Source organism: Molothrus aeneus, chromosome 15 (assembly GCF_037042795.1).
Source record: "Molothrus aeneus isolate 106 chromosome 15, BPBGC_Maene_1.0, whole genome shotgun sequence".
NCBI classification, from domain to species: domain Eukaryota; kingdom Metazoa; phylum Chordata; class Aves; order Passeriformes; family Icteridae; genus Molothrus; species Molothrus aeneus.
In genome coordinates this window covers 2,533,801-2,604,252 of record NC_089660.1, presented here as the reverse complement: position 1 = coordinate 2,604,252, position 70,452 = coordinate 2,533,801, and the positions used below count along the sequence as shown (strand labels likewise).

The 70,452-nt window shown below is 48.3% G+C and overlaps 3 protein-coding genes across 3 annotated transcripts; 1 reads left to right on the top strand and 2 right to left on the bottom strand.

Moving 5' to 3' along the window:
* The first annotated feature begins 17,598 nt into the window (after positions 1 to 17,598).
* Positions 17,599 to 19,161, top strand: NKX2-5 (NK2 homeobox 5). The gene is made up of 2 exons (XM_066560353.1): positions 17,599 to 17,902; positions 18,554 to 19,161. Exons 1-2 carry the CDS (start codon positions 17,599 to 17,601, stop codon positions 19,159 to 19,161), a joined length of 912 nt encoding a protein of 303 aa, XP_066416450.1.
* Positions 19,162 to 37,749: 18,588 nt separating this feature from the next.
* On the bottom strand, positions 37,750 to 42,591 carry BNIP1 (BCL2 interacting protein 1). The gene is made up of 6 exons (XM_066560103.1): positions 42,490 to 42,591; positions 42,317 to 42,409; positions 41,958 to 42,049; positions 40,850 to 40,951; positions 40,094 to 40,212; positions 37,750 to 38,370 (listed from the first exon to the last, which is right to left on the bottom strand). Exons 1-6 carry the CDS (start codon positions 42,574 to 42,576, stop codon positions 38,174 to 38,176), a joined length of 690 nt encoding a protein of 229 aa, XP_066416200.1. The 5' UTR covers positions 42,577 to 42,591; the 3' UTR covers positions 37,750 to 38,173.
* Positions 42,592 to 45,373: 2,782 nt separating this feature from the next.
* On the bottom strand, positions 45,374 to 70,110 carry CREBRF (CREB3 regulatory factor). The gene is made up of 9 exons (XM_066560128.1): positions 70,030 to 70,110; positions 60,720 to 60,897; positions 59,691 to 59,816; positions 57,728 to 58,811; positions 53,449 to 53,643; positions 51,589 to 51,778; positions 51,021 to 51,094; positions 50,541 to 50,663; positions 45,374 to 49,477 (listed from the first exon to the last, which is right to left on the bottom strand). The coding sequence occupies exons 2-9, from the start codon at positions 60,726 to 60,728 to the stop codon at positions 49,362 to 49,364; spliced, it is 1,917 nt and encodes a 638-aa protein (XP_066416225.1). The 5' UTR covers positions 60,729 to 60,897; positions 70,030 to 70,110; the 3' UTR covers positions 45,374 to 49,361.
* Positions 70,111 to 70,452: the final 342 nt, after the last annotated feature.

Genomic DNA, 70,452 nt, shown 5'->3' with positions numbered 1-70,452 from the left:
TGAGGAAAATAACTTTTACTGCAAACACAGAAAAAAATTATCAGAATTGTTCATTCTGATTTATTCAATTGGTTTGAGTGGGGTACTTTATCATTCAGGTGTTAATTAATGAATTGAAAAGCAGGAAAGTTTATTTTCCATTTCTAGCCATCAAAAAGTCCAAAATATATTCTATTACTAAATCTGTGAAGACCTTGACCAGCAAAAATACTTCATTTCACTCCCTACTTAAAAATTCCCTCAACAAATCAGCTTTATACACAGAACAGGCCTTTACACTCTTTATTTTTCATCTCTAGTTGACACATTAGACAGTTTAATTTAGATAATAATTCCTTCTCATTTCTTTTCTGATTTCCCATTTCAATCCTGATAAATTTCATAAATCACAAAAGAAAACCCAGTCTTGCCAAAAAAAAAAAAATAAAATAAAATTTAAAAAAAATTTCCATAATTTTCTTATGGAACAAATCATCCTTTTAAAAAGCCGAATAAATGTCTGATAAGTGGAACAAAGTTAATTTGTACAAGTATGGGAAATCCAGAGCAAATTTTATGCAAGCGTTTAAGGCTCTGAGTGGCATTCTCTGGTCAACCACAGCAGCCCAGCTCAGGATCCCTACAGGATCTTGCTGAGGGTCACCACTCCTGGAGCAAAACCTGCCCCATGGGACCCACACCTCCATCTCAGGAGGAGTTTGGTGCATCAGCTGGAACCATTGGCAAAGGTCAGCTTGTCTCCCATAAAAACTAAAACATACCCCCCCCCCCAAAAAAAAAAAAAAAAAGAAAAACAAAACAAAACAAAAACAAAATAAATAAAAAAATTAATAAATAAATAAGCCAAGAACCAAGTTTTCAGACTGGAGAACTGCAAGTGCAGCTTGTCCTGTCCCCAAGGTGAGGGAACTGGGGCAGGAATATCCTAAACTGCTGCCATGAGATTCCCCAGAGCCCATCAGCCAGGAAATCTGACTGCAAAGCGTGAACCAGGATCCCTGCAAGGAAATTACTGCATCCCACCTCAGCCTGGGACAGGACTGGGACTCAAAGCTCCAATATCTTGATTTAAACCATGACAGTATCAGTGCATCCCCTGGCTCTGGAGCGGCCCCACGCCCAAACCTCCCCCCCCTGTGCAGGGTGAGGAAAAGGCACCACGAGATGGCAAAGGAGGGCGAGCATTTCCCCCCACCCTGCCCTGACACCCCACACCTGTGGGGCAGCAGGGGGTGGGAGCATCCCCAGGGATCCCAGTTTTGTTTTCCCTGGGAAGGGAGGGCAGGAGCATCCCCAGCCCTGCCGGGGTTCCCCAGGGGTCCCCCAGTGCTGCCAGCAGCTCCTGCAGCTTTGGGAGGAAGAGGAGGAAGAGGAGGAGGCCCTGGCCCCCAGCAGCAGCGCCCACCCACACTCCGCTCCCAGAGCCACAATTCCCGATTCTGCAGCACCATCTTCAGCAAGAGGGAGGAAAACCCCTTCTGCAGGCAGCAGCAGCAGCCGGGGGAGCTGCGGTTCCAGCCAGCAGCAAAACCCCAGCAGATGGGAGCTCTGGGTCAGGGGTGGGATTTCTGCCAGCCCAGAAAAACCCCAGCACAACCAAACCTGGGAATAGTTGGTGGGATTTGGTGTTTTATTGTTACACTGCGCTCACAGCCCTTTTTCTGCCTACAGAAATGCAGCATTGGGCTGCTGTGCACCCAGCGAAAATCAAATGATCTGCCAAATTCTCTTCCTGGGTTTGCTCCCAGCAGCCTGCCCTGCACAGCCACATCCACTACAGGAAGGAAATGGGAAACAAATGTGATTTGCTCAGACCCTAAAAAGTCAAATATGGCCCCACAACCTCTAACACGGTGTCCCCAGCCCCAGAATTCTTTCCCATGTGGATTTAGAGCATCAGGAAGCACAAAAAACCCCCTTTCACACTCTTCTGCCTTCCAGCTGCTGATGGGGAGAGGACACAGAGCAGCTGGAGGTTTTTAATTTGTTTGACGACACTCCTGGTTAGGTCTCCTCATTTCTGGAGAGGAGCTCACTTTTATCCTGTCGGTATCCAGTTTCTCATATAACTCTGAGGGTAACAGCAGAGGAGATGCAAGGACTTAAAATAAAAATAATATTAATTTAGAACCTCCAAAAAAATGGATGCTGGGCTCTGAAACAGTGGAAAGTTGATATTAACTATAAGTAAACTCTGAGATATTATTTCAAGAGCTATTTTAGTAAAAGATAAAATTTAGAGAAGGCTATTTTCAGGAAAGTTACACTCAGACCACTTCTATCACTAGTTCTGAAGTTAGTTGCATTTTTTTTTTTTTTTTTTGAGAAGAAACATAATCCAAATGGACCAAAATTACCTGTCAGTAATTGTGAGATATTTTAAATTCTCCATTAAAAGAAAAGCAGAACAGTGGGCTGTGGGGAGGGAGAGCAAAGCTCATCCTTTTACACACTGAGAGAGAATCTGGCCCTTGGTGTCAGGCAGAGTGGGTGGATATAAAAACTCATTTCTACAGGAGGAAAACCAGAGGAGGGTGAGAACAGCCCCGTGTCAGGTGCTGACTCCCAAAGGTGAAGCTTTGACTCCTTTTGGCAGCACCGACCCTTCCCACCCAGCCACAGCTCAATGTGTGTGCGGCAGAGGGAGAGGAGCACAAATTCTGTGAATTCAGAGACACAGATTCTGGTCGGGATGACCAAAATTATGAAAACATTTTGTGAAATTATCAAGCTGGCAGTTTGTTCCTCGTCTTTTTTTATTCATAAATTCCGTTGTCCTGTGAAGTGCAGAGCCTGCAGCTGGGAGTGCAGCCCTCATCCCTCCCTCCCTCCCTGCAGTTCCTTTCTGCTTTCACTTGAAGGCAACCTTGCACTGCTCATGGGCACAGAAAGGGGCTGGGGAAGCACTGCAGGCTGGAGGAAATGGATTTACAGAAAATTCTCAAAGCCTGGCAGAAGGCTCACATAATACAAATCTGCATGCAAACCCTGAGATGAGAAATGCTGGCTTAGAAATGCCATGGAATGGACAGACATTGTTGAGAGACTGAACTAGAAACAAGTTTCAGAGGATGGCCTTGCAAAAAAGACTGGATGCTTTAGAGAAAGAGAACTGTGGAAGGTGCATGGTAGTGAGACCCACGAGGAGTCATTTTAAATTATTAGCTTTAAAGCATTTAAAGCATAGCGTGACTAAAGCTAATAAACCAAGAAATGCTTATAATGTAATTAAAAATTAATTAGCTCCTGATTGTGATAGTGTAAATTATATCTGTATTATCTCACCCTTCACACGAGACTAAAAATAGAATAAGAGTTTTTTAAAACACCTCTCAGCCGCCCCATCTCTAAGTCAGAAAAAAGCAAAATCCAACAGCAGGGATCCAAATAATAAATAAATAAATAAATAAATAAATAAATAAATAAATAAATAAATAAATAAATAAATTAAAATAAATAAATAAATAAGAAATAATAAACAGCAGGGATCCCAAAATCCCAGGCTGGCTCAGGCTGGAGGGACCACAGAGGGTCCCTGGTGCCACCTCCCTGCTCCAGCAGGGCCATCCCCGAGCTCAGGGCACAGCAGAGGGTCCAGCCTGCTCTGCAGTGAGACCCCAGCGCTTCTGGGCTCTGCTCAGGGCTGGCCCTGCCCAGGAAAAAAGGGTTTTCCTCATATCCAGGCAGAATTTGCTGGGATCAGTTCCTGCCCATTCCTCTTGTCCCACTGCTGGCCCCACAGAAGCCCTCCCTCCCTCCCAGGTGTACCAGGGCTCAGACACAGGGAAGAGCAGCTGAATTCATTATATAAAATCTGATTAATCAAGATTTGAACAGTGCTGGTTTTCCATGCACCTCCTCTGAAGGTGCTTTAGCCCCTCTCTGCCCACAGCCTTGCAAGGAGCAGGGAAGAGGATCAGCAGCTGCAGGGAACAAACAACCCCTGCCTTGGCTGCTCTCCTCACCTAAAGCACCAACAGTGACCACGACAGCAGGGACAGCTCAGCTCTGAGCGGGGCCAGCACCAGCTGCAGAGTGGGATATTTCCTAATCAGCTGCCCCCAAGGAATTTTATCCTTGGATCCTCCTGGAGCTGCTTATCTGGGCCATTAGTGAACTTGTGAGGGACAGGTGAGATACAGCAGGCAGGCAGAGGGCAGAGGCACTGCCTGTCCTCAAAAGCAGGGGCTGAGAGCAGCCAGGCAATCACAGACCTGTCTGTGATGCCAGGAAAAAGCACCAGGAGAAAAAAAAAAATACCCGAGAAAACCAAAATGAGCAGCAGGGCCTGTGAAATGGTCAGCAGAGAGTGGTGATGGGGTTTGTGCAGGGGAAAAGAGCAAAAGGAGATGCAATACAGAAGAATTTAAGGGTCCAAAGTTTTCAATTTGGCTTTTCCATTAATTTCAGGGAACAGACACATTGATAAATTGCACACATCCACTTCTTGACACTACTTTGGAAGGAGCAGCCAATAACATCAGTGTGCATGAAGCTGCATTTATGAAACCACTCCTCAAAGCAGAGCAGTATTTAACATTTTCCTCTTTCCCTTCTGCTCAAAATGACCATCTGGCAACAGATTTTCTGGAAGGAAGCCTTTTCTCTGGTTTCTGTTTGGGGACAGACCTGTGCCAACTTCCAGCAGTTCATGTGATTTAGGGATGCAGAATATAGTTCTCCTCTGAAACGTGCGTGGGCTTGGAGTCAAATTCAGACAGTGAAAAGATCTGGTGTGAAGCAAGCTGTAGGTTGCAGTACAATTTTCTCTCTGTGCATGCAATGTGCCAAACTGGGGAGATTTGTATCCCTTTCCTTGCAGTCTCAGGCCAAATAGTAAATTCTGGATATTATCTTCAGTTATTTTACCTGCCCTAAGCACATCAAACCTGCCTGAAGTTTCATTTAAAACTCCAAGGAACTTTCATTTGGAACTGCAAGATGCAAGATCCTCCTCAGATTTAGCAGGCACAATTACAGTCAATTAAATTTTCTTTAAAAATAGAATAAAATATCTCTGCAAGAAGCCAAGAGGTCTCAGGGGCAAAACTTCCCATTTCAGGAGGGTGTGGGAGTCTGGAAGGACTGTCCTAAAGGAAGAACAATTCTCTCTGTGCTCATTTTAGAAGAGACATCTGAAACTTTCAAGAGCTAAACTGTCTTGCCTGAGCTCAGCCATCAGTGCACACAGAGGGCCTTGGAGACACAGGCAGGGGGGAAAAGGCTCCTCTAATGACCTGCACTGCCTCTGAAACCACCCAGCCCCAGTTCCACCCAGTGTGGGGGCAGAGAAGAGGAAATGAAACCTAATTCCCTGCTTGGAAACTTCAGGCCAGATTTCTGATCTTTTTTCCAAATGCCAGAGCTCTGAAACCTGGCTGTGTCCATCTGGGATGGGCAAGGAGCTGCATCCCAGGGCCTGGGAGAGCATCAGCAGGAGAGGGAGCTGGGCTGCCCAGGCAGGGGACGGCCACATGGGTCCCTAGGGAATGCCACCAGCCTCCCCTTATTCCTCAGAAAAGTCTCCAGGAAACCCTCACTGAATAAAACTTTTTTTTTTTTTTCCTTAAAGGTTTTGTCTTTCTGTCTCTAAAATTTGGGTGGCTGGTCTTGGAGGGTGTTATTTTAATGGATTAAAAATAACTTGGCTTTTATTGCTTCGAGATAAAATGTGGCTAAAAAATATCTCCAAGGAAAGAGGTTTGTGTCTGAGTAGAGGAAAATTGTGCCTTTGTGAATGCAACGAAATGCAAAAATAGACATCAAGACCTGGGAAAAATTAATTACTTTGTACAACTCCTTTCAGCTGTAACAGTCCCCACTTCTATTGTCATTTATTACTTCTACATCACCCAGCTGCACAGCCAAGGGATGTCATTTGTCAGGAAACCTCCACACTCAGCTTCCATCGCTCCCAGGGGCGCCCCAGCTCCAGCCCAGCAAGGAGCCCCCGGGTGTTTGCAGGAGCACAGCATTGCAGGGAACACTCACAGCTGCTTTTAACACACACAGAAATCAAGGTGAGAAACTCCATCAAGGCATTCACACCAGGCAGGTTGGGGAAACTGAGTGAATCTGTGGCTCCAGCAGACAAGAAAGGACCAAGCACCTCCCTTGCTTGGGGGAGCTGGCCTGGCTGATTTTCACCTGATTAGAGCAGAGGAAGCCTCAGTTCCCTGTCTGTGGGCACAGATAACAGGGAGCATTACCTGCTAAATTCAGACAGCAGCAGGAGAAGCTGCTCTGGCCTGCCAGAAGCTCTGAGTTTGCTCCCCAGACAGCTGTCAGCTCCTGGGACACACCAGCTGTGCCCCGGCTGCCCCCACACCTCAATCTGCTGCCCGTGTCAAATGTCCCCTTTCCCCAAGTCTGCAGGGCTCAGAAAACAGAGGATCCAGACTGTGCCTTATCTCAGTGACAACTTTTTCTGAAATCAGTTGGGAAAAACACGTCCAGCTATTGCCAACAAAGATCTCCCCCAGCTATTGGCACCGTCAGCCCCTGGTTACGTGGCTTCCCAAGTGGCACAAGGGATGACAGATTCATATTAATTCCAGTCAGCAAATGGATTATAAATACTCCCCCAGCCAGTTGCCACCTGATAGGACTGTCCTTGAGTCCTCCAATTGTGGAAGGGACTTGTCAACTCTAAATTTACCCACCAGTATGTATTGTATAAAACATAATACTCTGTCATCCTTGGTAGACACTTGTGCTGCAGCCCAGCATGGATTAGACCAGAAACTGCTGGTTCCATCAGACAGACAGACAGACATCTCACTATTGCTTATCTGCAGCCTTGGATGGCAGGGAGGAGAAGGGGATGGGTTTGACAGGATGCCTTGGTGCCCCAGCCATGGAGTTGCCACAGAGCTCACATCGAGTCTGAGTCAACCAAGTGATCAAAAGGCAGGCCCACCTCACACCTTGCTGATGAGGTAACAGCTCCTGTTCCTGAGGATGGCCTTTCCCAGCAGGAAAATGTCCCACCAGCGCTGATAAAAGTGAAGCCACTCCAGGATGGGGTGTCCCAAAGCAGACAGAGCTGATTTGGACAGGCTGAGATAGCACTGCCTGTGAAAAGCAGGAGGGCAGGATGCTGCAAGTGTGTTCAAATGGACTGTTCACTTGGAGAACCATAATTAGATGGGTTTAAATTTACAAAATGGAAAGTAAACAAAAAGCAAGAAGGAGCTCCACTTTTTCTGGCTTTAGAATGGTCCAAGTGCCTGCAGGTGGAGCAGATGCACGTGTTGGTGGCACCTGTCTGCAGCAGCTTTTCTCATCCCAAAGCAAGGGGCTGCCTGAGTGGGAGGACAATTTGTAAACCATCAGTTCAGGGCATTTACCCAAGAAAATCTCCTTTTTTCCCCCCTGTTTCTTGTTCGTGCACAAAAGCTTTCCAAACTGGCCAGCTGGAGAAGCCTCTCATCCCTGGCTCTCCACCTAATGGAGACTTGACTGATATTTCCATTATTTTCACTTACTAAACACTTTTTGCAGCTGAGCCAAAAGACACCTGGCTCTTTTTGGAACCTGTATCTACCTGCTTTATTTGGAAAACCTCAGGGAGAGCAAGGCTGGAAAACAATGCATCAGAAAAATCCCAAGGATTTTTTGCTTTGAGTGACTGTAACACATCTGTGCATTTAGGAAAATATTTCACCTTTGCACCAGGAATTTTTCTTATCTACATGAAAATCACCTAAACATAACCAAAGTTACCCTCCATTTAATAGCAATTTCTCCAGGCTTTCTCCATGCCTGGAATGCTGTAGCATCTTTTAACCCCAAAATTTCTTTTAATTCACGCTGCAACAATGGAGTCACATGGAGTACCCCAAATTCATGGATGCTTTTAACCTCACACTCTGCACCTGAAATCCAGGGCTAAAATTCCTGGTTATTTCCTCTCCACGTGTGGGATGGCAAAGGAAAACCTCTCACACCTTCAGAGCACTTGGACACCCCTGAAATGAAGGAGGGGCTGAAAAACTCTGAGGTTCAGGATCTTGCTGTGGAACAAAGCTGGGAGCTCAGCAACAGGGATAAAACTAAATATTGAATTGTTACTTTGCTGCACAAGCACTGTGCATCCTGTGCACTTTGGGACACTCAGGCTTTAGGGGGGAAAGGCAGAGCTGAAACAAACCCAAAAGCCTGACAGGGAATGTACACAACAGAGTCACATCCTGAGTGCTGAGGGCCTGGCTTTGCAGCTCACACCACGTCCCTTTCCCTGCACTTTTGCTCATGTGTGATACATATAAAAAGTAGCTCAGAGTGACTCCAGTCATACAAGAGGCTTTTTCAAAACGAGGATTTACTCCAGGGCCAGTAGAGCTTACAATAAAAATGCACACAGAGACAGCAGTATTCACTGCCCTCAAAACGTAGAACAGAAATCCCTATTGCAGGACATTTTATCCCACTGGAACTTTAATCCAGCTAATGCTAACAAGTGGTTCAGAATAAACGTGGTGGGAATGAGGACAGGAATGGGAACAGGCATCTCTTTCCATTAGATCTCCACCATGGAGTTATCCCTGTCCACTGCCTCCTCCTGCACAACACCAAAATCCTGAGCATCAGGAAAGATCAGCCTGCAGAGCTTTCCCACCCCTGATGAAATTCAAGGTCCCAGGACAGAGATACTTTGGGATTTTCTGCTCTGTTTTGCCACAGCTTCCATCACCTTCAGTGCAGAGTGCTGAACCTATATGAACCTACTGGATCAGGTTCATATTTTGTAAATATTATTGTTCTTCCATGAACTTCGGCATCAATGAGAGTGAAGCTGGAGAGGCTGGAATATGACACAAGGCTTTGGGGCTTGGCGCTGTTATTTGTCCATTTTTTAAAAAGTGGGGAGGAAAAGGATAGGAAAAGGATAGTTTAGAATTGTGGTTAAACACTTTTTTTTTCTCTAGAGACACTGAGGATTTTGGCTTTGCTTTGTTTATTCTTCCTTGGGACTAAGTAAAGCCATATTTTTAAACATAGGACATCGCCCCCTTTCCTTTTATATGCTGAAATCCTGAGAGTTGCTCTAGACAGGGCTCAGGCTGCTCTGGCTACTTGGAGCTAAATGCATCTTTCAGAGTGTTTTTTGTGGCCTAAGAACATATTTATTTTTTCAGTCGTTCCACTTTGATGTACCTTTGTTCACTTTCCAGGGGCAGTCCATTTTCATGACTTTCTTTCTTTTAAATCACAATATGTCAATAAAATTTCTAATTTTTCACCTCAGTTCTGTTATGAAAGTTCAAGCACACGAGAGATCCTTGTAATTCAGATATTTAAAATTTGATCAGCACTTTAGGATCTCATTGAATCAGTGCTTCAATATTTCCTTAGCTCTCTTTGGGGAGTTTATTATCTTTTTACCTTTTTTTGAAAATGGATGACTGATCTGACTCTGACACAGAACTAAGGGCACATTATTACTAAAGCATGTTTTGACAGTGAAAAGCATGAAAGCATGGATGTACCCCCTCATTCCAGGATGGAAGCCATGGAGCAGCTAATCCTGAACTACACACAGAGAGGCAGCGATGGAAACAACTTCTGTTGGACACAGTGAAGGGAAAAAAAAAACTCAGAAAATAATTCAAGGTGGAGATTTCCACCTCCCTGGGCTGGCTGTGCCTAAAATCCAAACCCAGGGGATGAAGATCCAGGAGGAGTCAGCCTCCCTGTGTGGACAGTGTCGAGTATCCCCGAGCTGGAGGTCGGGAATTCCTTGGGCACCGGGGGCTGTGCTGGGGCAGATGCAGGGCTGGGCTGGGGCAGGCATCTGGGAAGAAGCACAGCAGAGCCTGACAGCTCAGAGAGGGCCAGATGTTTTCATCATTATGGAAAAAATCTGGTGGTGCCTCTTTGCCCAGAGAAACACTGGAGGAGGAAATGTCCTCTTGAGCTCTGATCAAGGCTGAACATTAAAACTGCGCTGGGCCAGGGTCAGGAAAACAACAGAAATCAGAGGAAAGGATCTTTTCTGACTCCAGCTCTAAACTTAAACGTGAAGGTGGCCCCAAAAAGCTGCAGTGCCTCCCCAGGAACCTTTTCCCAAATGAGAAAGCTGGAGAACAGGGCCTGCCCATGGGGTGCCAGTGGCGTTTCTGCAGCAGCAGCAGCATCCCCGTGCTCTCCTCCCTCCCCTCGCAGCAGGTGCTGCCCCAGGGATGTGCACCCCTGCGGACACACAGACAAACCCTGGGGATGCTCAAGGACACAGAGCACAGCGAGAGCACTGCAGATCCCTGTGCTGCCTCTAAAATCCAGCTCTGAGGGAGCCCTCCTGTCCCTGGGGGACACAAACCCCCCACCCCAAAGCCGAGATCCACCCGAGCCCCTTCTCCCGGCCAGCTCCCCGGGGTTGATCCCTTGGCTCAGATTCCTCCTTTCCCAAAACCAGCGCGGCCCCCGCCGGCTCCCCGCACTAATTTTAGCTTTCAGGCACGGCAGATACGATGTCATTAAAAACCAAAAGTAACTCCAGAGCACCGCCCGGGAGAAGAGCGGGCAGAAGAGTAAGAAAGTGGCAAGAGCCGACCCCAAATCCTTTCGATTCTACGACAAATAAATCCTACCCGCGAAATTAAAGGGCGATTGACGTTTTGTGCGTTTCACTCCGAATTTTCTTGTCGTTTTTGTTATTTAATTGACAAATAGAAAAGGTGGCGGTTGCTGGGCTTGCTCCGGGCAGGGATCGCACAGAGCTGGTCGGGAGGAAAGCACCGAGGCACCCGAGCACTTCTCCCTCCATTCTGCCAGGGTTTCTTTGTTGGATTTCCAAGACTCCAAGAAAAAAAAAAAAAATAAAAGGTGCCGTTTAAAAGGTGTTTTCCCCTCTACCGCTGAAAAACGGGCTGATAATTAAGGCAAAATTTAGGTGGAAAAAATTCAGACCTGGTTTTATTTATGCGACATTTCTTTGGAGAAATAATAATGATAATAATAATAATAATAATAGTCGCGAAAATATCCAAAATTTGAAAATTTTACTCAGAGCAGGAAAAAAAAGTATCAAGGTAAAAACTTAGAATAACTTTTACAAGATTTTCGTTTCTTTCTACCCTTTTGTTCTTGCCATGCACTTGAAATATCTGTGTTTTACATACGGTGACTTATAGATTCAGCACGCTGATGAAAACCCTTTCTCCTGCACGTATTTACCCGTTTCTCTTTCTTATATATTTTAATTTTGCAGGGATTTCTTTCCAAACATTATCTTTCTATAAAAGAAGCCGCGGGAGCACCCGGAGTTTTTGCTTTCCAGAGAGGATGCAAAAATGAAACAATTCGGAGAAACCGATCCATTCCCCGTCAGAACTTTACAAAACCCAACAACGGATCATTTCCCCGCTTCCCAAAAAAAAATAAAACCGGCTCAAAGTCCTGGTCCAGCTCCGGCAGGGTTGAGTTTTTCGCGGTGCCTCCGTTTGCAGGATTTAGGAGTGGGGAAGGAGGACCCGGCTCTGCCAAACGCAACTCGGGGCAAAAATAATCAAAAATAATCAAATAATCGCGGGTCCGAGAGCTCCGTGGTAGCAGGGGGTATTCTTTTCTTCCTTACTTTTTTTTTTTTTTGGTAGTTGTTGGTTTGTTGAATTTGGAGGGGGTGTTGGTTTTTGAGGAGGGTTTTTTTGTGGAGTTTTTTTTTTTATTATTATTTATGATTACCTGAAAGAGGCCCGGCAGGAGCTCACCCTGGGGAGCGGAGGAACTTTCCCAGGACAGCGGGGAGGCTCCCTCGGGGCAGCCCAGCGCCGAGTGCGGCAAAAGCAGCGGGGCCGAAGCGAGAATTCGCTTTTCTGGAGCAAAGGGACGGGCAGGAAGGGCAGAGCGGCCATCCCGGGCAGGCCCCGCGGAGCGGCGGGGACAGGGAAGGGGACAGGGACACACAGGCCTGGCTTGCCCCAGGACAGCCGATTTCATGGCTCTCCGGTTGTGGGTCACAGGCTGCGAGCAAAGGGGACACGGCCGGGAGACGCCAGAGAGGAGCCGGGGGTCAGCGCTTGTAACTCAAATCACACGGGTTCATCCTGACACCCGTCCCGGTGGAACTGATCCCTCGGGAAGGGGCTGATCCCTCGGGAAGGGGCTGATCCCTCGGGAAGGGCCTTTCCCAGAGGGCCGGGATGGATCCTGCTGCGGGAGCTGATCCCTCAGGAAGGGGCTGATTCCTCAGGAAGGGCCTTTTCCAGAGGGTAGGGATGGATCCTGCTGCGGGAGCTGATCCCTCAGGAAGGGCCTTTTCCAGAGGGTAGGGATGAATCCTGCTGCGGGAGCCCCGGGGGAACGCGCAGTTCCCGGCGGGGCTGATGCGGCACCCCCGGGCCGGGCGATGCCGGAACGCGGCCGGTCCCTCACCCCTGCGGGTGTGCACGGGCGAGGACAGAACACTTTGAAGACAAATTAAAGCCCGAACACCCTCTCATGTTAAACGTGACTCCCCCTGAGCGGCCCGGCCCCCGCGGGCTCCCCAGGAGCGCCAAGCGCGCCCGGTGACATCGCAAGACGGATCGGATTTTACACGGCCGGCAGGAAGTACCCGAGAAGTCAGACCTTTATCTCCTCTGGAAAGCATCGTGCGGACAGACAAGCCGCAAACACCCTGAAATCTTGCGGCAGTTTCGGGCTTCCCGGCCAAGCACCGCTCCCGTTCCCAGCGGAGCCGCTGGGACCCCTCTGCCCGGGGCAGGCGGATGGGGACAAAACACCGCCGTGTTTAGAGCTTTTTGTTCGTCGAAGCAGCCCAGACTTCCCAGTGCCCGGAAGGTATTTCGTTCTTGAAACTGTTTTCCTGTCCATCAGCAGACACCGGTGCGTCCCGGCCGCGGGACGCGTGTGACAAAGCATTGTCACATCAAAATCTCGTCGGTCGTTGAATTCCCCATCCCTAAAAAACACCGTATGGCTCTTGCCTGGAGTGCTTCCCCATGGAAACATAACGAACAAACGCTTTGGGGATTACCTGGACGCGTAAAAAAAACTTTTCCGGGAGCGCAGAAAACCGGCGGGTCCGAAACAAGCGCAAATAACGCGACCCCTGCCCGGGGACGGGGAGAGGGCGGCGGGAATGTCGGAGAATTCCCCCATCGCTCTCTGTTCACCAGCGAACCCAGCACAGTTACAAGTAGAAAGGAAAAAAAAAAAAAAAAAAGTTACAGGCAGGGTAAAATTAAAGCTTTTCATTTATCTGCCCAGCTTTCGCTTCAGCCGCGGGGGTAAAACTCTTCCAGCACCCGAGGTGCAAGAACCAGCTGAATTGTCAGATTCCAGGCACGGAGCCCAGGGCAGGAGGGGAAACTCCACGGAGGCATTTGCTCTCCAAGTGCTCCTGCCCGAGTCACCGCACCCGAGTCACCGACGGAGGCGGAAAGAGGCGGCCGGGCCAGCCCCGGGCGCGCCCCCCGGCCTGCGGTGCCCAAAGCGAAGCAGCACCGGAGAGCCTTTACCGGGGCGTTCACCGGAGCTCTGCACCGACTGTCGTCTAATAAACGGAGGGCTCCGTGGTGCTGCTGCACTCCGTGCTGTGCCCTGACAGCATCCGCGCTCTCCCTGCGGTTTGCGCGGAGGGAAGGGACGCGATCATTTCCTAAAAACCCGGCGGGGTGAGCTGGGATGGTCGCAGGGCCACCTGGGTCCCCTGGCTCCGGTACCGGAGGAAGCCCCGGGCTGGCAGCGCGGCGGTCCCGGGCACCGAGAGAGGCCCCTCGCCAAGGCCAGATTCGCATCAAGGTCCAAACTCTTTTTCTTTTTTTGACGGCCGTTAGAGCTTGAAAAGACCGGGGGAAAATAAGAGAATAAAACCCAATTTTGTTAAATGGGGGAAAAAAAGGTAGGAAGAAAATGAGGTTTTAGCTGCAGCGGAGTGCCTGGACAGCTCCGAAGCATTTTTTTCCCTCTGCAGAATTCCAGAGGAGTGAAAGTAAAACCTTTCCTGGCCCCAGCCGTCCCCAAACCCCCTCCTGGAGCCCCGGCGGGACCCCGACACGCACGGCGATCCCGCCGGCAGCATTTATCCAGCCAGGGCTCGCCGGTTCGCAGCACCTTCCCAATGGCTTGGAAAGAATTCCTGCCCAAAGGACCCTGGGGAGACCTCGGGGACCCGCAGAGGTCCCGGGGTCCCGGCGGCTCCCGGCGCCACGGAGGGAAGCGGGAGATTGGCACCGCTTCTCGCAAGGAAACCCTAATAGGCTATTTCTGGACTACTGGGTCTTAACAAATCTATAGCACCTGAAGTGTTAGCACTCAATTAGTGACAAGGTTTCAAACCCCAGCGTTTACTGGCGAGGTATAAACAGAGTCCTCGGAGATAGCTGGGAATTAGAACGGGAGGGGGCCCTGGACATCTTAACCGGCTGGGATTAAGAGGAAAACTTTTTTAAAAGGTACCATCTCTCTCTCTCTAAACAGTCCGAGGTGTCGAAAGCTCCGAGGGAGAGAGGATGTGCCCTCTGGAGCTAATTGCGGGGTTGGGGATTTCTTCTCTTTGTTTGGTTGGTTTCAGCAAGAAAAGTTTTTCGTGTCCTTTTTTTTTTTTTCCTTTTTAAGAAAAAAATAGAAAGGAAAAAAATACGAAAGCACCCTAAACCTAGCACCTAGCATTAATCACATCCAGCAATCCCGGAGAGAAGCAACGAGCGGGTGTGGACGACAACCCTGGCCTGCGAGAGGCCGGGGCAGGCTCAGTCCCGAGGGGGCAGCGAGAGCAACCTGCAAACAGAGTGAGGGCAGCGGGGGACAGAACAGGACACCCCCACTTTCCCCGACAGGCAGAAAAAACAGCAGCGGAATTTCACCCTATCTCCCCCACTTACACCCCTGGGTCTACAGAAAGTGTTTCAGGGCGCTCGCTCCTCGGGGTCCTGGCTCTCTTTACCTTTTTTTTTTTTTTAATGTTATTTAAACGCGATCAAAAACGAGTCCGCAAAAGTTCAAAGCGATGCGGGAGAGTTCGGGGTCCCCACCCGCGGGGACACCCGGGCTGGGCAGGACCCTGCGGGCTGCGAGCAGCGTCCGGAGCTGGGGGAAGCTGTCCCTTTGTCCCTTCCTCTGGACAGCCGGAGCCTGGCTTCAGCGGGCTGCTGGCGAGCCCCGAGAAAGGGAGAGAGGGGCTGGGAGAGGGGGGAGGAATGGGTGCTGAGCCCCGACCCGGAAAGTCCGTGAGCTGCTGTACGTCAGTAACTTATTCATCAATCAGCCGGACACAGAGCAGACCTGGCCTCTCTTTGCGGAGTGTTTGCTTTTTCACCAATTATTGCGGCCCTGCAGCTCTTTTTGTTGATACAGTAGTTCTAAAAAGTGCTAATGTTCATTTATCAGGGGGCCGAGCCCGGGACTCCCACTAGTTGTGATTCTTCCAAAAATATAAACACGAAGAGAAGGGCTGAGGCTAAAGCCCCCATTTGTTTCTAAACTGCAGTATTAAAAGTGATGCATTGTTGAAGATAAAGCGGAGATAACGCTGTCTGTCTCCAATGAATGTCTCCCCGACGCATTAATGACATTCCAAATGATAGCTCCGGCTTATCGTTCAATTAATCACTTCCACCCTGTGCAGCCGGGCCCACATCGATCGGCAGCCGCCGTGTGACCGGGGGGCTGCAGGGAGCCCGGCATCCTCCACGAACCCCGCCCCGCCGGGATGCGCTCCGGCCTCCCCGGGCCCGGGAAAAGCCCCGGGGCAGGAACGGCCGTGCGAGCTCCGAGCCTGAGCCGGGAAGGAGCCGGGATAAAGGAAGGGAGCGCTGCAAGGCGCTGCTCCCATCCCGCAGGATGGGGACGTCGCCAAGGCGAATTTGAGCGGCGGCTCTGGCTTTGGGGAGGGTCGGGATCGCTTCGTTATTGTAGCCCGTATCTAACCTACCCCTCTAAGCTTGTAATAAAAAGGAGGCAACGAGGTTCAGAGAGCCCGCGGAGGGCCAGGGGTGCCGCAAACACTCTGCAAAGCCCCTCCACAGGCCCCTCTCCCCAGGCTGCCTCCACATTCCCGGGGCACTTCACCCTCGCTCCTGCAGCAGAGGAGCATCCATCCATCCCCTGCAGTTATTTCCCAGGAAAGCCTGCAGGAAACGCAGCCGCGAAGATCGAGCCCTCCCCTCATTAAATCGCAATATTTCAGGCCTCCCTGTTCACAGGGATCGCTCCGACTGTCATCGCCAGATCCGGGGCTGGCTCGCCAACAAACCGCTCCCAGCAGCGGCTGCAGCGGCTCCGGCAGCGCCGCCCGCAAAAACATCCGAAATTCAGCTCCTCGGGGTGCCAAGACACAAAATCCCGGGGGGCAGCGGCGGGTCCGTCCTGCTGGGGGGGGTGGGCAGCGCTCACCTTTCCACCCGCCCCGGAGGGTCCCGTCCTGCGGGAGGAGAAAGGATTTGCACAGCTCTGACCCCGCCACTTCCAAGAGCGGGGCTCAGCCAAGGGCCCCCCAAACTCACCGCAGCCCTTCAGGCTTTCTCTGCTCTGCTCCCACCGAGCCCATCCCCGTGCCTCTCTCAGCCGGGCGCTGGAGCGCTAAAGGAGATTCTTTATTTATTTCTAATTTTTTTTTTCTGGACCCCCTCCTAACCCACCAAGCCCTGAACCGCCCCTCCGCAACCTGCGACTTTGAAGCCGAGGTTTATTGGAGCGGCTCCACGCGAGTTAAATGAACGAGCCCCACCTCTGCTCCATGAACCGGGGGCCGTGCGCCCACCCGAGCTGCGGGACCCGGCCGGGGACAGCGGCCCCTTGCTTTACCTACCCCTCCCATACCCCTGGGTATTTTGCAACACCTTCACCCGCGCTTGTTTTGATTGATTTTTTAATTTTTTTTTTTCCCAGACAGTGTCGCATTTTTTGTTTGAAAGCTTTACAAACAAACGAGAGGAAAACCCAGTCGGCATTTCCCTCTGCTCAGGGTCTCTCTGCTGTCAGCTGGACTTTGCAATCACTATGCTGCTTTAGAAAATCTGTATAAACCCTGAGCGCGGATTTCCCCTTCAGCGCGCTTCACACAGCGGCGAACTCACGTTTTTTTAGTTCCTGCCATCGGATATTGCAGAATACTAAAAACGAAACCTCCGTTCTCTCACTTAAAAAAAAAAAAAAAAAATTAAATCAGCACATATTTGGTTGATGGTTTCCTCCGGGCCTGTTTATTTAATCTGACTGTATGATAGATAGCATCAGATAGTGACTTTGTACGCATTAGGCCATTCTTTTTTGTTGCTTTTTTTTTTTTTGTTTCAAATGGATGAACAAACCCTCCGCTGCAAAGCTGGATAAATGCAGTGCCGCCCCTTTAAAAGAGCGGAGCTGTTTTTGAGATGTATTACTATATTAGGTGACATGGAACTTTGCATCTCTCATACCATCACCGCAATGTTGGCCAATAGAAAGCTAAAGTCACCCAAAAACTGCCTAGTCCCTCCTTCCCTGGCCTTATGGTCCGCTCCTACCTGGCGGCAGTGCACAAGTCAGGGCTACTCTCGGGAATGCTATGTGCCCCCTCCGGGAGCCCACGCTCCACCGCTGCTCCACCTTGGCCGCTCCCCACCTCCTTTTCCATGACCCTGGGCTGCGGCCGCTGCCCCGCTGTCCTCCGCAATGTTTCCTAGCCCTGTGACAAGCACCCCCTTCTCGGTGAAGGATATTCTGAACCTGGAGCAGCAGCAGCAGCAGCAGCAGAGCCTGGGCTCCATGGAGCTGGCCTCGCTGGCCTCCCCGTCCTGCATGCTGGCCACCTTCAAGCAGGAGGCGTTCGGCACCGAGCCCCCGGCCCTGCCCGACCTGCGGGACGAGCTGCCCGAGCCGCCCCCCGGCAAAACCGCGGCCGCCTTCCCCGGCTCCTACTACGGGAAAAGCTTCGTGGAGATGGACTCGGCCAAGGAGGCCAAGGCAGACAAGAAAGGTAAAGCCAAGCGCTGCTGCGCGGGGCTCGGGGAGCAAGGGATGGCAGGGACATGGGGATCTCCCTGTAGGGTTGGCGCTCGGCCGGGGGTGCCCAGGGCTGCGGGGGACAGGGGACAGTGCGGGCTGCGCTCGGTGCCGGGGCTCGGCGAGCGGCAGCATCGTTATCCCGTTATCCCGGGCCCTGCGGGAGCGGGGCTGAGCCCACCCGGGCAGGGTCCCGCTGACCCCGCCCGGACACCCCCGGGGATGCGCCCCTGCCCAACGGGACGGGCAGAGCTGCCACACGAGAGGCCTCGAGTTCGGGCACAAACCAGGTGACAAATGCGATTCCTGACTCGCTCGGGGGTCGGGATGGGTTTCAGCACAAAGCTACGAGCGATAAATCCAGGCTGGGGCACAGGTGGGCGAGACTCACATCAGCGCACGGGGCACCGTCGTTTTCAAACAAAAACCACGGAAATTTTGCTGCAGAGGTACCTAAAGAGCGGGGCAGGGCCGGTCCTGCTGCTGCAGGAGCGGGCGGCCACAGCGGCCTGCGAGGCCGAGGAAGAGCCAGGACTCGCTCGCTCTTTATTAAATACTAATTTATAAACTTTTTGCACAATTTTTCCCTCCCCATTTTTCCCTTCGCCCCTATATTTTGCTGCAGAACTCTGTTCCTTACACAAGAGCCTGGAGCAGGAGAAAAGAGACCCGGAAGACCCCGAGCGCCCCAGACAGAGGAAAAGGAGGAAACCTCGCGTCCTCTTTTCTCAAGCCCAAGTGTACGAACTGGAGAGAAGGTTCAAGCAGCAGAAATACCTCTCGGCCCCCGAGAGGGACCATCTAGCGAACGTCCTAAAGCTCACCTCCACCCAGGTGAAAATTTGGTTCCAGAACCGAAGGTACAAATGCAAAAGGCAGAGACAGGACCAGACGCTGGAAATGGTGGGGATCCCTCCCCCGCGGCGGATCGCCGTGCCGGTGCTGGTGCGCGATGGGAAGCCCTGCCTGGGGGAATCTTCCCCCTACAGCTCGCCCTACAATGTCAGCATTAACCCCTACAGCTACAACGCCTACCCCGCGTACACCAACTACAACAGCCCCGCCTGCAACGCCAACTACAACTGCAACTACCCCTCCATGCAGCCCATGCAGCCCTCGGCGCCCGCCAACAACTTCATGAACTTCAGCGTGGGGGACTTGAATTCGGTGCAGGCGCCCATCCCGCAGGGCAACGCGGGCATCTCCACCTTGCACGGCATCCGAGCCTGGTAGAGCCGCCCCCGGGCTCGGGACATTGCCAGGCTGCGGGGCTGGGGGTGGCTCAGGGGAGCATCCCCGCGGATCCCACGAGTGCGGTGGCCACGGACGGGGCGGGTTTTGGTATTTCGTGCGGGGACAGGCAAGCACCGGCGGGGGATGCCCGAATTTCCCGGCTCCTTTCCACCCGGGTCTTCACCCTGATAATTCCCCTCCTTCCTTCCTACAAACCAGCCGGTAATTTCGCGTGACTTGTTCCCAACAACACCCAGCCGAGCCCTGCAACTCTCGCAACTCTCTCTTTTTTTTTTCTTTTTTTTTTTTTAAACTTTTACTCTATACTAATTATTATTATTGACATCCACATTTAATTTTTGCACTTCCCGTACGGTCCCCGCTGTTCGGTCAGTTCGGCATCTCGGCACCCCCAGGTGTCCCTTGCGAGGCTGCTACTGCCGGCCTGCGCAGGGATGAGGACAGACAGACAGACTCCCGAGAGACACAGACACCCGGCCCGCCAGGTCCCATAGGGTTCTGCACTAAAACGTGAGTTAGCATGAAAATGCACTGTCCGCCCCTTCGAGCGCGCTGCCCTTTGCTGTACGAGCTGAGAGATCAGCGAGTTGTCATTAAAGAGAGTGGCTGAACCTCGCGTCCCTTGCGTTCTTGCGCATCCCGGACATCCCGGGGCTCTCCGGGGCCGCCTGCCCGCTCCGGGAGCCTTTCCCGGCCGGTCCCCCCTCTCCGGGTTTGTGCAGCCCCTCCGGTGCGCTCAGCATTCCCGTTTTGCAGCCCCTCCGGTGCCCTCGGCATTCCCGTTTTGCCGCCTGCAAACGGTGTTTGTATTTTAAGGAGTTTTTTAAATTATTTTAAAGCCGCTTTTCGAGCTCCCAGCCTGGCTAAGCGCCGCCCCGTGTCCCCGGGCTGGGATCGGGACCGAGCCCATCGTTCCCAGTCTCCGGGAGCGCGGGGCTGATTTATTATTCCCTGCACAGAAATCGCTGCAAAGAGAGGTACCCACATCCCAAGTCACCACCCAAAGCCCCCAGACTGCCCCCAGCCCATCCGCGGGAGGTTTCCACAGCCCCTGCCCCTCCTGTCCCCATGCGGGGAGCACAAAGGAGCCCCCGTCTGTCCCCAAAGTGCCCAGGGACAGCTAGCGGGGCTCCCCAGCGCCCGGCTCCTGCCTCTCCTGTGCCGCAGCCCCAGCCCCTCGGCCGCTCTTACGGTAGTCGCTATCAAATGTCAATTATTGGGAGTGAGAAACAACAAACATTGTAATTCAGCGCAGTCACAACATCCTCTGAGAGTGTCTGAGGCTGTCCGGCCGGTGACAGGGCGATTAGGGGGACCTGCCACCCCTCCTGCCTCGGCCCTATCGGCCCCATCAGTAAACAGGGATGGAGACAGGGTGGCTGTGGCCCTGGGACAGAGGATGAAAGGCTGCCGGGGAATGGAAGCTGCCTGCAGCCTCTCTCCCAAGCCCGCAGACCCCTCCCGAGGTAGGATTGCACAGATAAGGAGCTCCCAGCTCCTTCCAGCCCCTGCGAACACCAGAGCAGCGCCGGGTGCTGCCCACCAAGCCCCCAGTGCAGAGTGGAGCACAAACACCTGTCTGGGGCTCGGGGCTGGCAAAGAGCGACCTTCAGCCTCATCCCGAGGGGAGTCTGTCTCAGGGAGCTCAGCCCACAGAGCCACAGGGGCCTGAGACAAAGGGGACACGAGTCTGCCGGCATGGGGACAGGGGACAGGGCTCCTGGGCAGGCCAGAAGGGAGCAAAGCCACCTCCCCTCACCTGGAACCAGCCCCAGGGCTCCGTGAGGGCTTTGCCTTAGGGAGACACAGGATCCAGGTGGGAGAGAGGCAGCAGAGGAACCGGGAAATGCCCTGCCTGAGGAGAGCCAAGGTGTCCCCAAGAAGGAGGACAAACTCTGGGAAAACATTATTATTCTAACACCATATAAAATTTTGAATTAAATAATGTGCATATGACAAACCTTTCATACCTAGGAGTGAGTTTAGTTATCAGTAACAGTTCTGTCATTTTTTCAGATAACTCTTGGATGGAGAATCTGACTGAGTGGGGCAGGAGAAAGCTGGGTTTAAACTGGTGAGGGGTGGGGGCAGTCACAGTCTGGGGCCACAGTTTGCCTGAGCTGTCAAATGGTCACAGTGGTGCCACCGTGCCACTCCTGCTGTCACCACCACAGAGCTCAGCCAGGGCCAGAGCACACAGGGAGCCCCCAAAAGAAGGACAAGTCCTGAGTTAACTTGGGGGCAGGCACTGAGTTAGCTAAAACTCGAACTTTCAGAAACCATCCCGAAGCAGGGCCCTTCTTTAAGTGGGCAAACAAGACAGACAGCAGTGAAACTTCAGAAAAAGCCACAGGAAAAAGTAACTCCCCACATCAACACAGAACCCTTCCCACACACTCCCCACATCCTTTCCCTTCCTCAGACACTGTTATTTTCTCCAAACAAGTTTATTTTCCTCCCATAATAACTCAGAGCTACAAGCTATCAAGAAATCTGCCTGTCCAGTGGGATTTTCCTGCAGTGGCTGCTCTGGGCACCAGCTTTGGCTCTGATTTCCAGGGCTGCACTGTGCTCGTTCTCAGCAGGGATGAATGTCCCACAGCTCCTGCTCACACGTTCCCCTCCTCCTGCGGGAATTGCATCACGAGCAGATGCAGGGCAGGGTGAGACGGGGTTTGGAGCAGCAGCCGGAGCCTTGGAGCCGGCTCAGAAAGTGATTTAGGAGCGGACACGAGCACAGCTGCCTGGGGCCGGCGCTGCCAGGGGCACAGAGCCTCGGTTAAAGACCTTCCATCAGCTGGGTGAATGGGAAGAGCAAGGAGGTACAGGAGGAATGACACGATGCCTCAGCTTTTCTATTTTTCACATTCTGTGCTGCTTTAGTGTGTGGGTCTGGGCTTCACATGAGGGGATGCTGAGCTCTGTGCACAGAGCAGGGACACAAAACAATTCCTGCTCCAGCTGGGCACCAAGGACAAATGACCCAAATCTCAGCCCAGGAGCACAAACCCCGTGGGCTGGAGAGAGAAAAACAAGCAGGGTGGGACTGCAGGGGCTAAAGCTGGAATGGGACAATGAACTGCAAGGTGCAAATGGAGCAGAACTGATCCCAGGGACAGAGCCCGTGCCCGGCCGTGCATTTTGGGGCCATTTTGGTTCATCTTGGGTGCAGCCCTGGCTGGGCTCTTGTGCTGCCCATGGTGGATTCATGGAGGAGATGCTTTGAACAAATCCCTGCTTTATTCTGTAGCTCTGTCCAGCCTCTGCTCTGGCTCAGCCTTCCCAAGGCATCAGACCCCCCCAGCACACGGATTCCGGCCCAGGGCACTCCCTGTGCTCACGGATCCCCTTTCTCCCATTCCAGCCCGGCCTCATTTCCAGCTGCAGCCCCACACCAGCTCAGCCCACAGGGTCAGGCAGGGGCAAAAGGTCCCCCCAGGACTTGCAGAAGCACCGGGGCTGTGCCTCTCTGAGCTCAGCCCTCTGAAAGGCTCAGAAAAAACACCCGTATCAAATCGGACCTGGTCCGGCCCGAGCCTGAAGCGTTTCCCATCTCTGGAACAGCACAAAAATCCCGTGCTTAGGAAAGGTTATTGCAGAGGGAAGAGCAGGATCCTGGCACTTCCCCACGGAACTGAAATCAGGGATCCTCCCAGTGCCCAGGGGCAGGCCAAGGGGTGTAGGAAAAAAGCTTTTAATAAGATTTGCACTTGGATTTGATCTCGCTCTTCCCTCGGTTTGTTTTGTTTTTTTTTTTTGGGATTACACAGCCTGGCACTGGCATTCAAGGCCCTGTTCAAACCCAGTTTTTTTGGGGTATTTTTTTGAGAATTCAGTGTCCCAGCTCCACCTGAAGGTGACAGGGTGAGAGCAGCTCAGTCTTCTCGAGACAAACTGCACATGGCAAGTTTATCCAAACCCTTTAGAATCCACAGAATTTGTACAGGAACGAGTTGTCAGCTGTAAGGGACTGATACCAAATCCCTTGCCTGTGGCAGTTTTGTAGGAACTGAAGTAATTGTTTTTCCCAAAAAAAAACCACCCGCGCGGTTCCTAGAGTGCCAGAATTTTATTCCTTAAGTTCAAGGAGGTTTCACATCGGAAGTTTTTCTCTGGAGTCCAAAAACAAGATACGGTCCTGGCAGGAATTAAGTGTTTCAGTGTTCCCGAGAAGCTCGGCAGGAAAACAGATCAACAACCCTCTGTGCCCGGCCCCTAATTCATCTCACTGACATCGGTTTAGATCAGTATCAGCAGTAAGCGATTTCTTCTTAATGGGGATTATTAAGAAGAATCAACACCTTTAAAATGCCACTCCAAAGCGAGAAAGGGATGCGCTTTCAGGCTGGAGTCCGATTTTTCATTCCTGGGTGGTTTGTTATTGCCCAAAACACGAAATTAACGCTGCATTTTGGCACAGAGAAGGCAAGCAGAGATTTCTCCCAGCAGATCAAGAAACGCAATTGCGAAAGTTCATCAATCAAGGCTCAGCAAAGTGACACAGAACACATTACTTGGAGATCTCCCCCTGTCTCCTGCAGTCATTTTAAACGCTGCCACTCCAGCGTTTATTGCAGCAAGAGAGACCCATTTGGAGACGGGAACATGCAGCAAAAGAGACCCATTTGGAGACGGGAACATGCAGCAGAAAAGACCCATTTGGAGACGGGAACATGCAGCAAAAGAGACCCATTTAGAGACAGGAACATGCAGCACAAGAGACCCATTTGGAGACAGGAACATGCAGCAGAAAAGACCCATTTAGAGACGGGAACATCCCGAGCAGCCCATCAGCCACATCCCCCCTTGTCCTGCACTGGGCTGGAGCTGATGGGGTGAGGGAAAATGGTTGAGTTCCTCTGCCTCTGCATGAAGGAGCTGCTGGAACTTCCAATGAAATAGAAATTATTTCAATGGAGACTGGATCAATAAGCTGAGACAGAAAATAAACTCTTTCCCAGAAATGGAGTATCCAGGAAGAGAAATTCACATAGAAGAGCATTTTGAAACCAGCTCTGTGTGTGAGCAGCTGGAGCGTTGACCCCACTGAGACTGTAACACATCCCTTAACTCATCCCTGCTTAAAAGAATGTGATTTTTGGTGTCAACAAAGAATCATGATCAAATAGCTAAATCACAGACCTAAGCCAGGAGATTGGGCATTTTCCCAGCCCATTAGAGAGGGACATCGTGTTTGCAGCAGGTTGAGCAGTCCAGGGGTTCTCCCACCAACTTTGAGAGTTCACTCAATACCTGCTTGGTTTGGAGGGCTGGAAAGATAAGTTGTTCTTAAAAAAAAAACAAAAACAAACAAAAAAACCCAACAAGACAAACAAAAAAAAACCCCAAACCAAACCACACAAAAATACCTCAACAACAACAAAAAAACCAAACCAAAACCCCCAAACAAACAAAAAGAAACAAACCCCAAAAGCCCCACAGCACAACCCTTGTGAATGAGAATAAATCTTTTAGTGGTCAAAATAATTTTATTTCTTAGGGTTGGTTAAGATTGATTGGTCTTGGGGAGACATCATGGAGCTAAATTATTACTTGTGGACATGGGTAAGCTGAAGGCATGAATGACACTGCTATAGAGTGGGCAAGGTCAGGAGTTAACCGGCTCAAATGGGGGGAAAAGAAAAGCAGATTTGTTGAGTATTTCAAATTCTGTGAAACTCTCTGAAAACTAGTTAGTAAGACACAAATTTAGAAAGGCATTTTAGAGTTTTAGCCCTAGAACCAACAGATCTGGTTGCTGAACACGTTATTAACTTCCACAGCTCAAAGCACCTGCTCTCTCCCACACATTCTCCAGGGCTCTGGGCTCTTGGAGCAGGGTTTGGTGCTCTCTGCTGCCACAAGAACACCACAGAGTTTATTTTAGCACAGCAGACATTTCCTAAGTAGATTGCATTGTCCTCCAGCACAAGCTTGGAAATAACCACAACACTGATTCCTAGAAATCGTCCCCAGATCCCACTTTCCTGGCCCAGGGTGTTTCTGTACCATGTGCAGAAGAAAAGCTGCAGTCAGAGCAGGGGAGGAGCAGCACACAGACACGGGCAGTGCTGGCTGGGAGCAAGAGCAGCCATTCAAAAACAGCTCACAAAACCAATTCATACTCATTCCAGTCAAACAAACAAGCTTCTCACGTTTTTAAGCACCAAAAAAAAACCCAGGATGAAAACCTTTTGCCTCGACTCCAGCAAACCTAACGGTGTTAAGGAGATGATTTATGCTGTTTCAAAGGAGGGAAATTTAAATCTCACTGGACTGCAGGTCTCATGTGCTGCTCCCCTCTGTGCACAGCCCTCAGAGCCAGGTCCAGGCTGCAATCACACACTTCACTCTGCAGACTGGCTGATCCCACTGGAGATTCCCCAGGGCCAGGTTGGGGGAGCAGGAGCCACTCTGGCACTCTGCTCATGCCTGGCACGCTCCCATGCCAGGCTCAGTGTCCTCCTGCTGTTTATTGCTGCTTCTGGGGGCTAGAGGCGTTTTCCTGTTTGTTCTGGGTTTTATTTGAGTTCCACCAGCCAATTCCATGCCCAGGAAATGATCCCCAGCCTGTGCACCCGTGGGGATTGCAGGAATCCCCATCTTGGAGCCACCCAGCCCTGCTCAGAATGCAGGTTCATCTGTTCATCACTGCTGTCTGTAGCAACAGCCTTCACCAAGCTATGCCAAAAAAACCCCAACTTTATTTTACTTTATTTAGGCATAATTCTGAAGAAATTAAAGCATAATTGCCACCATAAAGGGAGATGCTCAACCCTATCTGCCATCCAACACCCACAGTCATCCAGCATGTCCATCTGGGATCAAAAGTTCCCCTTTTAGATGCACACAGATGAAAACTAACTTAAACCCCCCCAAACACAGTGAGAGCTGCTGATTGGCCTCTCTGAGAGTCAGGCCAGAGGTGACCATTTGCCTGGTTAGACACCAATTTAGAGCCCACCAATATTTCACCTTGAGAATAAAAACCTAAATAACTTCTTATACCACGAGGCATTCAAAGAAGAAATCAGCTTTTCCCCTCAAGTCCTCATTACCTACAGCATTTCATTTTTGTACACACAAAGATTATTTCCCATGTAACAAGGTGAACATAAATACCCAGTATTTACCAAAAACCCCAAAAGTAAGAGCACATGAGAGGATCACCCCCCATGCAGCACATGGAACAAGAGGAACAGCTGTAGGTTAAATTCTAAATATCCTCTTCAATTTTCTTCCTTTCCTGACCACATTTCCAGTCCTGTTTGCCTCAATATTCTGTGAAAATGTTGTGCTCTGCCCCTTTGATCAGCTCCCTCAAAGCCCTTTCATGTCCTGCTGTCTTCATTAGCTCAGGTTTTAATTGCTGGCCCTGCCGGGGACAGACAGGTGGTGCAAGGTCACAGCAGGAGATGATGGATGGCTCTGGGCAGTGCCTGTGCAGATGACAGCCACCAAAACCCCTCCTGTGGGGCACAACCCTGTCCTTGGGCTGGGATCAGCAGGGCACCCACAGCATCCTGCACCTGCAGCCACCCAGGACCTGCTTTGGGTCCTGGCAGCGACGATTTCCCAACCTCACTTCCCCAGTTCCTTCTGATTGGATTTTCTAAGCCACACACACACACAGAGTTACAGATGTGAGCACCACCATCCCTGCAAGCCCCTGGGACCAGCATTTCACCCCCAAAACCCCAGAAACAGGAGCTGAGCTCAGGTAAAAGCAGGAGCCAGCTTCAGACTGAGGCACAGGTGGCTGGGAATGGAGAGGCCATTTAAGCAATTAATTTCCATTTACCCATTAATTTCCTATTAATTAATTAATTCCCATTTACACCGTCTTGCTATTAAGATAAGATCACAAATTTTGCAGATTTTGGCCTTCAAAATTCCCTAGCCCAATGTTTTCAAAAAGTCTTCTTTGAGATCATTCCTGTTTTATCAACAGAGATAACAACATCCTATTCACTTCTGAGGGGACTGAAAGTAGAGGAGGTTCAAAATCAGCTGAGAGAAAAGTGTGGGCTTCAGGTCCTCATTCTGTATTTTTATTTTTTCCTTAAATACAGAACTGACAACTGGATTTCTTTTTTTTTTCTTTGAGTCACTGACAATTGGTGGAATTCTTTTCTTGGGGGAAAAGAAAAACCCCTTAAATAAAAATCAGCCTGGGAAAATCCAGCTCTGCAGAGTTCTTGTCATTGCTGCAGCACCCACTGCTTGTTGCTTTCCTTCTTTTTTTTGGATAAACTCAAGAGTTTTGAGGTCTTGAATTCGGGAAGCCAATTTTAATTGTAGCTCTGACATTTGTGGAATATTGAGATGGTGGTTCCACCTCATGCATGGCAGTGCAGAGGCAGAGCTCAAGTGAAGAACAAGGATCCTCCATCACCTGGAGAGGCTGAAAAGCCATTTCAGAAATCCCTGAAATGGGGGGGAAATGGGTGGAAAGCCTTTGCACAGAGAGGAACTGACTTTTCAAAAGAGAGAAGGCTTTGCTGCCCTGGGCTAAAGATAGGATGAGCACAAGCAGCAGCTTTTTAAAGCAGCAGATCCCTCCTTATCACAAATCCTGGGAGGGAGCAGCATTTCCACAGAATGTGCAGTTCCACAGAGCTTTTCCTCCACTCCAGCATCACACCCAGGGTGAATCATCCTGAGCCTCTCCCTCATCCTTACCCTGATTTTCTGCCTGGGTACCACAGGTTCAGCCTTCCTTTATCATTTTGACTTTTGACCTTGGGCTGGAGGGTTTTGCTGTGCCACCAGTGCTGCTTCCTCCCCAGCCCAGGAGGCTTCACAGGAAGGGCTCTGTGGTGATGGATCTGTCAAGACCAAGGGTCAAGTTTATGTTGATCTACAGGTGTCAGGAGAGTATTGATCCTCTGATGAAGGTCCCTGAGAGGTCACCATGAATCCTCAGGGGATGAAAATCCCACATAAGTCGTTTGCAGATAAAGGACAGCAGCTGCCCAGGCAGTGTTAACAGACACCCCCAGAGCAGCAGGTGAGGCCTCCACCGCACTCTGCTCCGAGCCAGGGTGGCCAAACCTATAAAAAAAGTGAAAGCATCAAGCAATTCAGGGCCCTGTCAGGGCAAAGGAGCTCTTTGGTTTTAGCTGGAGCTGGGGTGGCTTTGGCTTGCCCAGGACTGGAGGCAGCCTCGGTACAGACACTTTGCCCTCCTTGGTCAGCACTCTGCAGTCGTTTCCCTGATGGTGGGGAATTGCACCCACCTCAAAAAGTGATTTATGTACAACCACACAATAGTTTGGGTTGGAAGGGACCTGAAAGATTCTCATTCCACCCCTGCCATGGCAAAAACACCGTCCACTGTCCCAGGCTGCTCCCAGCCCCGTCCAGCCTGGCCTTGGGCACTGCCAGGGATGCAGGGGCAGCGCCAGCTGCTCTGGGCACCCTGTGCCAGGGCCTCACACCCTCACAGGGAAGGATTTCTTCCATGTACCTGAGCTACATTTCCCCTCTTTCAGTTTGAAGCCATTCCTCCCTTTCCTGGCACTCCTGTTCCTGATGCAGGGTCCCTCTGGTCCCTCTCCCCCTCAGACCCTGCAAGGTGCTCTGGGGTCTCCACACCCTTCTCTGCTCCAGGCTGAGCATTCCCAGCTCTCCCAGCCTGTCCCCAAAGGGAAGGTGCTCCAGTCCCCTTATCAGCCTCGTGGCCTCCTCTGGACTCACTCCAACCATTCCATGTCCTTCCAGAATAATTTTAGAATGGGCTAACTCAGTTGGAAGTGACCTACAAAGACCATCTCATCCAATTCCTTGGTTCTGCAGATAGAAAACCCCTTACATCAGCTACAGCCACAGCAGACACATAGAAGGAATCCCCTCCTCTGAATTTCCAGCTCCTCAGGCAGCACTGAAGGTCCCCAAAGCCTTTGACAGTGACCAAGACACCCCCTGTGACCCCTGGGGCCAGGGACCAGGCAGAGCCAGCCCAGGGTTCCTGTAACTGGAGGATTTAAGCCCAGCAGCCCTGGCAGAGCGTGATGCTCAATCCCTTTATCGTGTCTCCTCTCCCTGCAGCAGCCAAAGCCAGGGCTAATTTTAAAAGGCAGCGATATGGGGCTGCTGCAGGAACACACGTTGCACTTGGCTGCTGGGAATTGGAACAGAAATGGGCATAAACTGCTCTGCTCTGCAGCCTGGGTGTTGTACCCTGACCCTGTGGAGGTAAAATGCAGAAGGATAACTTGCTAGCTTGGTGAAGCCCCAAAGTTACAAAATAAACCTGACAAGTTACCTTATTTGAGTAATTTTGGGGGAATAATAAGTCAAAGACTGAAGTAGGTTCAATGAAAATCAATTAATGATCAAAACCAAAATTTTACCCAGCTCTGTTCCTTTGGAAAAATAACATTTCAACATATTAAATCAAGATGAGATCAGAGCCTTGCATTTCCTCTCTGGTGAGCAGTGACAGGACCCAAGGGAATGCCTGGAGCTATGCCAGAGGAGGGTTAGGCTGGATTTTAGGAAAAGGTTCTTCCCCAGAGGGTGGTCAGGCACTACGAGTAAAGAACCTTATCCTAAAATCCTGTCTAAACCTCCCCTGACAGCCTCATTTCTCCCACACCTGACTGTGAACCCAAGACTGGAGAAAGTTTTAAAGCCTCCCTTGCTGCCTCTATTCCATTTAGAGCCCAGCCACGCTGGAAGTGGCAGGTCTTTGTTCAGGGAAGCAGAATGTGGTGCAGAACTTTATTTCACACTGCTACCTAGTGGTTTCTGCAGTAAATGGTCAGCTCCTCAAAATGCTCCTCCAGACAGAACCTCGGTGTGGAGTAAATACAGATGACGATAAAATCTAAACTTTCATCACTGCCTGAAATGAGTTAAATTGCAGGGGAGAGAAAGAAAAAAAAAAGGGGGGAAAAAAGGAAAACACACTTGCAAACTAATCCCGAGGGTTCCTGAGTGGATATTTCATGTACATCAACAATCCCATAGCAACCTCCCACAGCTCTATCAGATGCCAGGAAAGGAATTATTACATTTATTATATTTACACCAGGATTTTTCCTCCCTCGCACTGCCAGGGACTGGCACAGGAACACAGAGCAAGGGGCACCCACAGCTCTTCAGAGCCTGTCCCTGCACCAGTGGGAGTCCAGCCCTGTGCTCAGAATTCCTGCCAGCACGGGGACACCCAGAGGGACAAATCCTCCTCCAAAAACCCTTCCACGCCCCTCCCAACCTTTCCTTTGCCCCACAGCAGGGGCTGCTGCACCAATTTCTGCTCAGGACCACCCTCCTGCTGCCTGTTTAGATTGATTTTCACACTGACCCACACATTTTCCAGCACCACAGAGGAGCAGCTCGGCTGCCCTGTGTTTGCCCACACCAGACAAGGTGCAGCAGCACAAATTCATAAAATCCTGTTAAAATCTGACAGGATCCAGTGGCAGATGTTAAACCCAAGCCTGAGGCACAGAATAGTTTTCCTCTATTTAGAAAGAGGAGAGCAGCCTTTGCTTCCCTGGGATCACCAGATGAAAGGAATCATGTAAGTACTAAGTAGTATTAATAGTCCCAGGCACAAAAAATATATATGAGAATAATAAGGCCAAACAATACTTAACAGTTATTTCCAATAGCAGCATTTGTATAATGCCATCGACACTCAACTGCTGATAAGCTGGACACACTTAAGGAATTTTAATAAGCCTTTGAAAAGCTTTAACTGATGTGAATTAAGCCCTGAGATAATTCCGACGCAGGGCTATCATTCTTCAGTTAAAAATAATTGATCTTGGGATGTAAACGTCACATCTTGTGCCCCGCAGTACAAAGGCACAGAAAATGTCATTTGTCACCAGCAGTGCCCGGGGCTGATGGACACGTTCAGAGGGACCCCGGGCTGTGCTGGCCCCCAGGAACTTCTCCTGTGGGGTCAGGGATGAGGAACTCCCAGGAAGGAGGCTGAGAAACCCGAATTAACTACAACCATGTCTACAATTCACTGAGAGACCCGAATTAACAACAACCATGTCTACAATTCACTGAGAGACCCGAATCAACTACAACCATGTCTACAATTCACTGAGATACAGGAATTAACTGCAACCATTGCTGCAATTCACTGAGATACAGGAATTAACTGCAACCATTGCTGCAATTCACTGAGATACAGGAATTATCTACAACCATTGCTGCAATTCACTGAGAGACCCAAATTAACTACAACCATTGCTACAATTCACTGAGATACCCGAATTAACAGCACAGGGGTGGTTATTGCTTCAATTCACTGAGGTACCCGAATTAACACACGGTGCTCATTGGTACAATCCACTGAGATATGTGAATTAACAACACAGGGGTGCTCATTGCTACAATTAATTGGGATACCCGAATTAACTACAATCGTTGCTACAATTCACTGAAACCCAAATTAACACAGGGTGCTCATTGCCACAATTTACTGAGACACCCGAATTAACTGCAATCATTGCTACAATTAATTGAGATAGCCGAATCAACCACACCGGGTGCTCATTGCTCCAATTTACTGAGATACCCGAATTAACTGCAATCACTGCTACAATTAATTGAGATACACGAATTAACGTCAAACGGGTGTTTATTGCAACAATTAATTAACAACACACGGGTGCTCATTGCTAAAATTAATCGGGATGCCCGAATTACCAGCTACAATTGCTACAATTCACCGAGTGCAGTGCCCCGGCAGGGCACAAAGAGCTGCTGCTATCTTTTGGCTTTAATCCACCAAAATAGCTCTGCTGCCATTCCCCTCTCGCAGGGGCAGAAGCAAAGTTTTCATCTGCAGCTAAGTACTGAACATAAAAGGTTTCTCTCCGTCTAGATTTACTGTTTGTTGTTGCTGGGGTGAGGCTTTCTCCACTGGCATTTCCTCACTATCTTTTCTGGAATCCTCTGACAGACACTTTTTTTTTTGACAAGGTGATAAGACCAGGAAGCTCTTGTTGAGATCTGCAAAACCTAAATATAAACCCTCATCTTCACAAAAATTAATTAACTTTCAGTAATGAGAAGGTAATTTCCCACTTGCTGTCTCTCAGCATGAACATTACCTTATTGATTGCTTACAAAGTTATTTATCATGAAGTCTGTGAAAGATCAGGAACAAAGTTTGGGTCAAAGGCTGCAATTACCAAAGACAAAACTATTTTAAACAATTCTACAGATAAAGAGAATGGTTGTTTGGGTTTCCTTTTTCGTCAATTTTTTAAAAAACTATTTTTATTTTTTTGTTTCAAATAAGCAGGTTACTGGGACAAGCCAGTCAGTGAAAGCCAGGAACCACTGACATTAAACTATTTTCATTTTTGCTGTAGCTACTTTCAAACATCATCTCTGTCATTTAAACAAACAGGAGTAAATACAATGAAGAAATTGCAAATGCTGCTAAGAATATCCAAATGGGAAGCAGCAACAGCAGCATCTTTAAAGAACACAGCTGAGAAAGAAATCCCTCATTATTTAATCCAAACTCTGCACTAGTGTATATATTTATAGATAGAGATATATTTAGAGATATATTTATAGATGTTATATGTATAGCAACATACAGAACAGGGGAAGGCTTGCTTAGATCTGAAACAGTGAGTATTATTTTATATATATATATATACACACTATATTTCTGTGAATATACTGAGCAAGGGGAGCCTTGTTTCTCTTGGAAACATCAAGTTATCATCAGACACAGGACAGGAGGCCGACCGGATCAATAGACTTACTCAATATAGAAAAATCTTATCTCGCTTCCAGGCTGGCTGGCCATAATGTCAGCACCCAGATGCCTCTGACAGAGTTATCTCCCATCAGCAGCGGCAAAACTCGCTCAGAGCTTGGGTGACACCTAGGAAAAGCCAATAACCCGAGCAGGAAAGTTGAGTCCCGCTGTCCATTTGGGAGATAAAGGCCAGCGAGCCGCGCTGGGCGCTCTTTGGGGCGTTATCAGAGGGCAGAGCATCGCTCCGGGCTCGGGCTCGCAGCTCCATCCCCGCGGGGACAGCGAGCCCAGAGCCCGGCGGGGTCAGCTCCCAAAGCGTCCCTGGATGTGACACTCAGCCCTGCCGCTGTTGAAAAGAAGAAAGCGAGAAGCTTTCATGTGGTTCTATATATACTGGCTCTATCTCTAGGCGCTGGTGTGCGCTGATGCCCGCGGAGCCGCTCTCCCCGCCTGCCCTTTGGGCGCTTATCGCGGCCCCCGGGGACACACGCGGCGTTATCGGCGGGCCAGGCTCGGAGCAGCCGAGTGGCATTTTCCTTTCATGCCATCCCCGACACCCCGAGCGGGGCAGAGCCCGCCCGGCACAGCCCCGGCCCCGCACGATAAGCGGGATGCGGGAGCCGGCTCTGAGGTGGCAGCGGTAGCGTCTGATCAGCCTCGCCGTGCGGGTGAAAAATAGAAGGAAGCACAAATGGAAGCGGTCTGAGGCTCGGCAAGGTGTCACAACAGGCTGGGCACTCACGGGAGCAGGGTCACTGCCAGCCCCTGGCACCAGAGCAGGAGCAGCCAGGGCAGAGCCCAGGCAGGGCTGGATCGGGCTGGAGACCTTCACCAGATCCGCTTCTCACCTCAGAGTCACAGAATATTCAGGGTTGGAAGGGACCCACAGAGATCATCAAGTCAAACTATTGAGTAAACAGCCCAGGCATCAGCAGCAGCCAAGCCCCCAACCCTGACCACCAACCCTGACCAGCTGAGCCCCCCAACCCTCTGACCACCAACCCTGACCAGCTGAGCCCCCCAACCCTCTGACCACTAACCCTGACCAGCTGAGCCCCCAACCCTCTGACCACCAACCCTGACCAGCTGAGCCCCCCAACCCTCTGACCACTAACCCTGACCAGCTGAGCCCCCAACCCTCTGACCACCAACCCTGACCAGCTGAGCCCCCAACCCTCTGACCACCAACCCTGACCAGCTGAGCCCCCCAACCCTCTGACCACCAACCCTGACCAGCTGAGCCCCCCAGCCCTGACCAGCTGAGCCCCCCAACCCTCTGACCACCAACCCTGACCAGCTGAGCCTCCCAACTCCAGCCCAATTATTTTTAGTGGCTTTGCAAGGCTGCAGGAGCCTCATGACCCACTCAGCATTTCAGTGCCCAAGGCAACACTTGGAGGTGCTAAACTGAGTAGAGATCTCTGTGAACACAAGAAGGGCCTGGGTCTAAACCAAATTAAGTTAACAAAGATCCCAATCCCCTCCTCAAACTGCAGCTTTCTTTATGTGGGAGAGGATTAAACTTCAAGGTGCAGGTACAGGGAGCCACCACCTCTCCCAATCCATCACCAAAGAAACTGGCACAGAGGCTCCATCACAGGTTCCTGTGAGGAAACCAAACCTCAGCTCAGTGGAGCTGTCGTTCCCTTTGTGGCACAGAGCTTGTACCATTTTATATAAGCTAGCAGATAATACAGTTGTGTTTATTCAACAGCCTCAGCCTGAACAAGTCCACAATCAGCTTTCAATAGCAGCAGGATGATTTGAGAGCCTGGCTGTGGTATTTGGCTGTGGTACAAAGCACCTGCAGCCTGTTTGGAGAACAATTCCCACCTTTGTGGGAAGGAAACTCAACAAGCGCTCACTCAGTGACAGAAAGGGCTTTGCAGCAATGGACAACCACCAAGACACCACATCTGGGGAAAAGATTTGCTTCAGATTCCCTTCTGTGAGAATCACACCATTACAAACAGGGTGGCAGAGCAATATTAAAGCTGATTACAAACAGGGTGGCAAAGCACTGTTAAAGCTGATTTCCATCCTCCCCTTTTTCTGAGGGAGAGCCCCACATATTTGCAGACAAGCATGCACATGTCCCCTGGATATTCTCAGCCCCCAAAGATTCCAGCCTGGCTTGCTCTGGGCCACTTGGCATGCGATAGCAGCCACGCACATTTGGCAGAGACATTTTTAGAAACCTCCAAGCTATGAATTCACCTTTCCATTTTGGTAAAGTCAGTTATGTGGAAAGCATTTCAAAAGCACAACTTCAAATACAAACTTCATTTCCCCTTGTTCTTGGAGGAGGGGAAGGAATAAATAGTATTATCCTCTTTATTTGTTTTCCCAGAGTTATCCTGCAATATTTCTGTATTTGATAACACCACAATCAATAATAAAATAATTATGAGTCGAATAGAGTCAGTCTCTCTCAGCACATTTACAGCGTATGTTAAATTTCCAATGCTCTTCAGGCCCATGTTTATTGCAACCATTAATAAAAGGCAACTTTCCAAGGAAATACAAACCTAACTGAATGCTCTGGAAGTGACCTTCATGCAGATTTCAGGGATGCAATAGCACCTGCTCCTGCCCACAGCCTTCCCACCACAGCCACGTGGGAATGGAGACCAGGATTGGAGCTACACCCACAGCCAAATATCCAACAGCACTGCCAGGCTCCTGACACGACAAGGGACAACTTCCAGGCATTTCCCCCTTTTTCCACAGGTGCTCACACAAAGCAAATTGCTCTCAGTGGGTTGGACTCCCCAGCAGGACCTTAAATTCACCACAAACCTCCAAGTTCCAAACCTCTAAAAGTGCTGAGGCATCAGAGCTGCCTCGTCCTCATCCCTAAGTGGCTCCAGCTGCTCAGCCAAACACCCCCAGTCCCTTCAGGGGCTGCAGGACACAGTTAATGAGCCACCACCCAGCCAACGAGCAGGAGTTCATTAACCCACAGCCACTTGATTGCTGCCAGCTGGGTCTCAACCCCCCAACTCCACAGCAAGATTTCAGCCCTTTTAAAGCTCCTAGTGGCTCCTTAGTCCTTGTTTTAAAGAAGTGTTGTTCTTCAAAGGAAAAATATTTTTACTGCAACTGTTTTGTGACAGTAAATCCCACCCTCCCCTTGTAGGGAGGGTACCTGGTACCTTTTGGAGGGGAATGGCCCAGGAGTAACAGGAGCACTCCTGTTTGCTTTCACTTGTGTATGAGCCCTCCAGCACAGCCCTGGACACTTTTCCAGAGGCCTGTTTCTTCCTTCCTTCCCAAACTCTTTGCAGTCCTGGAGTCCCTGTCTCAGAAGGGCTCCAGCTCTTGGCCTCCAAGCCATGCCCAAGACCAAAAATTCAGAGGCCATTCCCTTCTCTCACCATCCCTGACAGCTCTGCTGCCCTTGGTAATGTAGGCATCCAAGAAAACGCTACTCCTTTTCAGAAAACCAACACAAATCCATTTTTACCCTTCACAACACAACCTCAGGCATGCAGCAGCAAGACCCTGAGGCACAACATCCTGAGTGCAAATGTAAAACCTCTGCAGACACAGAAAAAACTACCCAGGCACAGCTTTCCACATTCCCTGGATCAGACAATAAAAAGCCAGGAACAACCACTGCATCATTCCAAAAATTTGCTCACTTTACCAAAAAAAAAGAGAAATCAAGTCCTACCTTTGCTGCAGGAGCCGAGACTGTGACCAGGAGCAAGGCAAACACCAGAGTGGGTCTGCAGGGAGGGTATTTGAGCACCACCCCGCAACCCCAGCTGGGCACTGTTAGGGCTGATTGGGGCACCCCAACGTGCCAGGAGGGAGCCAGGCAATCACGAGGGGCTGTGCCAGGTGGACCTGGGCAATCACCAGGAGCTGTTCCAGGCAGGAGCCAGGCAATCACCAGGAGCTGTGCCAGGAGGGACCTGGGCAATCACCAGGAGCTGTGCCAGGAGGGACCTGGGCAATCACCAGGAGCTGTGCTCTGCTCCAGGGTGGCTGCTGAGGCACCTCCTGAGCTGCAGCACCAAATCACCCTTCTCACCCCAAAGACAAATAACATTTATCTCACTGTCTCCACTGATTATTTCCTGCCAGGTCTGTGGCCCATCAGGAGCCTGGGTGATTCCTGGCTGCCTGTGGAAAGAAATTATTCAAGTACCTGTTGCATCCTGGAATTTCTCCCCTCCCCTCTCACAAAAAATCCAGTAGTCCTTGCTATTTTTTCCCTAATTCCTTTGTTTCTAATTGTCTCTCTGCAAATTGACAGTTTATGTAGGTAAACTTATTTACAAAGATTGGATTTTTTTGAAGCTGAGTAATTTCTCTTATTCAAACCCCCAATGTGCACATCACCAATTTAATTCGTTCTTGGTGCAATTCTGTATCTCAGGAAAGTCTGGGAGGAAGAACTGCCCTGAAATACAAGGAATGAACAATATGGAAAACACATCCACTCTGTCCAGTCTGCCTGTTCCAGGGCTACAAAATAGGAGTAAAGCCCTCCAACTTCCAAATGCACACCTTGGCAGTAATACTGCAAAGATAAAGGATGAAGAGAAGTTATATAAAGAAAAGGAGGAAAAGGGTTTTGATTTTAGTAGATTGCCAATCTAATTCTCTTAACTATTGTGTGAATTCATAGTAACAAATGGGGTTCCCATTTTTGGTTTGCTCAGAGCCCTCCCTAAACCAGAGGGACAGAGCCAGGCTGTGTTAGGCTCCCAGAAAAACAATCCATAAGCAACCACTGCTGCTAAAGAAAAAGCAGAATGTTTGCACTCTTTCAAGCCATCAGACTTTGCTTTTAAACAAAACTCTTGACATGAATACAATAAATATTTTATTAATGGAATGTGTAAGCTTTTCTCTTCCATCCTTCCTCTTACTCTCAGCACCTTACACACAGATGGCAGAGCAGCTTCCAGTCCAAGCCAAGGACAAAACTTCACTTCAAGGCAGAAATCAGTGACAGGCTGAAAGTTCAGACTGGCACCTATGAGTGCCCAGTCCCTCAAGTGCTGGATTCCCCAAACCCACAGGCAAATTGGCATTTCTTCTTTCCAAGCATGATTTATCAATCTCTTCTGAGGCAGCTCCCAAGCTCCACGGGGACAGCACAAATTCCTGCCTACTCTAATGCTCCTCCAGCCATTGCAATATCCCTTTATCATTTCATTTAAAAGCCTCACTGTTATCAACCATCCCTTTCTGATTATTTTTTTTAATAGTTCAGTGATTGTTGGAGTTTTACAAAAAGGGGAAGAGTCTCTTTTTGAGGATGTAGAGCACTGTGGCCAGGAAGAGGGCGAGGGCCAGGAAGATGAGCAGCTTGTCCGTCAGCTCCCGGCGGTTGTACTTGGTGATCAGCTTCCTCCCCAGCTGGATGGTGCCAGACATGGACTTGAATTCCTCATTTGCTTCCAGGATGGTTCGGGAAGAATTGGCTGAAATTAAAGGGGAACAGAAAAAAAAAATTAAAATCAGCAGGTTGTGCTTTCAAAATACCCAGCAAAGTGTGTAAGGATGAGGTATTTGGTAACACAAACAGTGCCTGAGGGATCCTTCTGGGTCAGGCTGACTTGTGGGTGAGACTGACACAGAGTTCTCACAGGTCAGGGGTGCAAAGTGAAATAAGAGCACTGAAAAGATTAAAGGTACTACTGAAGCTCCTGAATTTTGAATTTTTGGGTTAGCAGGTCAAATCTAGTTCAGGTTTTTCAGTCAGCACTGCTGGAAGCAGAGTGAAATAGGAACAGTGCTAGAGAGAGAAATCACCAGCAGCAGCAAGACAGGGAAATAATTGAATATATTAATTGCACCACTGAAAGTGTTCCCTCAAGCCCCAGCAGTAAATCAGTGTGGGCTTGCAGAATTATTCAGCTCAAACAGTTATTAACAGTCATTTCTGACACACACAGCAATTTTTTGTTGTTAACACAACAAAAACGAGAAGGGTCAACTAGAAGTGTGTGAGAAAACAAACACATGCCCCAAACTCCTCAGCCTTGCTCCTTTCAAATTGCTAAACAAAAGCAAAAGCCATGGAATGCCCTTTTTTCTGCTTTACAGAAAGCACAGAATGCCTGCAGGACAGTGCATTACCCTACACTGCCCTGGCTGCTCACACAAAGGTCAAATCCAGCATTGTCTGGTTCACAAAAACAGAGCAGAAACAGGTCAGCAATATTTTGCAAAACACTTTGTCCCATCCCATTTCAAGAGGCATTTTGATCCAAGGGAAAACAGAAAACTTCTTTACCAGAGTTAATGACAAAGGAGAGCTTCCCTGCTCCACAGCCTCCAACACTCCCTGCATCCTAGGGAATGCTCAGGAAGCAGGAATTCCCACTGCTAACTCAGAATTTGCAGCTGGGTTTTGTAAACGACCTTTGGTAGTTTTTCCCTTGATGAATTCCAAGTGCTGTTCATTCAGAAATGGTGAAAAAGTGCCTGCCAAACTGTCCTTTTAATGGGAGAAGGAACAAACTGTGCCCAGCTGCCAGCCTCACATGGGGCAGAAAGCAGAGAGGGCAAACTTGTGTTATTTATCCTTGTCTTTAAGGTTCCCTCCTGCCCAAAAGCACAGCTAGGAAGAGGCCCAGGCAGCAATTTCTGAATGCTCCATGAATCACCAGTTGTGACAGGTCACTTGATTTATGGTTTTAGGAGTTGAAGCCAAGGAACTGGGTGAAATCTTGGTTTCACAGTCCCTGATGCACTGCTGACAGAGCAAGTGACCTCGGGTTCAAGGCACTTGATCTCGGTGTCTCAGCCATCCCAGCTGGAGCCTGGCTGGAACAGCCCTCCAGACACTCCTTGCTCTGTGCAGGGACCTGAACCCTTTTGTTTCCTCTGCTATCCCCAAATCTGTGCCAGGACAGTGGCACAGAATAACACCAAGCTCACTCTGGGCACTGTGTGAGCTCACATTGCTTTTGCAGAAACCCAACCTCATCCTGACCCCTTTTCCTTCTCAGGATCATGAAACAGAAACTCCACACAAAGTACACTGATATTTCCTGTTTATGTCCAGCTGTTAGAGGAGCTCTGCTGGCCAGTCTTTAATCATCATTGCAGCACATTCTCCCACTCTGCTCCTCTCCCCAGGCTGACAGAGCTGAGCAAAGCTGCTTCCATCACCCCTGCATGTCCCAATTCCAGCTGTACCTAAGGTCTGCACAGTCTCCTCACTCTGCTGCACCTGCTGGGACATCATCCTGCTGATGCCCATCAGACTCTCTGTGATGTTGCTTGCACTCTCTGCCAGACTTTCCTTTGTGGTCTTCCTGAAAAGAGAAAAAAAGCAAAGCAGGAGGAGGTAATTTTTTTTTTTTGGATACTCTGGGAAAACGCTGCTGATAGGGAGATGAGACCAATACTCAGCAACATCTCTGCAGTGTACAAAAGACACAACTGGTTTTCAATGCATGAGAAATTCAGATTATTTTCACTAAACAATAAAGAATAATCACAAAATACAAAAGTCCTGAATCCAAACAACAGCCCAGAATCTCACAGAGCTGCTATGGGAGCACGAACACAAACCCATTTTCTCATCCTGAGCATCCCAGCTGTTGCTTTCAATACACAGCCTGCACACACTCACATCCAGTTCTGAATGTGAAAACAGCTTGGATAATGACCCAGGTCTTGTTTAGAACCTATCTGGAATTAATGTAAAAGACAGTATGTAAAGTTATGAAGGTTAATTTATCCCCTTTTCTGCTTAGACATGCCAAGAAAACCTGAGTTCATCACAATCCTTAACAGCCCAAATCTCCACAAAAGGGAAATGCACTCATAAAAGAAAAGCTACACTTGATATAATTAAATAAATTTAAAATATTATGTCACTTCCATTCAAAATGAGTGAATATAGGAGACACTGCTTAAAGCCCACAGTACAGTGGGACAGTCCAATACCTTTGTCTCAAGATGTCTCTTCCCTGCAGCAGCTGATCTTTCTCAGAGTTGTCAATAGCAATTTTGCAGGCCAGATTTGCCTTTCTCCAGGCTGCCTGGTTGCTGAAATCACAAGAGCAGATTGTTGTAATGTGATGGGAACACCTTGCAAGCACAGACAATCTTCACAAAGCAACCACCACTGTAACTGGGCACCCCTGATACATGCAAGGAGCCTCAGAATGCAAGAAATAGCTGGGCTGGAAAATACTTCTAAGATTATCAAGTCCAAGTTGTGCCCCATCCCCACCTTGTCCCCAGCCCAGAGCCCCGAGTGCCACCTCCAGCCCTCCCTGGGACACTCCAGGGATGGGGATCCAACCCTCCCTGGGCAGTTCCAGTGCCTGAGCCCCCTTTCCATGGGGAAATTCCTGCTGATGCCCACCCTGAGCCTGCCCTGAGCCCCCTTTCCATGGGGAAATTCCTGCTGATGCCCATCCTGAGCCTGCCCTGAGCCCCCTTTCCATGGGGAAATTCCTGCTGTGCCCACCCTGAGCCTGCCCTGAGCCCCCTTTCCATGGGGAAATTCCTGCTGTGCCCACCCTGAGCCTGCCCTGAGCCCCCTTTCCATGGGGAAATTCCTGCTGATGCCCACCCTGAGCCTGCCCTGGCCCAGCCTGAGGCCGTTCCCTCTCATCCTGGATGCCCACCTGGCTGTCCCCTCCTGTCAGGAGCTGTGCAGAGCCACAAGGGCCCCCCTGAGCCTCCTTTTCTCCAGGCTGAGCCCCTTCCCCAGCTCTCTCAGCCCCTCACTTTCTCTATTCTACACACAACAAAAACATTCCATCCTGACATTCCCGCTCCTCAGTGTAGCATTTAAGAACCAAGGGAAGAAGAAAACTGAGCCAGACTCCTAAGCCACCTTCTTTGAGCTCAAAGGGACAGACCAGAGTCAGGAAGCCAGGACAGGAGAAGGGAGCTGAACCCTTTCTGTCCCTGGCCTCTTGGTCTGGCACAAAACACGTGGCAGGGGCTGTGCTTCCAAACCAGACTCTGAGAGACGCTGCACCAAACCCAGCCAATCTCTGCTTACAGCGGGCTTGGGAACAGCCCCAGCCGCCAGACCCACCTGAGCATTTGCTTCTTGTGGTTCTCCACCTCCCGCAGCAAGGCTTGTTTCTCCGACTCCTTGTCCTGCTCCTTGGCCATCTGCTCCAGCTCCTTCGGCGGAGAGCACAAACACCAGCACCTCAGCAGCCACCCGCAGCTCGCACAGCCCAGCCGCGGCCGGGGAGTGGATTCGGAGCACATTTATCTGATAATCCTGGGCTGCGACTCCCTAAATCTCAGCCGGGACCCCCAAAACACTCGCAGAACACCCCCAAACACCGGCCGGAACCCACAGCCAGGATTCTCCAGCCCTAAACCACAGCCGGTGGGCCCGGAGCACAGCTCGGTGCCCTCAGCAGCCCCGGCCGGCCCTCTCACCTGGATGCGGCCGCGGAGGTGTCGGAACTTCTCCTTCACGGCGGCATTGAGCTCCGTGAGGGCGCTGAGCGGCCCCGGGCAGTCCCGGATGTCCTGGAACACAACGGCGCGGTCAGCGCGGGCCCGGCTCTCCCCGAGGCCGTGCCGGGGTGTCCCGGGGCTGGCGGCGGTACCTGCACGGCCGCTTTGATCTCCAGGTCGAACTTGACGATCTCCTGGTGGCAGACCCGCAGCGGCACCGCCGCGGCCGCCGCCGCCATCTTGGCCGGGCAGGGCTGGGGCGGGCCGGGCGCGCGCGCGGGCGCCCCCTGCGGGCGGCGGGCGGGGACGTGGCGGGGCCGGGGCCGGGGCCCATGGCGGGGAATGCGCTGCTCCAAAGGGAGAAACAACAGAATTCCAGGATCTCCGAGGTTACAAAACACCTCCGAAACCCATCGAGCCCAAGCTGTGCCCCATTCCCACCTTGTCGCCAGCCCAGAGCCCCGAGTGCCACCTCCAGCCCTTCCTTGGACACTCCAGGGATGGGCACTCCAACCCTCCCTGGGCAGTTCCAGTGCCTGAGCCCCCTTTCCGCGGGGAAATTCCTGCTGATGTCCACCCTGAGGACCCTTTCCGCCGGGAAATTCCTGCTGGTGTCCACCCTGAGCACCCTTTCCGCGGGGAAATTCCTGCTGGTGTCCACCCTAAGCACCCTTTCCATGGGGAAATTCCTGCTGGTGTCCACCCTGAGCCTGCCCTGGCCCAGCCTGAGCCGTTCCCTCTCCTCCTGTCCCTGTTCCCCCGGCTGTCCCCTCCTGTCAGGAGCTGTGCAGAGCCAGAAGTTCCCCTGGAAGAGTTCCAGGTTTACATCCAAGAGCCTTCCTGGGCTTCTGGCCAAGGCTGACACTGGTCAGGAGCAGGGTGGGGGAACACGGGGTCACTGCTGCACCTCCAAAATGAGAAGCAGGCAATGCTCTTTGCTTTTCCCACAAACTCACCCTTGGTGCTGCTCCTTCCCCACTGCCCTCAGGCCGTTTCCACAGGAGCTGCAGGGAGCAGTTTCTCGAGGCACTAACCCAGCTTCTCCAGATGCTCCCACATCAACACAGCAGTGCTGAGGAAGGAAAATCCAGATATTTCCTTACCTAGCTGTCATCCCTTCCAAAGGAAATTTCCTGGAAATATCAAGATGTCAGGGACTTAGTTCAAGGCAGCAGAAACCATTCACTATCATTCCACACAATGACTCGAGACAGTATTTCCTCCACAATTTTTATTTTAAATTACAAAGGATGTTGCATACATTGATGAATTTGTATCTGAATAGAAGTGCTAGGGATCAAGGGTGACAGAGTAAACAAAGTCAATAGTTTAATTGTGCCTCTTTTCAAAAAAATAAAACTGCACAACTATTAACCAACATTTAACATTGCAACTCAACAGATCATGCTTTGAACAAGGTAAATTTATTTTCTAACAGAGACAAGACTTTCAGTAAGTTTTTCTGAGCTCCAGTTGGAAGTTGATTATAGAATATCAAGGACAGCATTACAATCAATGACCCCAAGCATAGGCAGAACAGGATGCCATGTTTTATGTTTTGTTTAAAATGCCTTTTTTTTTTTTTTTTTTGCATCTGCATGTGCCATCAGCCTTAAGAGTTCACTCAACCACAAATACTGAGCAAGAAGTTTTCCTTGGATACTCTGGGAAGATAGATGATTCCAATCAGAATGTATGAATATCCATCATTATAAGAGAGATTAAAATTACGTTTTCTTACTAGGTTCTGTTTCCTAATCAGAAGATTTTTATAGGGTGGGATGTGCTTTTTCAACACCAGAAAAGCCAATCCAATAATTTTCCTTACAGGAGCTGGTTAAGTCACGCAAATTTGACTTCAAATATACCCAACTAAAAATTACTTTAAACTCCCGAAAACCTCTGAACAATGATGTTATCTAAAAAGTTTGGAATTTTGGTTTTGTTTTTTTTTTTTATAGGGGAAATAAAAAAATGCAAGCGTGGCTTAAAAGAGCTCTGGTTCCACTTTTAGCTCCACAGCTTGTTAGAAAGACAAATTCCAAGTCAGTATTTGCTCCCATGGAAGTTCATGGATGTCTAAGAGGCTGAGGATTATATTCAGAGTGCAAAGACACCTTCTCGAAGCACTGGAGGGAAAACATGGCATATTGTGAAATGCAAGTTGTAGAAAGACAGAGATTTTTGTTTGCTGCAAAGAAGATACAGCCTGAAAGTGCCATCTTTGATTAATGACATTGAAGAACCCCAACTTACATTGGGAGATATTCAAGAGTGGTGTTTTCTCAACAGACTAATGCCCTTAATACAGTTACAAGAAGGATCAGTCACTGAGGCAGCAACTGTTTGAAATGTACTTCACACGATCCCTGGGGTAAACAAAATAAACCTCAGCTGTGTGCAAGGCTGTGTCAACAAGCCAAGACCACATCTAGCAGCACACTCCACACTAGGTGATTCCAACTGAAGCCTCCAACTTCAAAAGAAAAATCAAATCATGCTTAGATGCACTCTTGAAACTCAGGTCTCAAGGCCAAATACAGATCCTGACATTCACGGTCCAGAACTGGGTTGTGCCTCAGCAGAATTTCAGGAAGACGAGCAAGCACATTTGAGGAGCAGAACTGCATTTGCTATTTCTGCTGGAGGCAGCTTGGATACAACCCTTGGAAATTCTCCTGATAAAACCTTTTAGAGCTTCTTTAAAAAAAAAAAAAAAAAAAAAGCGATGTTTAAATGATTTATGGAAAAGCACAGCCAGTCATTATAGCTGTGAATAAGCTGTTTCATTAATGAAGGCAAATATTAGATAAATATTGGGGGGTGTTTTTTAAAAATAAATTTTAAACTGACACCTCTACATTTCCAAAGTGTCTGTTTGCTTTTAGGTTAGTTAAAAGACCTTTCATCCGTTTTAGGTTGGTTTTTTGTTTGTTTGCTTTTTTTAAAAACCCCAACTTTTCCCTGGCCCTCTTAGTATGGAAAAAAGTCAATCTATAAATTAGGAACTGAACACAGCTGAGCCTGACTCTCACATCAGCTTTACAGCAATATAACTTTATTAAATCACAATGATTTTAACTGGTGTGATAAGAAAATCCAGGCCATCCACACGTAAACATAGCTTTAGTACTAAGTCTCTCTCATCCCAAAAAACAAAAAGTACTCACCAAACATCAGTAAATGTGTTCAATAAACCATAAAAGGAAGCGTTAGCAAAAGGGGTTTTGGGTTTAAAAACACCCTTCAGGAGCACCCCCATGTTTTGCAAGGCCATTCAAAAACTGGTCTTCCATAGAAATACAAAAGGACTACTGAGAGAAACTGAAATCAGCCCTGTCCGCACTCGCTCCAGCACGCCTAAATCAGCTCTGATTCCACCTCAGAAGCTTTGACGAGTTCAGAGGGAATGAAAAACACTTAGTTCTAGATGTACAAGTAAGGCACAATATAAAGCCACATCATCATCTGTCATGAAGGGAGGGGAAGGACGAGGGTCATACATGGTACAGCAGAACAAGCAGCCCATCGATTCCAAGTGTGGCACCTACGTTCAGACTGACGAGATCTCGACAAGAGCAGTTATGACAGCATGCTTTTAATATGGAAACAAATCCTAGAGAATCCAGTGTATCAGAAAAAGGAAGAGCTTTCTGGTTGTATTAAATCAAAAAATAGATCATTGTTTTTGGATATAGGATTAAAAGTGAATATTCACAATGCCTACACTCAAAAACAAACAAAAAAAAAACCAAAAACCCAGGACTTCGTTAAGATCCACATACTATGTATGAACACTGAAAATCTTTAGAAAATGGTCTTCTCTAAAGATCACCCCAAAACGCATGCCACAATTGCCAAAAAACAGAACATGTACATTTGTTGGTTTTTATACCCTATAAGATTTTTGTTTGTGATAAGTATACACTAAATGTATATATTTTAATGACACTAGAGGAAGCAGATTGTTACTGGCATTAAAGTACAACCATTTCTAGACGGTTTAAATGCCACAGAGTCCCCTGGTTAAAATGTAAAGCTGCACAGCTTGCCTATGTCACCTTTATGATAAAGTTAAACCAGCAAAAGGTCTTATCTTTACTCTACATTTTACTGCCAGGTTTTATTTATCTCAAGTATCGCTGCAGCATTCTGACCAGCCCAGAGTTAGCAGCAAGTGGCAGGAATCATATAAAACGCAGTTTCTTTTTTTTTTTTCTTTTTCCTCTTTTTTTTTTTTAAACAAAGTGCTTTTCTAAGATATACATACATATAAATAGTTACAAAATAAAGTGTCAACATTAAAAAGCTCAACTATTTCAAAGCTTTAACTTAAAATAATACATAGGAAACACTGAAATGCGAGGGTATGGAACTCACTAAAGATTCAAAGTCTACTTTGAAATGCGAGACCAAAATCATAGTCTGGTTTTCAGACAAAAATAAAAAGCTATAAAGTTGTGTGTTGCCCAGGATTCCCAGGCAGTAAGAAAAGGGGGGGGGGCTTTTAAATACCTTGTCAGTTGAATTTGTCCCAGAAGTTTTTACCTGATTTCAAACTGCTCTCTCTCCATGTTCAGATGCTGCCTGGCCTGCAGGGTTTGGCTGGAGCACAGGGACAAGCTCCGTGTCCAGCCCTGCTCAGGCACAGCCTGCACCTCACAGGACACATTCTCTGTCGGGGTTTTGGGGGCCCTGGGCAGCTCCACAAGAACAAGAGGAATAAACCAGACCCACCGTGGAAAGCAGCAGCCAACTCTCACCTCACCTGAACAACAACAACAACACCATCACAAACGCCTCAAAGGAAAACACCCACATTTCCACTCAGATTTTGCAAGCCTTAAGTGGATTTACAAAGTTTTGCCTAAATTGCCCTGGGTATTTGTTCAGTCTCTTGGAGGAAAGACTTTCTGTACAGCTCAGTAGTGGTATTTTGGCCTCCTCCTCCCTTTTGAGTCTTCCAAAACATTTAGGTACAAAGGAAGCTGTGAGTGTGGCAGGGCCACCACTTTCACCGGCCACTCTTCCTGCACTGTTACCGATTCAGGCTTTTTTCTCTTATAGTACAAGCTTGGATATAAAAATAATCTACTTATAAACAAAAAGGAATCACAGTACAAACAAACTCAGACAAACTAGGAACGAAGTGGAGAAGTTCCCCAAAGGGAGTGGGGAAAAAGCCTTCATGGACTTTTGCATTTTTTTTCAGCAGCTACATTTGAAAATATTTGGTATTTCTATTTTCAGTAAACAGTGTTTTGTCATCTTTAAATAGGGAGAGAAAGAACAGGGAGGAAAGGAGGGGGGGGGTCCATGAAACCAGAGAATGATCTTGCCTTGAGATAAAGGACTTTCTCATCAAAGGCTAAAGCTTTTATCTGTACGTTAACACTGACTACAAAGCCAACTCTTATTAGCAGAAGAGCAAATAAGAACTTTGTGTTAATATTCTTCAATCATAGAAACTACTGAATTAACAAGAATAAGTCACATATAAGTCTGAAGAAGCTAGTTTCGAAATACCTGTACAAAAATATAAAAGTCTATAAATTTTTGTTTTGTTTGAAGCCTGTGTTGATCCTTGGAAACATCACATGCATAATAATACATCAACTGGAAAAGTGGCAACTAAGGAATTAGATATTTGTAGCTCTTTTTTTTTTTCCTCTTTACATATATACACGTTACAATAAAAATAATTTTATTTTGGTTGTTTGGTGGAAGTATACTACAACAAGCTAAATACTTTTTTTTTTTAAATTCTCAAAGTCGAAAACTATTTTACCAATAGCTTACTAAAATCCAAATATATTAAAATCTCCTACAGTAAGTGCAGAGAAAAAAGATTTAAAGACTCCAAGACGGCCACCAACTTATCTACCATGGAAGCGAACTACAAGAACAGCAAAATAATATTGTTATGTATGAATGCTCCTTCTGTAGATAATTGGACCCAAACAAAAAAATTCACAGTTCAGTAAGATCCCTAACCCTGACCTTTAATTTTTTTTCTTTTTTTCTTTTGTTTTTACATTCAGTACAGTATCATATAAGCTGTGCAAAACTTTACTTGGACTGGCAGTTCGCCATATCAGTTGCATTTGTCTTTGGTACAAAAATAAACAATCGCATTAATGTGCAAGTATTTGTTTTCTTCCGGCCAAAGTACCGAAATTGAGTTTTCTAGAGCCATCTTTTATACAATACATAGACTCTGTGGCATATATCTACATTTCAACATATTCCTATATACATTCAAAAATTTTTAAGAGCTGGAACAAATACATTAAAACCTAAAATCTCACCATCTATACAGCTCGGTTTTGCCCCTCAGGGTTTTCTTCATACAAAACTTTACCAGCTTATACTGATAGCTCTCCCCACAAAATACAAGGCACAAAGAATATACTTTTTTTTTCTCTTGCTTGCACGGACATTTAAATACGCTATTAAGCTCAGAAAATTAAAGTCTTATATGGCACACTAGCTCTAATGCTGTGTGTGCTATGTACAAGTTAATGGTTGCAAAGAAAGCTTACTGGTTTTTTTTTAAGAACAAGGAAAGAAAATCCAATTATTTAAAAATAAAATAAAAAAAAAAGAACAAAAAACTCCCTACTTTGACAGCTTCACCAAAAAAATGCTTCCTCTTACTTCACTTGGACCATAAACCTGTCACAATGTCTGGCAAATGCTAAAAAACATTTTCTCTAGCAAATCCATGTTTTTGCTTCTAAAACAAAAGTGATATATTCTGGTCCTAGATCATTTGAAAGAGAACTCTCATTTCTGCCCTTGAGCTTGAAGCAGCTTTGAAACTACCTGGTTTATGGTCCAAAAATGCTCTGCAGCATTTTCTACCACGCCGTGATTTGTTTTCCTACACTGTTACTTGAAACCAATGGAACCTACAGGTGAGTGTTTACAGAATGCTAAGCTGACATGCAGACCAGAATGCCATTTACAGCGAGGAACTCGGCAGCACAGGCAGAACCTGCCCCAGGAGCAGCTCAGTCCTGCCCTACACCTTGGCCATGGGTATCCTCAGCCCCACCAGGCCGCCCGTGGGGTCTCCCTCTGCCGTCTTCTCCAGCACCTGGTTCACAAACTCCGACGTCTGTCCAGCTACAGGGAGTCCTGAAAGGGAGGCAAGAGAAGCTGCTCTCAGGTCACTGCTCATGGCACATTCCTGCTGATGCCTCAGGTCTGGCTTTTCAATTTCTCAGATTCTGTGCTGCTTTAGTGTGTGGGTCTGGGCTTCACATTTTGGAATGGTGAGCTCTGTGCACAGAGCAGGGAGACAAAACAATTCCTGCTCCAGCTGGGCACCAAGGACAAATGACCCAAATCTCAGCCCAGGAGCACAAACCCCGTGGGCTGGAGAGAGAAAAACAAGCAGGGTGGGACTGCAGGGGCTAAAGCTGGAATGGGACAATGAACTGCAAGATGCAAATGGAGCAAAACTGATCCCAGGGACAGAGCCCGTGCCCGGCCGTGCATTTTGGGGCCATTTTGGTTCATCTTGGGTGCAGCCCTGGCTGGGCTCTTGTGCTGCCCAACGGGTGTCCATTGAGGCTTTTTAATAAATCCCTGCTTTATTTTTTAATTCTGTCCAGTCTATGCTGTAGCTCAGCCTTCACAAGGCACCTCTACAGGTGACCAAAGCCAGGGTACACTTTGGTTGGGACAAATGCAATCAGGAAATGGTTCATTCATTCCTCTAGATCAGAAATTCTCTGCAATCAAATACAGCAGAGGAGGCACCAGGATGATCAGAGCTGGGAGGAAAGCCTGGGAGAACTGGGGTTGTTCAGCCTGGAGAGGAGAAGCTTTGGAGTGATCTCATTGTGGCCTCACAGTGCCTGACTAGGACAATGAGATAGAAAGAGACTTTTTACAAGGGATGGAGGGACAGGACACACGGCATGGCTTCACATAGCCACAGAGCTGGATTAGATGGGATATTGGGAAGGAACTGCTCCCTGTGAGGGTGGCAGGCGCTGGCACAGGGTGCCCAGAGAAGCTGTGGCTGCTCCTGGATCCCTGGAAGTGTCCAAGGCCAGGTTGGACACTGGGGCTTGGAGCCACCTGGGACAGTGGAAGGTGTCTCTGGTGGAATGGGATGAGCTCTGGGGCTCCTCAGGGCATTTATGATCCTATATCTTCATATCCAGGTAAATACACAAAGTTCACTGCTTACCAAGAGTGTCTTTAATAAGTATGTTCAACTTTTGTTCCATGTTGATTCCTCTGTCATCTTTAGGTACCTGCACCCGATTAACTATTTCTTGTTTGATGGAGTTGATGACAAAGAGTAAATTATCTGCAAACACAAAAAAAAAAAAAGATTAGCTTTACATCACACTCCCCTGGAAGGGATTCACAGTTACCCACACACAGCTATCTGTGTCAAAGGTGTCACATCACACTTAGTGTAAAATTAAATAGTTTACATCAAATATTACCAATACTTTCAAAAATATTTACAGAACATGCATGCCTTTACATAATTTACACCTGCAAAGTAGCTCAACATTGCAGGTAACCCAAGTTACATTCATTCCATTCAATGAGCTGGGTTTGTACCAACTCTTTTCTCTCTGAGCCAGTTTACATCATGGTGCAAAACACAGACTTGCCCAAACAAAAGGAAAATGAAGATGTGAAGAGTTGTATTTACCATATTCCGTGTTGAGACCCCAGAGTTTAACTTTATTGGCTTCATACTGGGCTTTCTTTTTTAGTCTACAAGCCCTATGGCAAGAAGAGGGGAAGAATTAGAGCACTACCAGAAATTCCAGAGTAGTAAGAGCCACATGAACTCATCAACCAACCCTCCCAGAGCTGTGATGCACAAACTCATCCATCCTCACTTAGCTGCTCTGAAAACACTCTGCCACCTGCATCTGCTCACATCTGTCACTTGGGGAATTTGCCACTGTCCCAGCTGTTTGCCCCACAGCTAAGGAAGCCAATTCCAGTGGAAACACATCCTTATCTAGGGGACAGACAAACCACAGCTCCCAAGGTGCCAGCTGCTCTGCTTTTAGATGAACTTGAAATTCCCATTTGATAAACTGGTAACTCCCATTTGATAAACTGGTAACTCCCATTTGATAAACTGCAATTCCCATTGCAGGAGCTGCCACATGAAGCAGAATTTCTTTAGGCAAAAATTATTTAGATCTTTATCATTCACTTGTAGCAATCCAAATTTTCTCATCCCTGCAGCTTTACCCAATGCATACCTGGAAGCCAACTTGTTCTTTTCTTTCCTTGACCTAGGTCTGGCAGTTAAGGGAAGTTCACTGACGGGTGTCAGGTCACTGATCACCTTATTCAGCTTCCTCAGCTCATTACCAATCTGGAGGAGTTTTCTGGGGTTGGGAGTCAGGTCTTCTACATCAGTCCTCCGTGACTTCTTTGCTGCATATTTTCCTGTTTTAAACATGAAGAAAAATGGATAGGGAAGTGACATAATACATACACAAACCTATGAGAAAACACTCTAAAATAGGCATTTTTTGGGTGCAGTTTAAGTTCCTTTGTTCATTGCAGAAGAATGGGCCGGAATCAGGTGATCCCCGTGGCCTCTCACAATAGAAAAAGCATTTCCACACAAAGAGCTTTGTACAATTCATATTCTATCCAGATCAGATAAGGGCAAATACTGCTGGCAAGGCCACTGGATGTGACAGAGAGCATACACACAACTCTGCTGAAAAATGTATGTCACAAGTTCAAACCCTGCTGTTTTGCTGCAGCTGTAAACTTGTTAACTCATATGCAGCCAAAATATCCTCCTGTACACTCCAGTGGATTAAACTCCTAAATAATCTTATTGCCAAAGTCCTGTACTAAGAAAGAGTGCTGAGGCCTGGTGCTGAAAAAATCTTCAGTAATGCCGAGATGAAATGATCCAATAAATGCCAGTTAACCCTTTTTATTTTATGTATTTGAAGCTATTTAAGGCCTGGTTTTGCACTTTACTTAAAGATCAAGTGGCCAATTGTCTGGTGGGTTTGAGTCCTTAGAGCATGTTTGGTTATTTGGTGTTGGACAACAAATATAAAATAATGGAATCACAGAATGGTTTGGATTGGAAGGGACCTTAAACTCATCTTTTTCTCCTCCTTGCCACAGGCAAGGACACTTTCCACTAGACCAGGTTGCTCAGAGCTCCATCATGAGAAAGAGCAGTGATAGGGACTTTAGGTACTGCTATTTCACTACAGGATAAAGAATCTTTTAAAAACTAAGGACATTCAAAGAAAAAAATGTTTTCTTCCCTGCATAAATCTACAGGTAACAGCAACAACAACAAAAAAAATTGTATGATTTAAGAGAAGGCCAATTGCCATGTTAAAGGCAGTAATTTTCAACTCTAAGGGAACATTAACCTTACAACCAGGGAAGTTGGTTTAAATTGCTCCTTCAAAGCCAAAATCAAATGGAGCAGCCTAAAAGAGGTCCTGTGAGAAGAAAACAAAAATACCCCTAAGAGTGGTTTGTTTTGGGTGATGTTAATCATGTTTGTGGTGCAGTAATTGCTCACTGGGAAGAAATCAGTTATTAGAGCAACTGGTTTAAGTTTCTAAGAGGGCATCTTAAGGAAATAGTTTATCCCCAGAGGAGCAACTGCTTCACTGTGCTGCTTTCACAGGGGGAAAACAAGGAGAGAGACAGTTGTGCCTTAGTGCTTGGCCTCAGCTCATACCAGTCCCCTGAACTTGGCAGCCCAGAGCCCTCCCAGCCTCCTGCTAACACAGGCAGCACTGACAGGAACAGCCACGAGCAGCAAACATCAGTCAAGGCCCCATCCAATATTTACAGTATCACACTGAGAAAGCTTTGAACTCTCGGGGTTTCCACTGAGAGCCCTTGGAAGTCACAATTCTCAATTCATCCACACTCCTCTGGAAGAAACCACACTGCAAGTCCCTACTGTGTGCTCACTGTGCCTTCCCTGGGCACTGCAGAGTAACAGATTTACAGTGCTTGAGCTTTCATGGCCAAAACTTCCCCGCACTCACAGGGAGGGGAACTTGGCTGCTGACAGTGTCACAAGGGGATGACAGTCATTTGTGACCAGAATGAAGATTTCTTACCATGGTGGAGCCCATTTTTCTGGTACATGTTGCTGGGCAGGGTGTCCCTGTCCCACTCAGAGGGCCTCAGCATCCTCTCCTGCTGGGATGGCGTCAGCTGCTCGCTGTACTCCCAGAAGTATCTTCGCTTGCCTCTTTTCCGAGAGGAGATCGCAGTCATTTCTTTCAAATCCTCCACAGAATCGTTTTCATACCCTAAAAGGATGCAGGGGGTTGTTTACATACTGCTGACAGAATTGTTTGTAGCCCTTTAGCAGCAGACTGAGGATTCAAGTTGAGAGCAAAACCACAGCCAGCTCTGTTTTGCATTATTGAACAATTGGTTTCCAACATTGACTGCTCTTGGGTACTTGCCTTAAATCCAGGATAGACAGTGAGCCACTGATGGGGCTTCATTAGTTGAAAACACAAAAATTATTTATGTATTTAAAGTCCCTTTATGTTCTCTGACCCCCTAAGCTGTAATTCCCCACAATCCCAGCAGTGCCAAGTACAGACAGCAGATGTTGGTTGGACCATGTTCACCCATCCTGACAATTTTCTCCATGAATTGGCAGGAACACAATCCTAACTCACCTCCACATTTGACAAAAAGCATGGAAGGAGAAGCAGATTAAATAAAGATGGATTAGCAAAAGACAATAAAGAAAAAATTATTCAATTATAGAACACTCCGAGTTGGAAGAGGCCCAGAGGATTGAGTCCAACTCCTGCTGCTCCTGAGTCCAAAGACCTGCAGGGAATAAATCCAAGCACTGATCCTTCCTAGGCTGGAGAAAGGGGCTCTGTTGTCAGGACAGTGACCAAAGGACCATCTAAGCTGAAGGGATCTGGACTCACTGTTCAACCTCTTCCTCCTCTTTAGTGGGATGAGGAGAAATGACCCTCAGTAAAGCTGTACAATATTTTAGAGGTGAATTATGATGCAGTTGATATCATGAATTGCTCACGGAGGACATGGAAATTGTAATGCCACTGCTCACATCACAGAAATATTTTACCATAATTATGTAAACCCAAACCACAGGTTTTCAACCCCCAGATATGCTTTAGAAAATAAAGATAATCTATACTAAGGTTAAAAAAAAATCTCAAACCACTGAATGACCTTTTGTGCTAAAATGCTAAATATTAATTTACATTTTCTCAAAAAGGAGCATTTCTAAACATCACATACTGTGATGGAGCTAAAGGAAAAGCCACCCATGCATGGACTGCAGGCTTAGCAAGCCTTGACCCCATATGCTGCAGCTCTGCTTCATCTTCCAACAGCACAAAGAACACTTTCTTCCCTTTAAAACAGTCCATTCAATGGGTCTGTTTGCACTTGAAAAACCAGTTGAAAGAGCAAAAACAAACTTTCTTGCTTTGGTCTGTCTCTCACATCATAACCAAAGCACGAGCAGAAGTCAGGTATGCAGAAGGATGAAAACCATCCTGAAGTTCTGTTTCTTATAATTTCATCAACTCATTTACTTGGGTTCTCTGGTTTGTTGGAAAGGCAGGATTTTAAAGGCAAATCAAACAATGAAACATGCTTTATAAAACATTTGTGCTGTACAGCCAAAGTTATTGAAAATTTACATGAAATACAGTTTCAAATACCATAAATATTTGTAACTGTAGTTCCATTTTACTCAAATGCTGTTTGACTAAGTATCAAAATACACTCAAAAAGCCCACTGACTTTCCATCTAAAAAAAAGCTATGTAAATCACTATACAGAAATAGATAAATGGAGCCCATCTTCATGATAACACAGAATTAATCCAACCAATGAAAACAAATCTCTGTAAGAGCTGAAGTGTACAAATGTACAACAAGGTTAAAATCAGGACTTCCTGTTTGCTTATTCAAACTGTAATTAAGTTAGAAACTTCAATTACATTGACTTAATACATCCTGCCTTGCAAACCCAACACTGACCTGCTGCCATTATAAAGTGACATAAAAGAACCCAGAGCAGTGTCCTAACCCAACACACAAACTTGTTCAGCTGCTCTGCACTGTATTTATTCCTCCTCTTAGCAAAGATCACACAGCAGGGCAGGCTTCTAAGAAATCTCAAATGGTTCTTGTATTGAACTCTGAAGCCCTTCACCCCTTCCTAAAAGTCTCTCCTCACATCCCTCCCTGTGCTTTTGGGTTTAAATTCACCAGGGTTAAATGAAGCAGAACAGAGAACAGGGTGCACGTGACTCTCACCAGGTGAAAGCCAAAAATAGCCCCAGTGAACAAACCCAGAGAGCTGCTGCTCTCCAGCCCTGAGCACAGACACTCCTGGCAAATCGCTCCCAGTGCCTCCCCAGCCCAGGGCCAGGTGCTCCCACTGACCTAATGCAGCTGCTGGAAACAACCTCTGGGTCTCCATGAGCACTTTGCACTCATTTCTTCTCCAGTGCTACTGACAGCTGAATAAATTGCTGCATTTCCCATTTCTGCAATCTCCTGACTAACAGTAATTTAAAAATCTCTCTACTAAATGGGATAGAAAAAATATATTCAGTAATAGCAAAACCACCACGTTTAAATACTAGAAAAGGTCTGGGCTGGTAATTCCCATAATAAACTACCTTTGCAGGAGACCAAATTTGCTAAATCTGTGTCATGGTGATAATAAAAATACTGTTGTCCAAACTTGCCTGAGAGCCAGTCACATTTTTAGCTATTTTTCCTTCACTATATCTAAATATTTCCTCAGATAACATTTGAAGAAAGCATTTCATTCACTCTAGAAGCATACATGAAGAATAACCAAAAGTAAATTTTGTATAAAAAAACATTAGAGGGCCAGCAATAACTAGCAGATTTTTATCCTTTCAGTACATTACATCCTCACTCAAAATACCAATTGATTTTGCTTTCAGACCTGTGGAAGTTTTAATTTTCTTGTGCTGTGCCTATTTTTAGATACTTTACCCATAGTATTTACCTTTAGAGGTAAAAAAGCAACACAAAATACAAAAGTGACGTGCTTAGAACACCTGGAGATGTTATTTTCTAAAATAGACAAAATAGATGATAAAATTTTTAATATCACCACATTTGAGGTGAATGGTTTTAGGCTTCATTCATGGGAGGGTTTGGCAAGCTTGGATAAGCCCAGATCCTCAGCTACTGCTGCAGAATGTGGATTGCTGGTCAGTAAAAATCAGTAATTAATTAATTCCACCCACAGCATTTAACACAACCTCTCTTTTTCAGGGATCCCAGGCTCCCAGTGCAACACATCCCCCATGGGCTGCAGAGCTGGAACAGCTGCTCAGGGCCCCAGAAAGCAGAGGGAGTTCACTCCAGAAGGGAGGAAGAGGCTTCAAAATGTTAATAAAAATGTGTTGTGTGCATGTGAAAATAGCATAAAGGGCAGAATGCTTAACGAGTTTAATGCCAACGCAGGAAATCTAATTAGAAAATAATTTCATCTGAGAGTTCATTATGACAAACACTGACAAGCTCTAGGGAAGCTGCTGCTCTCAACAAGGAAAAATTTCAGCTGCTTTATCCCCCTGAAGTTACATATTGCCAAATGTCTGAATACTTTAATTCTTATTCTCTACTACAGGGCATTTATAAGATGTGAATATTGTAATACTTTATGAAATTAAATTAATACTTGGTTACAATTTGTGCAGATTTTATTTTTAGTCAATGTTATTGTTCTGTTACATTCCAGGTGAAGGTTAGTTCTTATTCCTGCTCTTAGAACTCCATTTTTAAAGGCAGGGGAGAGGAATTCAGTATCCTCTGAAGCCCCACTAAGTGTTACTGCTGAAACCACCTAGAAGTGATTCTATTAATTTCAGTCATTCTTTGGAGTCTGAGGAAAAACTGTACCTGAAAGTAGGACTTAAATAATTATGAAATCATTTCACTCAGGATGTGATTTCATCCTGACAGATCCAACTCCAGATAAATTCACAGCTACGAGAAGTGCTAGAAAGCTCTGCACATCCTACCAGAGAGCTACAATAAAAAAGAAGGCCACACTTGCAGGCAGCTGCTCTAACCTCAGGCTACAGCTGGGCTTCCTGTATTCTCTATCATTATTTTTGTTGCACAACCACAGTTTGTGCAGTTTTTCATGAAATAGGGCAACAGAGACTTTGCATACTTGGAATAAATTGCATTTTGCAAAGCACTTAGAAAATGTGGGAGGAGAGTTCACAACTTAAGATCAGCACTGCTCATGTCTAACTACCAGGAGTTCAAAAGCTTTCCTTCCCCCGCAGAGGACAAATCCAGCAACTCCCACGTCACCAAAGCCCAGCCCTGCTGGTACCTGGTTCTGAGAAGGTGTCACTGATGTCATCGTCCTTATCGTCCTCGTAATCCTCCTCCTCATCGTCGTTCTCAGACAGCTCGTGCTCACTGCCAAACCCTTCATCGTGGTCCTCATCTTCAATATCATCCTCATCCTCCTCCTCCTCCTCGGGCTCTGCTTTGGCTGACTGTTCACCCAAAGTGTCTGTTACAAAAAGAGAATAATTGTGCTCTTCTTTCTTCTGCGAGGAGTCGGACACGGAGGCGCTGGCGGAAAGGCTGCTCTCCCCCACAGCCAGCCCTGGGCTCTCCTGGGGAGGGCTGAGGAGCAGCTCTTGAGTCTCTTTAAAAGGCAAACCAGGAGTTGTGCTGTGAGCATGGGGGGACTCGAGTCCTTTTCTCTCCTGTCTCTTTGCCACAGCCCCACAGTAGCAGGTGTTTTCCTTGGCCGCGTCAGCGTGCGCCTGGCTCAGCACCGGCCTGCTCTGCGGCAAGGGGTTGATCTTTACTTTTGCCTTTTTAACATAGTCTTTACATTCAACGTGAATGTTCACCTTTTCACTGCTGTACACGTTGGTCTTGGCCATGATCTGTGTGCTGGAAGCAGGCTGGCTGCCAGCCTTGCTGGCCTTCTGGGCACAGTCCGACAGCGCGGCCTCGGCCTGAACGTTCTTGGAGGAGCAGACCGGCGCCGCTGCTCTGCTCGCCATCTTTTTGCCAGGTAACAAAGGATTTAAAGGGTTTTGTTTTACACTAAAGAGCAAATCGGGGTAATAGAGTGAATCTGAGACAGGCTGGGAGTCCTCGCTGTTCAGCTGAGCCAGCGTGGGTGTTTTGCTTATCACCTCTTCATCCTGGTATGGGCTTGAGAAGTCATCGAGGCCCAGGTAATCCACCTCTTTTGTTCCCCAAATGTCACAGCTGGTTAATTTAGTGTACTTAGTTAGGTCTTCACAGTAGGTATCCCACTGCTCCCACTTGGAGGTGAAAGCAGCTTCTTTGTCCAGGATGTCCGTAAAAGACTCCAAGTTCTCAAGGTCTTTGCAGTCCTCCATGAAAAGCAAGTTGTCCCTGGAGCTTTGCTGATAGTCCATTTCTCTGTCCTGTGCAGAATAAGGAAAGTTAAAATTACTACCAAATAAAAGTATCCATCATCTCTTTAATTACTACCAAATAAAAGTATCCATCATCTCTTTCCTCTCCTTAACCTGGTAAGGAGAGCTCAATTCCAGTGAAGTAAGAGAGAGCGGTGACACAGGAAGAAACCTCAACTTTCAACTAAAAGCTTCTTCTAAAGGTCAGAATGAACTTCAGCTCCTGTGCTTCAGCAACAGGTCTTTCTAAGGACACTGCTCTTCCTGTAACACTCTATTTTCCTGCTATTGCAAATCCATCTGCTCATCAGGAACTAAACCAGTACCAATATCCATTTAAAATATGAAAGACATCACAGGCATCTCTATAATCTAGGTCAATCTATGCTGTGTGTTTAACAGAATACACTTCAGTTTGCCAGTTCCTGGAAAACCTCATTCTAACACGACCAATTAATGACCATGAGTAACCTTTCTCCTTTGATGCAAGGAGAAAATGAAAAAGGAAATGCTCAGCCAAGTAGCTCGTGAGTCAACTTCTATTTTCCTTCCCCCTGCACTCACAGCTTGGGTGAAGCAGAACAGAGCAGGGGGAAATTCTTCCCTGTGAGGGTGGTGATGCCCAGAGAAGCTGTGGCTGCCCCTGGATCCCTGGAAGTGTCCAAAGCCAGGCTGGGCAGGGTTAGAGCACAAGTGAAGGTGGATTTGAGCCTGTTTGAAGAAATGCCTGCTGAGGAAGCATCACACTTGCTGGACAAGCAGTCCAGCTCCTCCCTAATCAGCAGCCAGCAATAATGAATAAATTTCCAGCATTCTTGAACCAACACTCCTTTATTCCTGCAGGAACTGGTGAGGAGATGAGATTGTGGGCACACAGAGCTGACCTACCAGTTCATACATGAAGTCTGGATCCGAGCTGCTCGCCAGGAGATCTGTGCTCATCAGAGTCTGCTCTGAAAACAGGTGGCTCCGAAAGGCATCCCCAAAAGGAGGGTCCATTCCACTCACACTGGGCTGCAACACAATGGACAGACATTTCAACCATGGTATGAAAAAGCACATTTTCATCTTCAACAGAGAGAGGATCACCACTTCCTCCTGGTCTCAGAAGGTTTTCACCACCACAGATAAGCACATCATTCCCCAGAGCCAGAGAATGCTTCAGGAGCACTGCCAACATGCAGGAGCAATCAAAGGACACGTTTCTATCCACCAGAGCTGCAAGAGCATTCACTGCTCCTTCATTCTTCCCTGCTGCTTTCAAAGTCTTATGTTAGCCAAGTTTTGGGATATGCTGGCATTTGTAGAAGACGAAGGCCAGTCCTGGCAAGATCTGGGAGTCCCTCTAATTCAAATAATTTTGTACTAAAGCAGTGTTGACTGTGTTTAGAGCCATTAGAACTCATAAAACCTCCATATAAAATTGTAAGGAAAACAAAATCTATGACAACTAAATCTAGATTGTTACCTCTCTCTCAAGAACGAAGTGAAATTTGGCAAAGAAAGCATTATGCAGGATGACTGGGCATGCAGGGAATGGGCAGCAAGGCAAGGCCTTCTGCTACATTTAATTCCAGCCCTCAATCTCTCTTCTAGACGCTCTCCCCCTAAGGGCTGGGAAGGCAGAGACACTGTGCTGCTGAAAGTCATTCAGTGTGCTCAGAGTGAATCACTGCAGTAATAAAAGGCTGTTCTGCTCTCCAGGCATCCTCCCTCACCCACAGACAACGTGGCTGAAGCTTGAACAAACACAGCACCAAGAGCAGCACCACAGCTTCTACCACAGACACTACAGGGACCCTACAAAATATACATCCTTTAATCTCCTACACATCTTCCCTCCTAGTGCTGGTCAGATTGGTTCTTAAACAAAGGCAAAATTATTTACAGAAGTGAATAAAATCCTAGCAGACTTACCTGAGGCATTTCCAAGCCCAGATTCCCCAAATCCAATTCCAAACTTCTTGTTTTATTCACTTGTAGATTCTTTTCCAGCTTTACTTCAGTATCAGGGAGTTTACACCATCCATGCAATGAAATTTTTCCTTAGGATAACTTCAGTTCACCCTGATGGAGCTTTTCTATTTGTCGACTTCTGTGCAGAATAAACACAGCAAACCCCCAAGGAGGTGAGTAATCCTTCACCAACAAGGTGAAAGCTTAAAAAACAGTCAAAGGCAAGAATTTCCCCTGAAAATTGACTTTTTCTCATGCTGGAATGTATAGAAATTTTCTTCCCCTGTCATCTTTCATTGAATGAAAAGCCACAGATGCTACAGAACAGAGTTGCTGCAAACCCATTTTTGGCCAAGTTACATTTTGTTGCCTTTTTTCCTCTCTGCTGAGACCAGCAGCTCTACAGACACACCTGAAGAGAAAACCTGGCCAAATTGGGAACAATAATCAGCACACTGCTGGGTATCCAGGAGAGAGACAACCTCTATGACTAATGTAACAGAGCCAATAAACTCTAAAAATGTCTCAGGCAAAAGTCTCAAAATACAAATTTCAAAACAGGCAGAAATGCGGTTTCAGTGGTATCTCCTCCTTTTCTTCAGGGATGAATCCATCCAGCATCAGATAAGATTACATCAATCACTCACACAGCAACATCTAGTGGTAGAGGATCACAGGAATCATCCAGCAGCAGAGCAGGAGAGACAGATTTCCCCAAGAGAACAAATTAAAAACTGCCAAATTCACAGCTGTCTAATAAAATATCTTCTCTATTAATTCAAGTAAGGCATATATTGAACTTGGACCAATTTATTTACTGGTAGTTTCACCAGTTGAGGAGTTTCTACAGGCCTGCTCTAATTCAGATGTTTGTCTAATGACTCTTCTGAGCTTAACCCAGCATTTTGAAGAGTGTAAGGAAAACCCTACTCAGCATTGCTCCTAAGTCAGACTTTGGTGCAATCTGCTCAGGCTGTGTTTATTCTCCTCTTTTAAAAACAAATAGTAAACTCTAAGTGTTCTCCCACAGCTCAGAACCCTCCCCCAGCAGCACATGACAGCATCCCCGTGATTATTCCCACTTTCAGATGGTATCTCAGCTACTTTGTCCTCTTTAGCATATGGACTATCAGACTGTGGTAAAAACAGACACTATGCAAAGAAGTCTTTACTTATCAAACAGCCTGCTTTGCAAAGAGCAGCTGGAATAGAAAGAACAACAGTTCCAGGTCCAGTTCCACAGGAGTTCTCAGCTGAACCCTCGCTGCCCTGCCAGAGCGGCCGCTCCTCACAGGGCCCTATGGTGAACGAGCCAGTTCCTTGGGAGAAAAGCTCCTTTCTGCTCCAAAACCTCCAGGGAGCCCTTTACTTATTTAAAAGTGACATTTAAAGTGAAGTTTGTGCCTCAGCAAGCCCCATCTCCCTTCACCCGGCAAAGGCCACAGCACAGCAGGATGGTCCTTCCCAGGTGGGGACGTGGCAGGAATGACTGAAGTCACTTCACCTGGCCTAGGAGAAGGGTCTGCTCCTTAAAACAAGCACGGGGATGTTCTCAGACAGAGAAAGAGAGGCAATGTTCTGATTCTAAATACCTGAACACTTTCTTTCCATGCAGATTGGTGCCTTTTTCATCAGCACATCAGATGAGTGCTTTGACATCGCCACCAAACCACCTGCTGCACTCACAAGGACACTGCCAGAGTTCTCCATCATACAAAGGGCAAAGAAAGGAAACATTTGCTGCTTCTTCACTGGTTTTTTTTTGCTGTGTTTTTTGTCAGAACACGGGCCTCAAGCTGTTCCACACACAGCCAGCAAAGGGGTGAAACTTCCTCTCTACTGACACTGATTTCAGTACCACCCAACCAACACTTCCAGGTGCCAGCTTTTGGATCACTTCCAAATCCTCAAAGCAAACATTCAAGGCTCAGAATACTTTTACCATCTCCAAGACTGGAGTGATAAACTTTTCTTGCACTATTTAAGAATGCCAATGCATGTCCTCTCAGGTCAAAGCAGTGTATCAGCTAACCCAATTAATCCTGTAATTCTCTTTATACTTCATTCTTGATATTTTATAATATTAATATTTAAATGTGACTTGAATCCCAGTAGGATCTAGTCAACTATTCCACAATGTAGGATTTTTCTCAGCAGCTCTGTGGAGGGGGAAAATACAGTGAGGCCATGAAAAGAAAGACATTGCCTCAGGGAGCTGCACAATCCAGATATCCTTCATGCTCCCAAAAAGCTGCCCTGCTTCCAACTGCTTTCCAAATTTCCCAGAAAGATCAAGGTCACTATTAAAAGCCTCCTGCTGTTTACACCTACCTACCAGTGCTTCTTCACAAACTGGTAAATAAAGATGCATAGCACAAGTCAATGACACATATGGGAGCACAGGTGTCAAATCAGAACTTGCTGAGAAGGAAAGTAATTTGTAGACCGCATTTAAAGTCCCATTCTTACAGAATTTATCATTACTGGCACTTTCAGCCCAAGACTGAGTTAGAAAAGAATAGTCCAGCTGTTGTGTTATCTATAATGAATGCAGCTCTGAATGAACTAAAAGAGCTGTGGCAGAGCTCAAGTACAGCAGCACGAAGAATTACTGAAGATAAATATAGCAGGAATTTCTACTTGAGGACAATTTCCATTAATGCCTTCCATCAGCCCTTCCTAAAGGCAGAGACAGGTGGAACACAGAGCCTGAACAGTGGGCAGGGTGCCTGCTCCTCTGGCAACAAACAGCCTGCAGGGAAATCTGATTAAGGTGATTAAAGAGCCAGGCCCAGAGCTGGTTGTGTGCCTGCAGCTCTGGAGTCACATCAGTGCCCAGCTCTGCTCCTGGGGGAGGCTCCTGCCTTCACTGGGGCTGAGGAAGGGCAGGACACCTGAGGGGAGCCTGTGACACACAGGGAGAGGGACTCTACAAGGAAAGGGGTGACAGGACAAGGGGAATGGCTTCAAACTGACAGAGCAGGGTCAGATGGGATATTGGGAAGGAATTACTCCCTGTGAAGGTGGGGGGCCCTGGCACAGGGTGCCCAGAAATGCTGTGGCTGCCCCATCCATGAAAGTGTTCCAGGCTGGGCTGGATGGGGCTTGGAGCAAGCTGGGACAGTGGAAGGTGTCCCTGCCCATGGCAGGGGGTTAAAATGAAATAATCTTTAAGGTCCCATCCAGCCCAAACCATTCCATGATTCTGTAATCTCAGGAACAGTTGTGTCCCTCTAACATTGAAGAACTTGGGCTGCTGATGGAGGCAAGCACATGTACATTGGTTAAAATCCCATCAGTCATCAACAAGGATCCAAAGCCTCTTCTGTGGAGTTAGCATCTAATTAATCTAATGATAAATCCAAATTAAAAGTGATCCCCTGCATTCAATATTTACTTTCTGAAGAGGAACAGTGGTTCCAGGATGACTGAATTTCCCACAGGGAGGCAGCAGGTGCATTACCTGGGATTAATGTGGTCTAACCCAGGCTGCAGCAGGAGCTAAACTCCAAACATCCAGCATTCAGGGGACACAGTGCAGCTCCTGTGCATGGGCTGCCTCTTGGGCCACTAAAACACCCTCCTGCCACAGCACAGCACCTCCAAAGAAGCCCCTCTAAGAGAAAACCCCAAAATTCAGCTTTTAGCTTAGCACCTCTGAAAGTCTTCCTCAGTCACCTGCATGAATCATTTGTACCATGGCTGTAAGGAAAGTTGCTATTTCTGGCCCAGTTCAGCTGTGTATTCTGAACACTGGAAAGGCACATGGAGCATGGCTGGGCTGTTTTGTTGGCTGCACAGTGCTCATTATCCCAGCAGCTAAATGCCTGCTGTAAGTGCATTACAGGAACAATTACACTTTCACGATGGTGACTGCATCACACAGCACAGCTTGTCAAAGGCAGTTTTGATGCAGGTATAAAAAATAGCTCATGAGAGCCTGCCAGTACTAAACCTAAAAGCTCAGGCTGAAACATTCATGGCCAACTCTGAATTTCAGAGAAAGCACAACAACTACACCATGTGCTTGGAGAGAATCATTATGTACCTTGCACAGTTTGTGGTATCTGGATATTTTATGAAATACTGGACTTGGAGATGCAAGAAGTTCTCCTGCATGTCTCTCAAAAACATTTTTCTCCTTCCACAGTTTGTACCAACTTGTTTTCTGTTACAGACACCCTCTGCTCAGGGCAGTCTTCAAGCTGAGAACATGCAGACTGCCTGGGGTCCATCCCTGGAGCGTCCAGGGAACATCTGGAAATGGAACTCCAGGCTCTGGTGTGGGTGAAAAGGTGGGAAGCACTCCCAGGTTGGACTCAATGGCTTTGCAGGACTTCTCCAACCTCAGTCAATGATTATGTTCCTTACTTTTGTTTCTGAATAATGTTCCTTTTTTTTCTTTCTACACGATTCTTCAATGATTATCTAGACTTTAAAAAATCCTTTTACGTTTCTCCCCCAGCACAAAGACACAAAGTTTATTAGTACTATTATTATTATTTCATAGCAGTGAGCAAAGACACTCTTTTAAAATGTCTTCCTGTATTTCCACCCACCTCAGCCTCATTCCTGGACTCACAAAAGCAGCCAAGTCCCCCTTGTTGGTGAAGGATTTCTACTAAAATGCCAGCACAAGCATCTAAGGCATTATGCTCTTTGCTTTTTTGTCCTGGAGAGAAAACAACACCTGCTTAAAACCCCAGACCCTGATCTGACAGACCATTGCCACTTAAAAGAACTAAAGATACTCAGACTGTTTCACTTCTTCTAAGCCTCTTCCCTTCAGGAGAGGGAAACTGTTACTTCACTGTCTCTGTTCCTGTTCCTCCACTGACCATCCCTTCCCCCTCCAGTGGTATTTTTCCAATCCTACTCATCCACAGCAGACAGACTTCAAGACCTGGAAGTGACAGCTCTAAAGAGAAGCTCCGGTCTGCAATCACACACACAACATCCCAGAGCAGCACAGAGCTCATGGACCCCCCATGACACACCAGTTCCCAGCTCTGGGGGAGCCCCAGCTCTGTCAGCAAACAGCAGATCCCAGAAAATGATGGAATCACAGATCACAGAATGGTTTGGGGTGGAAGGGAGCTTAAACATCATCTGGTTCCACTCCCCTGTCATGGGCAGGGACACCTCCCACTGTCCCAGGTGGCTCCAAGCTCCATCCAACCTGGCCTGGGCCACTCTCAAGGATCCAGGGGCAGCCACAGCTGCTCTGGACACCTGTGCCCACCCTGACAGGGAAGGATTTCTTCCCAATATCCCATCTAAGCTTGCTCTGTCAGTGTGAAGCCATTCCCTGTGTCCTGTCACTTGTAAATTGTCTCTCTCCATCTGTCCTGTAGGTCCCCTTCAGGCACTGCGAGGCCACAACTGTGTCACCCCAAAGCTTCTCCTGTCCATGTGAACAACCCCAGCTCTCCCAGCTCCATCCCTCTGATCCCCTGGTGCCTCCTCTGGATCTCTCCAGCAGCTCCAGGTCCTGCCTGGGCTGGGGTCTCACCTGAGGGGGCCCAATCCCAGCCCCTTCCTGCTGCCCATGGGGACCAGCCCAGGGCATGGGGGCTCCTGGGGGCCAGGCCAGGTCCAGCTCTTGGCCACCAGCACCCCCAGATCCTTCTCCAGGGCTGCTCCATCTGAGAATCCCCAGCCTGTGTTTATAGCCCAGCCTGCACTGACATTGACCATCGGGCAAGAGGCAGAAGCAAAACCAAGTGATTACTTTTTATACTGACAAACATTCTGCATTCACAGATTTTGTAACAACTATGCCCAGATTAATATATTCCTACTAGAAGCACTTTTTTGTATGTTCTGGAACAAAGACTGAGACTTTATTCTTATTTTAGTGCTAAGAGTGGGATGTGCAGCATGTTACACTTATTAAAACTATATTAACAGACTTAATTAAAAAATTATTTAATTTAAAATATTCATATTATAAACCTTATTAAAATAACACTGCAGCACAAGGAGAGTTGTTTGCACATGAGAATTAGTAGTAAAACTAACATTTAAATTTTTTTAGTTGTAGTTTTCCCCTGAATCAGAGTGGGGTGAAAGCAAAGGCAAAAAACAAAAGCAAAACTAAACAACGATTCAGCTTCCAATCTCCAGCAATATTCTACATCCTGACAGGATGGCTGCTCCTATATTTTTTTCTGACAGAGTCTTTCAGACTAAGAGAAAAAATAATTCTGTAGTTTCCAGGAAAAAACAAAAAGCAACACAAGTCTTATGATGAAGGGAACAGTACAGTCTGGTCTACTCTTCGTACTGTGAAATTATGATTGCTATACTCTTGTTAGAAATGGGGCATCTGTACCAGATACTTCAAAGCCAGCAGAAAACTTGAAAAATGCATCAGCCAAAATTGTCCAAAAAGTAAAAAACCCCATGGCTTAAGACTTTAAAATCAGAAGAAAAAAAAAAAAAAACAGGGAGATTTTTATAGCAAGGTCTAAACTTTAAATTTACAAATTTAACAAAACTTTTGGTTTAAATTTCATGCCAATGCCAACTCTCGAGCACTTCTTATGCAAGGTTTGATGTTAAAACATTCAGTTGAACTTCCCAAATCACAGAGCACACAGGCCACGGGAATGTAAACCTGTGGGTTCTCTTATTTATCCCATCAGTCTATTAGTGGGACAAAAGCTTCTTCTTCTCCCCAATTAATTCCTGCTAATGCTGACTTCAATCTCTGTTCTTCACAGGCTGTTTGCCTCTCTCATTATTTAAAAACTACCTGGGGAGGATGCTCAGGGGGCCTGATGCCTCTGCTGCAGGTTGCTCTTATCAGGGAATACTCCCATCAATTCAGAGTAATTCCTGGACATGTCTGAGGTCTCTGAGCTACTGTTATTTATGCATTTTAAAAGGAATCTCGCCGAGATTATTTTAGCAGGAAAGGTTTCTTGCAGAAGGATCGCACCCTGAGCAGCTGTGGCTGCCCCTGGATCTCCAAGGTCAGGGGAGCACCCTGGGACAGTGGAAGGTGTCCCTGCCCATGGCAGGGGCTTGAAATTAAATAATCTTTACAGTCTCTTCCAACATAAAGCATTCGGGCATTCTATGATTTATTTTCCATAGAAATTCTGACTTCTCATTTAAGCAGCCAACAACAGAAATCGACCACATTTCTAAAGCATCTGCCTCTCTGTAATTTTTATTATGAAAACACATTTAACAATAATAATTAACCTTCCACACAAGGATGCTCGGAAGCGACCTTAGAGGCCTTTTAAACACAATCTTTAAAACATTTAGAAGCGTTTAAAGACAATACGAGTATCTGATTCTGTTCTGCCTGTTACGTGGAGCATGATTTCAACAAGTTACCCCTGGAGTGGCAGCGACAGAAAGATCACGATCACTTTAAGTGAGAATCGCACATTTCGGCAGGCAGCGCTGGCTGCTCTAAGCTGCAGCCTGTTGCACGGGGAAGCCTGAATAAAACCCCGAGTGTTTTACAGCGAGCGTGACAGCGGAATTATCCCGGACACCGGCAGAGAAATGCCGTGGGCAGCGGGGCTGCCGGGGCGAGGGAGGGCACGGCAGCGATGCCGCGGGTGGGGAACGACACCCAGGGTGGGGACCCTGGGGACAAAGGTAAATAATAAAGGTAAATAATAAAGATTTGAGTCCTCGCTGGCACAAGGGGCTTTAATCAAGGTGTTCCTGGCTAGGAAACGGCGTGAGATTAGAGCACACACGGAGAGGTGTCCGACACCCGTATGGGGACACGCTGAGAGCCGCGGGCGGCTCCTGAGGCGGTGCGGGGAACTCGCGGATGTTTCATAACCCAGATCTGCGGGGACGGGCCGGGAGCGGGAGACGGGAACGCGCCCCGACCTCCCCTGAGCGCGGGGAATGGGACCCCCTGTGCGCGGGCACCGCCCCGGGCCGGTCCCGACGCCCAGGTGGGACAGCCCCCCTGAGGCAAAGCGCTGCGGAGGGACGGGCACGGCGGGCGGCCCCGCGGCCACGGCCCCGCGCGGTGCCCGCGTCCCCGCCGCGTCCCCCGGCCCGGCCCTGACCCACTAACACACCTCCGGCCAACATGGCCGCCCCGCCGCCCAGCGCAGCCTACCCCGGCCGCCGCCGCCCCGCCCTCCGCGCCCGCTCATTGGCTGGCTGCCCCGCCGCGCCCCATCCCATTGGCCAACGCGCCCATCGCTCACCCGCCCAGCGGCCCTTTCAAGCTAGGGTGAGGCGACATGTAAACAAACCCCCTCCCGCCGCCCCGGCCGCTGCCCCGCGACCCCCGAGCCGCGCCCGCCACGCCGGGCACCCGCCCGGCCGGCCCCGGCCCCGCCGCGCCGGACGCACCGCCCAGGGAGCCGCGTCCCGCGGGGGGGCGGCCCCCGCCCGGCGACCCCCGCCAGGGCTGCGGGCAGCCGGAGCGCACCCGCGCTGCCTGGGAGAAGCCCCGTCCCGGGGCCGCGGCTCGCAGCGATCAGCTGTCCCGCCGCTCTGGCATTACATAAACGCTGCGCCGGAGCGAGGACGGTGCCGTCCTGCCCTGCCCCGCACTCGCAGAAGCGTGACCCCTCTCCGCCAGCTCTGCTCCGCAGCCTTATCAGCGGAGCCGTCCGTCGGGCACCAACACACCCGAGCACAGAGACCCCGCACGGCCATGGGTCACCCCCGGCCGTCCCGGGCATTCAAACAGGTCGCAAACGGAGGAGGCGACTACAAGCCCGAAAGGCAGGAGTGCAGGAGCTGCCGAACCCTTCTCTCCCCTCCCGGGCAGTCCCTCCGCCCGAACGCCCAGAGCGGCGGCGCTCCCCCGGCAGGACGGCGCTTTCCTCTCCCCGGCGCTCGCTGCGAGACTTGCTTTCCTTGTAAAGGCACGGGCCGCTCCTGCCGGGCGGAGGCTGGAGGGGACAACGCCGACAACTCCCCGCGGAGCCCGCGCTCCGTCCCCACAGCCCCTTCTCACCGCCCCCAGCCCAGCTCCGGGCCCCAGAGCTCCGCTCCGGGACCGGACACCCCCCGCGCACCGCCGCTCTCCCGCGGCCCCAGCAGCCACACCCCCCCGGCGGGCGAGCGGAGCGGAGGGGCCGCTGGCACCATCCCCGTCCCGCTGTCCCTGGCAGCCGGGCAGACACCTCCGTCCACGCTCTCCCTCCCTCCCTGCAGCCCCCTGCCCAGCGGCACCGCCTCCTCCAGCCGGACCACCCGGGCCCCCCGACCCCCGGCGCCCTCAGTGCCGCGCAGCCCCCCGGAGCCCCGCGGTCGCCCCGAGCCCCTGACTCACGGCGCTCAGCGGGGGCCGCAGCCCCGCGCGGCCCGGCCCGGCCCCTCCATGCGGCCCCGGGTTTGTTTGTTTATGTCCCTTCCTGACGGGTTCCCGGAAATCGCGTGACTCGACCCTCACGTGGCCCGAGGGGGCGGGCGCGCGCGAGGGGCGGGGGGAAGGGGGCTGCGCCGTCCAATAGCAGGGGGCTGTGGCTGTCACGTGACGGCGGAGCGGCGCGCGGGGGGTATTTAAGGCGGGGAGGCGGGTGCCCGCGGGCAGAGCGCGGCGGGGCCGAGGCGCGGCTGCGGCTACTGAGGCTGTGCGGGGCTCCCATCCCACAGCCCGGTGCTGCTGCTCTGCGGCCCCGCTCTCGCACTTACTCCTCCTTCATTCGTCCGTGTCCTTCCTGCAGCTTTGTAATTTGTCCTACTGTCTTCTGCT

Coding starts and splice junctions, on each gene's coding strand:
- NKX2-5 (XM_066560353.1), top strand. CDS start 17,599: ATGTTTCCTAGCCCTGTGACAAGCACCCCCTTCTCGGTGAAGGATATT. Junction 17,903..18,553: donor GGCCAAGGCAGACAAGAAAG/GTAAAGCCAAGC, acceptor ATTTTGCTGCAG/AACTCTGTTCCTTACACAAG.
- BNIP1 (XM_066560103.1), bottom strand. CDS start 42,576: ATGGCGGCGGCGGCCGCGGCGGTGCCGCTGCGGGTCTGCCACCAGGAG. Junction 40,952..41,957: donor CACAAGAAGCAAATGCTCAG/GTGGGTCTGGCG, acceptor TTGTGATTTCAG/CAACCAGGCAGCCTGGAGAA. Junction 40,213..40,849: donor AGAGACATCTTGAGACAAAG/GTATTGGACTGT, acceptor TTCTCTTTTCAG/GAAGACCACAAAGGAAAGTC.
- CREBRF (XM_066560128.1), bottom strand. Junction 58,812..59,690: donor CAGACTTCATGTATGAACTG/GTAGGTCAGCTC, acceptor TATTCTGCACAG/GACAGAGAAATGGACTATCA. Junction 49,478..50,540: donor ACTTATTAAAGACACTCTTG/GTAAGCAGTGAA, acceptor CCTCCCTTTCAG/GACTCCCTGTAGCTGGACAG.